Consider the following 67341-nt stretch of genomic DNA (forward strand, 5'->3'; position numbering starts at 1 on the left):
CAACTCTGATCTTTTCTAAAAAAAATAAAATAATAATAATTAAATAAGCAGCTATTTCATAGCATTTGCTCAGTAATCTTGGTTACTGCATACTGAACGTCGAGGAGAGGAATTTTACAACAGCGTAAAATCAAACATTTAATTGGAAAATCCTATTTCACTTTTGTCAAACCGAAAGAGAAACCAGTTTAAAGTGACCAAAGCAAGTTTTTGTTTAACACTGGAGGGCCGACCCTAATACTGCTCCTGCACAAATAACACTCGTCTACGAGTAGTAGAAACCACAAAAATCATTAGAGCATAACTGAAGTGAATTTGTCTTAGTGTTGCAATAAAACTTAAATGCACACCTCATTTTAAACAATGTTTCCATTCATATATTTTTGTGACTTCCACAACTCATACTCCACAATAACTGTCCATACTGAAGTGTATGCCCATCTTGTGCATCTAAAAACACACACCTGACACAGAGGAATACAATCTTGGGTCTAAAATAGGTCATTCTGATTAAGGCATTAGACTGAGTATATACACAATATTTTGTGTTAGGTATTACGTCACCTCAAGCTGTAATTCCTCAGCATTTCATCCATCCTCAGTTCTGCTTTTATTCCCCACTACATAACACGTCAAGCAACATTTAAAAGGGCACCACCTATTGCACATGGAATTTGTCTTATTATTTAAAATCGTGTTAGTCCACCCTTCAGTGCTGGCTCTCAGTGTCAGCTCATCTTTCTTTTGCTTCTCTGTTTTTTTTAAATTTTCTTTGACATGAAGTTGCAGGGCGTTATTGATCGAGTCCTAGCTGGGAAAGCCACCGGGTGGCTCTGGATCCGGGGAGTGAGGGCTGGCCTGGTCGTCTTCAGGCAGCTGGACCCGCTGCTCGTCTATGCGCTTGGCCTGTACCCTCTGGATCAGACTGAAGAAGTCCTCATCAGGCACTGTGGGGGCGTGAGGGCCTGCTTCTGGTGGGGAGCACCGCTGATCATCAATTCTTGAGGACTGGAACCGGAGAGACAAATGTACTTAGCGTAGAGGTAAATATGACAAAATTAACAATATCGCCCAAAGTGTACTTGATATTTGGTGAAGAAAAATGCCATATAGATGTCAGTTCAACAGAATGATCGTTGACAGGACTACGTGCAGCACAACAGTAACCTAACAACCTATCCCTGAAGTCTAACCATCTTCTAAGAGGGTTACATCCTGAGTTTGTGTAAGAACTAGTGATGGGTCATGCGTACAAGCATCGGCTCTGAGAGCCGGCTCTTTGTAGTGAATCAGAAAAGCCAGCTCCCAGTTTTTTTCCCCATTCGCTGATTAGGTTTCACTTTCAGTGCTCAGTCCCAGCTCTGGTTACGACAGAGCTTTGTTACGATTGGCCAGCATGGCGACCAGCATGCGGTATTCACGTGAGAATTAAGGAGTTTGGTTCTGTTCTGTGGATTTGTTTGAAATGTTTTTGTTCATTTGTGCAATAAAAAAAGTTTAAAAAGTGTTTTTTTCACAGAATAAATGCAAATAATTAGGCAATTATAAGGTCTCTCATAAAAACACTGAAAGCAAAAAGGTTTTCAACACATAAACTATCATTTTTTTTGCAAAAGTTAAAGCGGCAGTAGGCAACTTTTTTTTAGTCATATTAGCTTGAACTGTCATGGGATTCTGGAAGTAGAATATTAAATAGGCTGTTTAGGAAAAATAACGAAATCTGTAGCTCCCTCTGAAGCCTGTAATCATGCTTACAAAAACCGAGCGCTCCCGGCTGTTTTTAACCAATCAAGTTACGGTGGAGGAATCCTACCTGTCAATCACAGCTTGTGCACACGCTGCTGAGCGTGAGTCTTCCCCAGCTTGTGTGCGCTCACACTGGTGTGAACTCACGTGCACAACCTCGTCCACAGAGGGGGAGGGGTTTGGGGGGCGATTCGGAGCTTGTTAGAGGTTGGGGGAGGGACCTGAAAGTTGTATCAGTTCGAATTTTCCGACTTTAGACTCGCAATTTTGAAAACTTGCCTACTGCAGCTTTAAGGTAAAATATAGGCTACAAAAGATCCTAAATAAAGAGCCGTTCGGGAGTCAAAAGAGCCGAACTTCCCATCACTAGTAAGAACTGGGTTTTCACCTGGCACTTTATAAGCATGTTGAAGAAGTCATCGCTGGGTTCTTGATGTTCTCCCTCACCAACCAGATGTCCCAAGTTGTTATGGGTAATCCTGAGCCCCGGAAGGTTACCAACATTAACACGCTGATCATCAAGACGTCGACTCTGAGAGCTAGCAATCAAATCAAACAGCTCCTCGGTCTGGGGGGAAGTGGTAATTGCAGGATCTAAGAGAAGAAAAAACAAAAAAAACATTCAATGAATGCAAAAGATCTTGTAGACTCATGTTTTGAAGGGGGAAGCTTTCATCTTGTGCTTAGTTTTTAAAAAGGACTCAGATATTCTTAATAAAGCTAAAAAAAAAACAAACCTGTCATCTCGTTCAGGGTTGGCATGTTTGCGGCACCTTCTCCGTTGGCTCCGTCCTGTGACTCATCAAGATGGCAGCGCTGGTCGTCCATGCGGCTGCTCTGGAACTTGCTGAGGAGGTCAAAGAAGCAGTCTTCATCGGAGGGGTCACGGCCCAGCTTCTGCAACAGAAATGACAAAACTCTCACTTTTTTTCCCCTCAAAGATCATCTTTCTTTTCACTTAAAATCACATAACGTGCTTATTTGAAATCAAGATCCTTTTTAGGGGACCGACTGTTTTCTACAAAACATGCGTCTGGAGGAATCTGAGGCAGTTCCAAGTCAGGCTCTGTTCTACTTGTCTCCATTTGTTAATGACGTTTCCCAGGGAGGCATTCTTTGCTGCATTTCTGACACCACCAGCCAACACATGGCAGTGGGGTTTCTTGCACTCCTGGAGCATCAGAATACATGTAATTCAAACTCATAACACGGTCATGTGGGTTATTTTTCTCCACCACCTGATGTTCATTTGCTTCTACATCCGAGACCATGGTCCTCGGCCGGAAAAGGGTGGAATGCTCTCTCCGGGTCGGGAACGAGATCCTTCCCCAAGTGGACCAGTTCAAGTATCTCGGGGTCTTGTTCACGAGTGAGGGACGAATGGAGCAGGAGATTGACAGGCGGATCGGTGCGGCGTCTGCAGTGATGCGGGCTCTGCACCGGCCCGTCGTGGTGAAGAAGGAGCTGAGCCAGAAGGCGAAGCTCTCGATTTACCGGTCAATCTATGTTCCTACCCTCACCTATGGTCACGAGCTGTGGGTAGTGACCGAAAGAACGAGATCACGAATACAAGCGGCCGAAATGAGTTTCCTCCGCAGGGTGTCTGGGCTCTCCCTTAGAGATAGGGTGAGAAGCTCGGTCATCCGGGAGGGGCTCGGAGTAGAACCGCTGCTCCTCCACATCGAGAGGAGTCAGATGAGGTGGCTCGGGCATCTGGTTAGGATGCCTCCTGGACGCCTCCCCGGTGAGGTGTTCCGGGCCCGTCCCACTGGGAGGAGGTCCCGGGGAAGACCCAGGACACGTTAGAGAGACTATGTTTCTCGGCTGGCCTGGGAACGCCTCGGGGTCCCCCCAGAAGAGCTGGAGGAAGTGGCCGGGGACAGGGACGTCTGGGTTTCTCTGCTCAAGCTGCTGCCCCCGCGACCCGATCCCCGGAGCAGCGGAAGATGGTGGATGGATGGATGGATGGATGGATGGATGGATCCAGGAGATGTAATCTACAGGTAGAGTAATTAACCTAAATGCAATATGGGTTGCATAATAAGGATTTTCAAGCAAGTCACTTTATGAAGTAAAATAATAAGATTAACTCACAGGGGATGGCCCTCCTGGTGAGAATATCGTGGCCTAGATACTGAAGGTGATACAATATCACAAAGTAAACATCTGCAGCAATGTAGATGGAAATAGCAGGAGAAGTAGCAGGCACTAGTTGTGGTGGCAGAAATATAAAACCCCAATTCAACCATCGAAAATAGTGTTGGATCCATCAGTGATTAACAAAATGCCTAGCGCCTCATAGAAGTTTTTTTTTTCTTTTCTTTGATGGTTACTAGACAAACAGGTGGGCAGAGAGAGAGAGAACGAGAGAGAGAGGGATGACATCCTGCAAAGGGCTTTCTTCTGTTTATTGTCAAATAACAGCAGTAGCTGATGACTCATATCACACGGCACATGTTTAGCTGGGATCGCAGAGTCAATAATGTGTCAAGGCTTTGAAACTAAAGTGGCTCATTTATGTATGAAAGCTGTCAAAGCAACCCTGGCAAAGCACATGTGGAATTTATAATGTTTGACCAGCGCTACTGAAATATTCTGGCACTTAGGCTGCAATATTATGACAGCTAATTTGCTGGGCGGCAGCAATAAAACGGGTATATGGTCAATATGAAAATGAAGCCGATGAACTAGAAATGAAGTCAAATTTGATACGATCTTAAAATAAACAACGCAATAGGTTGGATTGCACTGCCTCCATCTTACCCCTAAAAATTTCAAAGTACGGACTTAGAAATGCCTGGAGTTTGTTCCAAGACGCGGATATAACAGGAAGCAAAGTGGTCTCTTCTGACTCAGTATATTTAAATTATTAACATAAATTATTCCGACTTTTTGGATTTTCAAGGACTGTGAAAATCGAAGAAAGAAGCCTTATGGTCGAAGCCCAAGATTTGAAAGTGAAAGGCATGTCTCCTCAGGGGTCTCTGAAAAGGTTTCAGAGGAGGCTGGGTAAATGTACACTTAAGAAATAATACATTATTAATGTTATTACTGACCAAGAGGGGTCACATAGAGTAGCCTTCTGCGTTTGACTCGGTTCAAGAGATTTAAAGGCTGTTACAATTCTCCCCCCTTTTCCAGTATCAGACACAAATATATGCATTAAGAAAGATCACTTTTAGTATTGAGTTTAGTTCATGTGAGATATTTGGTTATTATGACTGATGTCAGTCGGATCACAAAACACAGTCATGATCTCACAGGCACCAAAAAAATAGAGCGGAACTAAGAAAGTAAACCGAGACAGTGTAGCAGGGTGCTTTTCCAAGTTTTGTCTAAGGCAGGTCCCACAGGTCCCAACTGTGAGATAGCAGGGTGTCACATGTACACGTTTAAGGCTTCCAAAGTCTTGCGTCTCATTCACTTCAAACAGGGCAATGTCTTGTGTTGCTGAATTGACTTAGCAACGCTTTTTGTGGGAAACTGAGAATAGCCCAACTTCTTCAAACTAATCATGGGTCTGATCTCGTGACCGACTGTGGCCGCAGTTCCGAATGTCAGACCTGAGTGTGAGGGCTTAGTGTGTGGATTCTGCTCAAAAACAGTTCAATTAATAGACTAAATGCAATAATTGTATGAAAAAATGAAATGACTGACTTATTTTGGAGTTAATCATAGACGCCGTTTCAAAACTCCATTCCCTGCTGTGGTACTTTGTAATATGACATTCAATCATTCCTTCCTTCCCAGTTTACTAAGATATATTTCAAACCAAGTGTCACAGAATTGTGTATTTAATTATGTTTTCTTTAACATTTATCTCAATTTCGCTGAACTTTTGCCCTCTGAAATAAGGCTTAAGTAATGAATAATTAATCAATACAACTGCTGTAATACCAGATTGTGCCACCACATGGAGCCTATTAGTGTTTAATGAGATGGAGCTGAAGCTGTGTTAACCCATTAAGGGTCACATGATAACAAAGGTTTCCAGCCTATCCTTTCTAATTGTGGCAGTTGAGTTGTATAAAAATGATTTGGCGATAGAGCACTTGCAGTGCAGTAAGATTTTCGGATGCTAACCCAGGTCGAGAGTTAAAGGACTGACAGAAGAAAGCAGCCGTTGCCAACAATGTTTTACCACCAGCAAGCGAAGAGAAAATGTGAATCAGCGACAGTGTAGCTATGGCAGTAAATACTGACGAATAGATGTTGAGAGACAGGGATTATTTTGCAACTGTTTTCAGCAGATGGACTAACAGTAAGCACAATCACAGTCATGCCATCATGTTCCAGACTATTATTTTTTTGACAAAACCAATATGACTAAAGAACAAGTAGAGCAGACAGTAGACGGCAATAAACATTTTTTATGCATTTAATGCTTTGAATGTTGCGGGAAAATTGTTAAATAGCCATTTTAAATAATGGATTTCTAATTTGGATTTCAAGTAATTTTGTGTAAACTTTATGGGCGCTTCAAATTCCTATTTTAAGCTAGCTGATTTTGCCGCAAACAGTAAGCGCGTGTGTGGTTATTCAATGATTTTATGGGAAAATTAAACCATTGCTCAGAGAAAAAGTTAGGAAATCAATGCAAAGAATAACTCTGATTCTGACCACGGGTTAAGGAAATAGTTAGAAATCTCTGGTGCATATTTGGACATCTTACAGGAAAAACTGAAAACGCATCCACTCCGTTCTAAAAATAACTTGTTTTGGTAAAAATCAACAAAAAGTCCCAGGGTAGGTTAATGGAAGACCAGATCGAATGAAGCCACAAAGGTCGAAACATTGTGATTGTGTCACTGACCTCTCTGAGGACACTTCTCTTCCACATATTAACAAATGCAAAAAACGAGTTTAGATAATTGCAACTATTCCAGTGTACAACCAATCGTGAATAAGATACAATAAATTCAACCCCAACTGGTAGATACAGTTATAAGTACTACGCCTTACAGCAAGATGTGACGTAGGTCAGCAGACATAAAGTTCTAAGAGATTTATTGTGGGAGTCAATTCTGTCTTTATTTTCTACACTAAAAAAAAAATCAGATGGTTGTTTCAGCAAAAAAAAAAGTTCTTGACTTCAGCTTCACACACTCCCCTAAAAGGCAGACAAAAACAAAAGTACACGCAGTAAATCCCACAAACCGCAATTCTATTCGTACTTCTATGTGTCAAATATGAAGAAAGTGAGAAAACTCAGGAATTCTTTGCAAAATGTTATTTGAGCTGTAAAGCATAAGTGAAACATCTTACCAGTGGCAGCACTTCTTTCTTCTCTAGCTCTCATTCCTCTCTGAGCTCTCTTTCACTCTGTTCATTTGCCTGGCTCACACCTCCTCCTCGGCTGCTTTCACCCTCCACTCTACACAACTCTTTCTCTCCCCGTCTCTACTTTCCTGCAGTTCTCGACCACCTCCCTCTAATTTCCTCTCCTCTTGTATCCCTCTATTTCAGCCCTCTTTTAACAACATACTACCTCCTCCTCTCTGTCCCTCGCTCTCTCTTTCTCTCTCTGCAGCTTTCCAGCAGGCCATTTTTGTCCTGTTCACCCACTGTGGGAAAACAACTCATTATGGGAAGCTGGGCGTTTGACCCTGTGGGGAGGGTTGCTGTTTTATGATCAAGGTCACATTATCAGCTGCGAGGCAGAGACGGGGTAGAAAGAGGTTAGAAAGACGGGTGCAGGAGTGTAGTTGTGAGTTCATTTCTCGCTATCAGCCGCTGCCAGCGGAGATCTACTACCCCCAGTTGACAGAAACCATCCATTTTTTGTACTTTAAAAAGTCTAATCGGGTGCAGCCATTACTTATAGCAGCTTCTGTTCCATGTCCTTGGCCTCATGGTCTCTCTGTGGATCTCCTCATTTCCCTGTCCATAATGTCCAATTAATCAAGTAGGCCAAAGTGACAGAACAGGAGAGAAAGGAACATGTGATGATGTAGAGGGAATGAAGAGATGGAGAGAGCGAGGGAGGCAGAGGAACTATGTTGAGTAAAACAAAAGAAAATTTGAGTGAAAGATAAAATAAGTTCGATCTAACTTATATCATCATTTGACTTTCTAACCCCTGATACTATTGTGGTATTGATTGATAATGGGGGAAAAAAGTTGATTAAATGAACTCGAATTTTCTCAAAGTATCTCAAGGTGCAATATCACACATGACCACAAGGGGCTGGCCCTCATTCAGCTTCTAATTGTGACACACTATGGTTTCGTCAGTTGGGTGAACTCGTTCTGATCAGTGTGCTGGTGATAATTTTGAAAATAAATACATCATCAAATACAGCAATGATTTTATTCAGTCAGATTTCAAACGTCCCTCTTCAGCTCCACCCTCTCGTGGTGACGGCCAGACATAAGTCCTAATCTTCCAGTCAACAAACCAAGAGGTGGCATCGTAATCACAACTCCCACCTCTTACTTACAGTCTAACAACACAATGTTGTAAACTTGGCAGAAGACAGTTTAACTTGTAATTATTTCAACTACCAATTATTTAACATGGATGCATCGCACTGAGCAGCACGGAAAAACTTTACAATCACTACTCTTTGGAGGATACAGAATCCGACCATATCTGAAATCTGTGAATGTGACCTTTTTAAAGGTAAAATATCAACATTTCATTTCATTTGACATTGGTGTGAAATTGTGTCATAGAGTGAATTTTTAAGTAAAACATGTGAGGTGAATGAGTCTTTGTCCCCAGAAGTAAGGCCTCTAGGTGATCAAAAGTCTATGCTTATATGAGAAAGAAATCAACAGATCGTCAACTGTTGCTTGCACGGAGGGAGAAAAGTTCAAACACACACTCAATCATCAATTGGCATTATTTTGACCTACTATGACGGATCACACTGTAACACAAGCACAATGTTGCTCATTTATTTCCATGTCTTCTTCACAGATCATCACCTGATGAGGATGATGACTTCTTGTCTGAGGCACACACTCTGAGCCTCAGTCTTTTAGCGAAATATCTAAAATTAGTCATTGTACCATTGAATTGAGCCAAAGCTTAGATTTTCCACCAACTCATAGAGCCAAAGTAAGCTACAACTTAGGCTCGGCATGTCTTACTAATGTATACATGTCAGAAGCCGCAGGATAAAACTGTCAATTAGACCTTGAGTGCATTTCTAATCACGTTTCAATACACATCACTTGCAGATTCACATTTGGGCATGCTTCATCGTCAGCGAGATCAAGAACATTTACTTGTGAATGGTACTTCTTCTTGCTTGAGATGGACGATGATAAAGCAGCCCTGTAATTTCCAGCCTGTCGCAACAACTGACATTGTCACAGGATCGTGGGATAAGTATATGCAGCAGGACCAAATAATTACGAGGAGACAATACAACAGCTGTGAATGAACATACAGTATTCATTAGGGAGCTAGCTCACATTATTCTGAGCAGTTACGATCAAACATCATCACCTTATTGAAAACGAGTGTTCATGGGTTTATCGCCTTGGTTTTTCACATGTTCTCTTTAGAGCCGCAACCAAGAAGACTGAAAATATTAATCAAGGGAAAGAGGTACAAAGAAATTCTCTCTGCTCAGGGTTTTTAAATCAGAAACCCTGCAGTATTTGGTGTTTGAATGCTGATATTTGCTCGTAATGCTGAAATGATAGTTGCAATGCTTTGTGAATATTGATTCGAGAGGGAAAACGCAATAAAACAACAAAGCTGTTGCTACTCACAGGCACCGGAGGCGGGACTTGCACAGTGATGTCATCAGTGTCTACAGGGGAGTCCAACCAGGGCCTTTCATCTGATGACTGACTGTCGGAGTAGCCTTTTCTTTTGCCAGGCTGCGACAGCTGACTCTTGGATTTCCTCTGCATGCTTTCCAAGTTTTGGTCGTCGCCATTCTGTGGGAATAAAACGCATCAGTTTAGAGACTGACAAAAGCAGGGTTCATATTCACAGGCACATTTTCTTTAGTGAGATTAGGCCAATCACCTTATCTGAAGAGTACTTCCACAATTCTACGCTATCCGTACTGTTTCTCTTGGTGATTTTGGGTCTTGCTCCTACAGAAAAAAAAAAAAAACAGATATGTAAATGAGCATTACATCACATGTAATATCTCACAACTTTAGGATCTTTTGCAAATTATTATTACATTATTATATCAGAAGCCTGTGATGTCAGTGGTGGTTTCATGATGTTCGATGTGGATATGAGGTAGACAAGCAGGCAAACAAACTGAATAAGCATCTGTTTGCTATCTCTGCTCCAAAGAGAAAAATGTGGGACGTGGGTGTGAGTATCTGCCCTGAGGAGGGTTTATGAACACAAATAACATGCAAAGGCCAGCCAGATTGTGCAGATGTTAAAGCTTTTTCACGCTTTATTATACAAGACTCAGATGTCTGGATGTGTGAACAGGTGGATCAAACCCGAGAAGAAAAAATAAATGAATAAATAAAGATTTGAAAAAAAATAATCCAAACAACTTTCTGTCATATTTAGTCTCACTTCAGACATAACACATACACCGTCTCGCCTTAAGTTAGTTTTATACTTAATATGGCCACTTTGTGTACATATACAACGTTCTGGTTAGTTTGCTTAAGCCCACAAATGCTGTTTGTCAAACACAGGAGTTAAAAGAGCATGATTTATGTAGTATTAAAGTTTTAAAGCCCTTCATAAATGCATGTTTACCCACATCATAAAAAGTTTCGACTTGATTTGACTTTGAGTCTGTTTCTAATTTGATTTGGTCGACCTGAAACCTTTATGATCTCGTTGTTTGCTCCCGTTTATATGAGATGGAAAGGTAAGACTTTCAGACATTTTGTCTAAGCCACAGTGTGAAGACGGCAAACACACAGGTCCCTGTTTTTAATGCACTTTTAGACCCTCATGCACATATATGCAAACAAACAGAGGGGCTTTTTCATCCGCCACGTGTTTTTCCATTCCGTGGGTAACTTGCTTACTCAATTTTGAAGAGATCAGGCAACATAAAAACAAGTGTTAAACACTTGTGAAAAAGGAGACTGGCATGCACTGAACTGGAACCTTCAGTTTATCAAGTCTCTACTTTATCAAACAAACACTTACAATTATCACTATACAGGGACATTGTGTCTTTGAAAATTCCTGGTTATTTCAAACAATACCTGTACCAAAGTAGTTAGGATTGCTGTTTAAAAAATATATAGAAACAGAATCAACTATTTGTAAATCATTTAATATAATAGGACAATAACATATCAAATGTTAAAACTGAGCGATATTGTTGTTTTCAGTCAAATATGGTAATTCTTCATTTAAAGCAAAGCTAGAGAAGTGCATGTACCTTGCAACCATGTGCCTCTGACTCACTTTGCATTTTGAAGTATACTGACCTTTGTCAGTACAAGACGGATGTAACGTTAACTCCATTGTTGCTATCAGTGAGTAATGGCTGGTGAACTCTTTAGTTCCGTGTTGCGTTTGCTTTGCTTGGCTCTGTCAGTAAAGCTGCCGACATTCAGGTTAATATGCGTTATAACTGGCTTTATTCTTAGACATTATGTATTCATACTCTGTATTTTTCTAAATAAGCCATGTTCCCATTTTGTACTTTTCCACTCTGCTCATACTACGCAATGTGTGTCCTTGAATGGTCCAAGACTTTAAGATGGCATAACGGGACTAAATAACTGGGTCAGATAAAGCTTCTCTATCGGGTCAGATAGGTCTGGTACATTAGATACACGCCCGAAAAAACTCACAAACACGTTGTTTATCTCATCCAAAGAACATGGCGAGGACGGTGGTTGGCCTGCTTATGTCACTAAAAACTGGCCAATTATACTGAGTCGCGTGTAAGTACAACCTCTGCGAGATAAATGTGAACATAAATATGAAATGTTTCCGGATATCGGGGCTCGGGCTGACGGATTTCCTGCCAGAGCTCTGTCACTCCGAGTCCAGCGCTGCCATACTTTACCTGTGCCCACTAATAAATACTTTGTTTAACTTAAGATTTCTCCAGCTTGTTCTTGGGCTTCCAATGAAAGAATCAGGCTAACATACGAAAAGAATACAACCGTTACCATTTATTTCTCCCTCTATGTAGTCTGTAACTTAGAGGGGATTGAAGCCCCGGTTGATCTCTATACAATACAAACTAATCAAACATGCTTTGGGCATTTATTATGGCATCATGTATTGTGACTAATGGAAATACACAACATTACAACAGGGGGTTCATCCCTGTTTGGTTATTTATCAGAGATTGAAATGTAAGTTATAACCTTAGAGTTATCATCTCTTCCTCACAGTAGACTGTCCCTAAAACTCATCCATAACCGTTCTTCAAAAGGGTGGAAACAAACTTTAGCTTTTACCTTGCATCTCAAACTCTGAACTGGAGGGTGAAAGATCGCTCTCATTGACTCCCAGGGCCTCCATCAGCTGCTCCACATTCATTCTGGCTGTCAGTTCCCCATTTCTGTCTCCGATCTAAGGATGAAATAGACAAGAGACAAACAAATGCTTCAAATATAAGAGGCCTTCATGTCATAAAAGAATTAGAATTTTACTTTCCCTCCTTTCAACTTCTATTTAATAAAATATCTCACTTCTCTGGAGATGTCCAGGTGCTTTCGGGCGTAGTGGAGGGCTTGTTTGTGGTTGCCTAAAGACACATACGCATTTCCTAGACTCCAGCAGGCACGACCCTCACCGACCCTATTGAGAAGTGAACATACAAACGTTAAAAACTGCTTCTGCGTTCACATATTTGATTTAATCTGTGCTCACTCTACCTGTCAGTAAGCTCTTGGGCTATGTACAGGTGTTTTAGGTGGTAGTCTATGGCTCTCTCATACTGCTGCAAAAGAGTGTAGGTGTTTCCCAGGCTGTAACAGGCCTGAGCCTCCATCACCTGGTCTCTCAGCTGCCTGGACAGTTGCAGAGTTTTTCTAGTGGGGGAGAAAACAAGGAGATAAATGAGGAGAACTAATGAAAATGAAGATCCAAACGAAGAGAGAGCGAAATTGCGGAAAAATACTTTTCTGATAGCATTTTAAGAGTTTGTGAAATGCAACAGAACATCACCATTGCCTTCACCATCCCTCCACTAGATGGCAGACTGCACTCTTTCTCACCTGTAGTGCTCTGTGGCTGTGCTGAACTGTCCCAGGAATATCAGCGCATTGCCTAGATTACTGTAGGCTCGCCGTTCAGCTGCTTTGTCCCCAAATTCTTTGGCAATGGACAATCGCTGTAAATGACAAGGCGGTGAAGTCAAACAACATGAATACAATGTATTCAACTGTGCTTCAATCCACGGATGACAAAGAGTTAAAAACTCATGTAATTTTACTTAACTTGATTGCATTTTTTCTTACTTAGTGTATGAGCAGCGGCAGTTACACAAGTTCAAGCTGCACACTCTGCGGGGGAACCTCATTTTCTGACCAGAAGCGCTGCTGCAGCACTGGTGCCTCAAATATCCCCCTCTGATTCCCTTTATAGGCAGTACGCTCTCCTCCATTGCACACTGATAGATTTGTAATGGGGGAGTGAGGGGAGGCCGGTTTCTTACATGAAGAAAGAAGTGGTTTACAATGGAGACCGACAGGAAAACGCAGGGAGGGAGTGTCTGAAGCCATACTTTTCAATGATTCACCAAGAACCAATTTCCTCCTTTTTCTGTGTAAGTAGAACATTCTCTGAACACCGTGTGCTAGCACAGCACGAAATGGATTGAAAAACACTTCCATGTGAAATTAGCTGAGAATGAAACGTATGAAGTGAGCACAAACATTTTCTCCAACATAAAAAACGACAGGAATCATGATTGAACACTTATTTGCTTTGCTCTCCCTGTCCTTGTCCCTGTCCGTTGCCACACATCTCTTCAGTTTGTTTGAAATAAACAAAAATTTGACTTAATACAAACGGATGGAGTAGAATGCCTGAAGCGATAGCTATTCAAATTGGAATCAGGCCCCCTACCATCTCAAGCAAGATGAGGAGTCTTGTTATTTTGCATATAAACTTTTAGCCAAACGAGGGAGGATATTATTTTAGTAAACACATTGCGCTTGCTTCTGCAAAGATTGAAATTAGATGACTTATAGCTCAGTCTATTCACACACGTCTTTCATCACAACCAACCAAACCACAACCAAATTTTGTAGTCACAACTAGTTTGCTTCTGGATTGCGTGTTATAGAAACACACACAAGAGACTGAAATTGACTATGTTGTACTGTAGCTTCATGGAGGGGGGGATCTCCACCCGGGACATTACGGCCACACAGCAAGTATACAAAACCCGCTAATGTAGCCCAACGCTGCTGGTAAGAGGCTGAGAACTCCCCGATATCTCAGCACTACAGCAGTGTGAATAGGATGCTGGTAAATATGCTGGATTACTCACCTGACGGTGAAACTTGATAGCTTCAACAAAGTTACCCAGCAGGTAGTGGGTGTTGCCCAGATTGCCGTAAGCCCTCCCCTGAGCAGCTCGGTCACCGAGCTCTTTGACCAAACACAAGTTCATCCTGCAGAGGTAAGTTCAAACACAGTATCAGTATCTATATGTTCAATGAAATTTTTTTTGTTTAATTTGCCAGCTTGTAATCAGTTTAATCTTGTTTATATTCTTTTTATTCAGTATGATTCAGAAAAAGAAAGTTGTGTCTGAATGTATTTATTTTTCACATACGATACTTCAATATCTTCACTCTGGATAATAATTTAAGGTTTTATGAAAAGGTTTAAATGGGGCCCCGATAATTTTCTGAAGAATTCCGTCTAAGAAGTGCGAAGGGGCTTTGCAAAGGCATTACAAATACAATAAATGCATTCAGTGTCATTTAAAGTCTACCAGTGATAACTTTACTCCATTATCTAAGAAGAAACCAGACATATAATGAGAATAATACCATAATAAGTTTGCAGCAACAATTTCTATGCAAAAATATGTCCACCGGACTGTCTGGTTGCAAAAGCTGCAGAGTTCCATAGCTGCGAGAGAAGACCTCGTCAAAATAATAGCAGCCCACTGTGTACGTCATGAAAGTGGACTATGAGGGAGAATGGAATAATGAAGCCACTGTTAGCAGAGACGCCCATGTGAGCCAAGTGTGCAACAGAGGGCAAAGAAAATAAGAAGAGTAGGAGGTAAATTGCTCTGTGGTGGGATAAAAATGAAATGAAACCTTCTGCAGCATTTTAAAATAAGACTGCGAAGAAAAATGATACAACGAAGAAACCCTGACGGCAATCCAGTTGTAAAGACAGTGGCAGTATCCCTCGGGAGTAGCTTTTAAATCAACCGGGACTGATTTAAAGGCAAAGTCAAGCAAATGAAACTCTGTATTTGATCCAAACTGACTAGTCCAAGGTCTTGCAGCTAAAACACACATTCCAGAAAACCCAAATCAAGTCTGGACTTATTGATCAAGATTTTACATGGAATGTTCAAGGCTGAAATATCTGTGAAAGTGTGCGTAATGACTTCGGTCAGGCTTTCTTTTAAGAAATGTAAATGTTTCCATCCACATGAAGTTTCAAGGATGAAATAGCAGATAAATATGGAAATCAAATGTCTGTACCTATATACTGCATGTATGAGTTCAGTACACCGTTTTATGAAACGTACTCATAAAAGCCAGTAGCCCGTTGCAGTGTATCTCTGACATCTGGAGACAGGTCACCCGGTTCCTGGGTGCAGCCCCACAACTGCTGTTTGCCCTTTGCATGAAACACATTCCCTATGTTATACAGGGCTCTGGCCTCCCCAACCTACAACATAATATGACAAGGAAAGACAGACAGGTTTAAGAACAGAGTTTACATGTGTGTATATCAGAAAATATTCATTTGTGCATGTCGGTTTGTTTGGACATTCAAAGTTTTGTTTATGGTACATGTTACCTTGTCGCCCTGCTCTTGAGAAATATCCAGATGTCTTTGGCAGCAGACAACAGCCTCATCAAAGCGCCCCAACACTTTCAATGTGTTACCAAGGTTACCACTGGCTTTTCCTTCCCCAATTCGGTCTCCTATAGTCCTGAGCAACACAAGGAAAAACATTTTTTAATTTAGTGTCGGGGTAAAGGTGACTCCCTTCTGTTAATCGCTACATGGGGAAAAAAAAGTAATTGAGGTGCTGCAACAGAGCTCAGTAGGGAGATGCTGTATGGTACACGTGTCATTATATTTGCTTACTTCCAGGGACCAGACCACAGTGGTCCTGGTGATACTGTAATGTAACAAGCTAAACGTCCCTGGGGTTTTTAATCACTTCCCTGCTGACGTACCAGCTGCACTCACTGCAGGAGGTCAGATCATTCGCAATTTAAATATCCGGCTTGTAGATGTTGACTTTTACTGTACAGAAGTCTCTTATCTTTTTCCTGGAATTTTCAATGTGAAACTCACAACCAAGAAATCTTGCTTCCTGATGATTTCCTCAGGATATGTGAAACTGACCTTACTATACAAGGCAGCTAGATTCTTGTAACAAAAAATAAAATAAAAAAATAAATCACGGTTTTGGAAGGATTCCTCTTGCCTGGCTACAAGCAAAAATGTACAAGGTACAATTGTACAATTGCAGTCTGCATCCCACACTGAAAGCTGCAGGTGGGTTTTAGTTATGACAACACTAACAATAAATAAGTTAGTGTAGATGCTCTTTAACCATCAGGCTTTTTCCTTCCTTTCCTATGTATCTTGCCCCACTGGCTGTGCTTTGAGAACCTGACTCCTAAATTAGCTAAACTTGAAAATAACCCCTCTGGGACGATCTGCATGTCAAATAGATACATCATAAAAATATAATTCTTTTACTCAGAGCTGAGTGGCGTTCTTCCTGCAGTGATATAAGTTACAGCCCAACGTCGACATTTTTCTATAACTGTTGAGGTATCACAAACATTGAAAAAACAGCACTTTTTTTTTAATGACATACATGATGTTACATGAAAAATTCTCAGGAGAAAAGTTCCCCTTCCAGATCACGAGATGTAGTAGATAAATGTTAAGAAATGTGACTTCCTACTACACATATCTATCATTCAATTTGTGTAAATATTCTACTGTACTTCATTTTAATGCTTATCAAATACTTTAAAACACAGATTCTGTCGATTTGTCAAAGATCTGTCAAAGACAGAGTCATATACTGTAGCCTTTAGATCAAGTGCTCACCTGGCTAAGGTAAGGTCGTGCCTGTGGTATTCCAGGGCTTTGCCATACTCCTTGAGGTAGAAGTAGGCATTGCCCAGCTGGCTGTAGATGGCACTGAGGGTCTTGAGGTCTTCAGTGCCAACCTGCACGGCAGCTTCAAAAAATGCTGTTCCCCCTTTAAAGTCCCCAGCTTTGCAAAGTCGCTCTCCTTCCAAAGCCAACTCCAAGCAAGAGGCCTCCATCCTGAATAGTGCACACGTAGGAAAAGTCAATGGAAGCACAGATGTACCTGCACTGTAATAGATAATAATATACAGTAATACGAATACGATTACAGTGGAGGTGCAACATCATTTTATGGTAAGGAACAAATTGGAAAGATCACCATGACAACACAGTCTGTAGCCGTTTCTGTGAACTGTTGCCTTAGCAACTGAGACTAAGCTCTAATATGAGCACCTTGAGAAGAAGAATTTCACTAATTTCTGCTCATATCAGGCTGATGTGTAAGGACTCGCTATTCTCTTGAACTGATCCTTAGTTATGTACAGGTATTACCTTCCCTCCAACGTTTTTTCTAATAGATCTTGAGAAAATGGGGGGGGGGGGATAAAAAAATAAAGCTCAAGTATGACAAGCCGCATATTCCAGGGGAAATCATCTAAAGTAAAGTCGAGAAAAACTTTTTTACCCACACAGACTGTACTGAGAACAGCAAGGGCTTATCAATGAGGTACCCAGAAAGTTTACACCCCAGATCCATTGTATAATCTAGGATAAAGACCAGCCAATTTGGTTGCACCCTGAATTCCAGATAAGATACTAGAATTTAGAGTTAAGCAAAGATCATCCCTCACTTTAATCTGTTTTGCTAAAGGTTCAATTCAAAAGAGGAGTAGAATCAGGGATTTTTTTTTTCATGTGCAGTCCACTTGTTGAAGATCTTTAAAAATGAATGCTTTTTTTTTTCTTGCATACCGAAATGTACACAGCTGTGTTGCAATGCATATAATCATAAAGTTGCAATGCATATAATCAGATTAGATTTTCTCCACCCTATCTGTGCACGCAAAGGTCATTTCGTTTATCAAACTTTCATTCAAAGTGGCAAAGTGACTGTGTCAGTATTGCTGCATTTCAGCTTTCCAACTGCACCTGTGTTTCTGCTTGGTTCGGGTCTTGCTCACATAGACCTCGAGCTCCAAATGTAAAGGCCTTAGCACAGATTGAGGCCGGGCTCCACGGTGGACCAGTCTACACATAGCCCTCTCTGCTCCAGTCAGAGGGCAAGGCTCAAACGCCATGACGACAATATTCAACAAGACAACTTACATAAAAAAAACTCTTTACATGGTGAGCATTTCATTCTACTATGCGTATCACATATGAGGTAATGCTGAGACTTTTCATGTCCATACAAATTCCATATTGCTTTCAAACAGACAAAAAGTATTCACAGTGTCAGCAAGGCTGCAGCAAATCTGGACACAATCCAACTGGAAGTCAGAACCACAGGCTGAGAACAGCCAAGAATAACATCTGCTTTTCTAGTCTTCAGAAGCCTTTTAAAAAAAAAAAAAAAAAACTGAATGGCAAGTTCCTCAACTCCTGTAGCCAAAGAGTCAGAGGGGAATTGTAGAACATTCCCCAAAAGAGAAGTTCCAGTTAAAACGACATTTCAGAGTGAAAAAAACTGAATTAAAATGAGCTCAAACGTCATGTTTTCATAATCCAGCTGTACTGAATTGAGTGAAAACGTTGAGATGTGGATTGCTGTTATGTCACTGAGTTCTCTCGATCTCCAATAGAAATGCGTCCTCTCCTTTGATCCTCTTCAACCTGTCCTCAGCTGCGACAATGAAGTCCATTGTTCTACCTTACAGAGCAATAGAGGCAGGGTGCAACATGGGGAGCATTCTGGGTGAGAGCAGATGCACAGTCTATTATGAAAAGAAAAGAGCAATACTTCCAAGCTTGACCACTGCCCCAATGAGCGACAGAGAGAGAGGATGAGAGAGACAGAGAATCGCTAATCCCGTCATCTGCACCTCCTTACTTGAGACCATACAGTGCTATGAGTGGCCCAGACTAATCCATCAATCTGCTGAACCTAGCAGAAACATAATTAGGTCGACAGCCAAGAAAGATAATCAAGGTTGTTAGTGAAGAAGAGGTAAAGGGCTTATTAGGTTAAAACAAGTTTAAACGTCCACACTAGGAGGTGATAAATGTATGGGTGTTTTCTTTTTCTCAGTTCATTATAGAAATATCTTTAAATGTTGCATTTCCATTCTCATTCACCCCTTTAATGGATGCTTCACATGTTGAATTACATGTAAAAAAAAAAAAAGCTTTAATCATCATTTGTATCATTAGATGGAAGATGTGGGCAGTGGATAACCACTCAAATATATGCAACTTCCAAATGATGAAAATTTAACTGCAACATGTCAAAAGCCAAGTCAAGAGGGGGACTCCCACCGCTTCTACGGTGTCTCGGTTACCGTGGCAACTGCTACATCTATCCCTCAAGTTCCATTTGGAATTTGAAAGAACTTATTTCAGTCAGTAATCATCTTTGTTTCTATACGATGCTGTGCTCAGAAGGCATGAATATCCTATTACTAAGCGCCACGAGGCCGACAGAATAATATATGAAAACCTAAACTGTGCGTGTGCCGATTACCATTTACATCATTTTAAAACATTTCAAGTATATACCCGAGGTTCCTAACGTTTACCCATATTTACAAGCTTCATATGCTGATTCTTAAGGCAAGATCTTGAAAAACACTGTTCATTTGTGTCACTGGATGCAAGTTGTGGATAACACGTATATACTAATCACCAAAATACAGACAAAGCTTTCACAGGGAACTTGTTTTTCCTGTTAAACAAAATTGCTTTAGCAGCATGTAAATCCTTTTGGTGGCGTACCAAAGAATTGTGCCAATATATCCACCAATCAAACGTAGCTGAAAAAGAATCTCATGAAGGCTCTGTGATACTAACAGATTATGTCAGTTAAAAAATAAATTAAGCAGCCCCTGTTTTGCCAGATTCAAACTGATCCCTGTCATAGCTTTGTTGAAACACAGCTCAGACGTCTTTTCTTTCGCTCTGTCACCCAGAGGATATGGACACAGCTGTGACCCAAAACCAGGGCTAACCGCTGTGACCACTCTTGGTCTTCTCCGTAGGTGGCATTGGACGCGTTTCCGTTGGCCTGACTTAATTTTTTTAAAGAAACCGAGTCTGATGCCTATTTTCTATTAAGTGATATTTCAAAAGTTTCCTTCGCTCCCGACTTGTTGAAAATGACAAAACACCTTCTTTGCTCTGTCCAAATGTCACATGGAACACTGACAGGGTAAGCAGCTATCCTTAAATAAACCCAAGTCAAACCAACATCATAAATTAAATATCACAAATATATACAGTAAGTAGAGGTGGGCGAAAAAAAATTGATTCGTGTACATATCGCAATTTTTTTATTGGATGATTTTAAAAATCGATTTTTCTCCCCTCAATCGATTATATTACGTCTTATCCGTGTCCAGAAAAACTTAATCAATTCATTACATTAGGTTATGTTAAAACTAGCCCACATTTGTGCTGTGTGGACATTTCAATTCATTTTGTAACTGTAAACTTTAAAAAATGCTGTACATGTGAAGTACCTCTTTTTGTCTCAGTTGAAATAAATCGGCACCTTAGAATCGTGATACAATCGAATCGTGACCAAAGCATATCGTCTCACCCCTAACAACAAGCCTTAAATGGCTTGACATGGGTATTTTAATCTCCTGACATGGGTATCTTATTCAATGCTGAGAACAATAATGAGAAAAAGAATGCCATTATAATTTTTCACATGGCATTATGCTATTTACCCCAAAGTTGAAAGCCTGAAAAACAAGTCAGGAGAGATGCTCCAACATTTAACGTTTATTTACCACTAAACAGGCTGTTGCTACCTCGGTGAACTTAAGCCCTGTATCAGGGGAGGGGTGGCCTTGTACGTGGTGCGTTTTGCTGCAGCAAATGTAAAAGCTTGAAATTAAAATAAAGATTAGGAGTGGCGCTTATTAGATTTAAGGAAATTTAAGATAGGATCAGAGTGTGTGTGTGCTGTATGATAATGCATGCTTTAGCTGTATCTGTGGGAGCTGCATTTGACATTTACCAGTGGAAGCTTTGTCATTTTTCAAGTGGAGCCTCTCCAGCTCTGAACTGAAAATTCAAGTCACTGGATCTGAGCAATGCACCAAAAGATAGGCCCACAAAGTTGTAGACTCTGCCAAAGGGTGCCGGCGCAAACAGGGAACTGGAGCCGGCACTCATGGCCAAAGCCAGATGGAGGAAAGGTACAAGGTCAGTGCAGTTACAAAAGATTACAGAGGGAACATTTTTCTGAGCAATTACATCTTTGCAGTCTTAAACAGTCAGTTTAACTGATTTTTGTGAGGCTACACAATTTTCACCAGGTCCTCACAAAGCAAGGGCTGACAAACGTACAATCAGCAGAAGAGTTGTTGCCCTCATGTTCAGAATCAGACGAACAAATCGGAAAAATCTACCCAATCACGGGTGGATGCTGAGACGTCTTCAAGGCCTCCGTTTCAGTGGCTTTGAAGGAGCATGACAATGAAGAATCCTCATTGCATGGCTCTATTAAAAGGTTCTTAAGTTGATCTCTGTTGTGATTTGGCATTACACAAATCAAATTAAACTGAACACACCAAATAGCAAGTAACTATAGAGGTTCGGTTTCAGTGGAAAGCCAGAAGTTGAGGAGAAAAGCATGCTAATGGCCTTTAAAAACCACCGCTGAACTATAAAACTCAGATGAAAGATCACACTGAGGAAAAAAGATCAGAGACTAAATGAATCACCAGAAGAGTAAAAAGGACATTTATGAACACACATGTGTATATATATATATATATATATATATATATATATATATAATATAGTTAGCCTCCATGACAGGATTTTCACAAAGTGTCATTCTTACCAACTTTGTGTTTGGAGTGCAAGTGAATTTGTGCAGAGAGGTCTGCCATTCTCTCCTCTGATTACCCATCTAATTGGTCTGTTTGGGAGACACTCGTCCCATAATAGCCTGCCTGTGGTCTAAGGCTGCGGCTACACGGAAACGTTTTTCACTGTAAACGATACTTTTTCTTATCGTTTCGCTGTCGCGGCCACACGGAGCCGGCGTTCCCACTACCCCAAAACGATAGTTTTTGAAAACGGGTTCCAGAGTGGGAAAGTTTGAAAACGGCCTCGTTTCGTTTCCATTGTAAAGCCTGGTTTATAGTCGGTAACGCAAGACGCAAAGCAAGACGCAAGAAGAAACGCAAGCCCTTGCGCGGTTGCAAGCCCCCCATTGCGAGCTTGCGTGTGTCACCTCAATTTTCTAAACTTCACGCAAGAAAAAGACGCAAGCCTACTACTTGAAAACGGCATACTCATCGATCTGACAGCATGCAGAGCGTTTACACACAGTGCACTTCACTCCTGTCCGAGCCGAAATCAGCCAGCCTGAAAAGCTGATTTCCCTTAAGTTATAAACTCTGTAAATATATAACTTTAGCAACATTTGAAACATTTTCAGGCGAGAAAGTAGTCGTTTAGACCCCCAAGGTGTTGAAAATCTGACAAAATACCGGCTATTTACAAGAAGAAGAAGCATGAATCACTCGAGGAGGTCCTGGCGGTGAATTTCCTTTCATCATAGTAGGCTTGTCATTGAAAAAACCCGCTACTCCACCTACTGTCCTGGCGGTGAATCGTCACGCAGCACACGCAAGCGCCGGCAAAGCTAAATGAAGTATAAACGTCTCGAGCCATTAACATAAACGCAAGAAGAAAGCGCAAGGGCAGTAAAAAGAAGTATAACTCAGCCTTTACAGCTAAAACGTTTTTGCGTCAGTCACACGTTGACGCTGGGAGCCAATTTTAACACTTCTCTATTGTCTCACTGCGTGGCGTGACACAGTGGCGTGTGTACTGCCTCGTTTCATCGTTTTCGTCTGGACCAGCAGCGCGTTTCCGTGTGGTCGCAAGAATTTTCGAACCCGTTTTAAAAAAAAACCTCGTTTCGTTTTCGTGTAGCCGTAGCCTTAGTGAGACAATCTCCCAGTGCTGTTACCATGACAGCAAGGAGTACATGTGACATACAGGACAGGTCTCGGGGAGTTGGTTTCGGTGTACCGATGTGACTTTTTGGTGTAATTTTAAAGAATGACTCGTGTAAGGTTTGTTTATGTTTCAAAAGCTAAAACAGTGACAACAATAAACAGTAAAAAAAATAAAATAAACAGGTTTCTGTAAAATAATCAACCCCTCACAATCAATTTATGTGTGAAGATCCCGTTCTGCTGACACAGAAAGGTTTATGCCAAATAGGTTAACTGGAATGTGAGGAGAATAACAAACATAGTTCAGAGTAGAGCTCGGCATCTACAAGTTGAAGTTCGGAGAATGAGCAGCCAATAGCTTTTGTGTTAAGCTGATTGGCGATTTTAAATGTACCCTAGAAGCGATTGTGAGCGTGCACAATTTTTTTTCCCCCTCCTGGATCCTGAATTAAGTGAACACAGATGTATATTAATATAAAAAAAAAAAATAAATAAAAAAAAAAAATAGATGGATGCATGGAGTTCCACTACATTTCATAACACCCCTCCCGTAACATACAAGTCGGTACTGACCACATTAAGTGTGGTAGAAAACAAAGCACAAAATTCCAAAGCGCATGAAAATCTACAGTAAGAAGAAACATTTGATTTTACCTTGACATGAACAAAGACAAAACACCTCAAGTCTTTAGCAGCTCATTCGGGAATCAGGATAATCCATGAAAAGTACATACTGTGTGAAATAATCCTATTAGGAATAGTGATTAAGAGCAACTCCAAAGAATTCAGGGACATTTCCTTTTTTCAACGGATCCTTATTTCATATTCAAGGGTCTGTCCCTGTGATTCTTGGCTAAGCTAAGAAACCCCTGTGCTCAGAGTAGTAACACAGCCATAATTACAGACTACCGTGGCCTGTTGTCAAGGAAACCAAAGAGAAACTCTCAAGGAATGTTTCTCCTCTTGCAGTGCGTGTCTCCTTCAGTTAGAGCAAAACTGTCTCCTGTCTATTTCATTTGTCTGCATCTCGTGTCAAGATGCATTTTAGCTCTGCAATTGTTTCTCTTTTCTTTTCTTTACCTTTTCCTGAGTGGCAGAATTACCGGGGCAGTATCATACTTCACCCCTAAAAACACTGAGGGAAAACTAGAACATCTGTGGATTCTGTTTTGCAACCTCAACAGCTAAAATCATGGAAATCTGGAGCAGCTTCTGGTTTAAATACTGATCATTTGGATCCAAACGCTACGGTTGGAAGAAAGAATGTCAGAATTCTTATTTATAGCAATTCACAGCTCCGGGGGTTTGTCCTTCTCTGGCCATGGCCAATTCCAGTGTTTGGATACTTTTAAGGATGTCTTCTTTTAACAGACGGTTTTGTGGTGCCCCAAGAGTTCTGCTTTGCTCTGCTTTGCACTTAAGCTTCGGAATATTTCCCCCAGAGTTGCTTCTCTTCTCTGCCATTTTCATTGTTTTCATTTTGGCAACAAAACAACGGGATTTTACAGAGATTCCTTGTTCACAAAAGGCCTCCAGATAATATCCTCTTTGTGTCTCAACTGCAGTTTTCGGAGGCAACAGATGACGCACACACCAACAACCCTCATTGTGAAAAGGTCATGTATTGAAAGTAAGGAAAAAGCGATCGCACCATGACCAGCACTACCAGCACTCACTCAGTGTATTTCTCTGCGTGTGTGTGCTTTTCGTCACGGACCTGACAACCTTGCAGGCTGTATGAATGTCACATCTCACCTCAACACTTATTAACATTCCCAACAGCCTGCTCTGTGTCACTGACTCGAGGGGGTGTAATGTCACAATGCAGTTTTGGTTTGACACAAAATCCCAGTGAGAAGGTTTCTTACATTAAAAGTTAGTTTAAACATAGAAAATGCACTTACCCCGAGCAGAAAGCGCACCTGTGGCTTGCTTATTTTACTCAAAGTCAGTTAAACCACTTCTAAAACTTGGTTTAACTGACCACTCCCTCACTCAATTCCACTGGAGCGGTATCAAAATTGGACTTAAATGTTTGCATAATTCCATAAATATGTATCTAATTGATGTATCTATCTTTATTGTATTTTTGACAGTGTTGACAAACAGATAAGCAGCTCCACTCTCCAGCTAGCTTACCTATGAGGTTATGGGATAATTAGAGCCGATAACATTCAGTTTGTGGTTGAACAGACCATATAGAGCATGTCTCGAGACAAACAGTGTATCAATTGTGAGACTTAATGCAATTAATGACACACTGAACCATCTAAATTAATAAATAAATAAAGAGTCTTTTTCTGTGACGTGAACCAAATAGTAAAATGGAAAAATGACCATGGGTTAAGCTTGTCAAATAGTGGCATACTTCTGTGAAAGGTGAGGCGAAAGACGCCAGGAAATGTGCAGACAAGAGACAACATTGCTCTCACCACCTTGTATGCTAATATGCTGTAAAACAGCAAACGTTTTGGCAGACATCGATGTGATGCTACCATAACTCATCGCCCTGTTTATTTGCTGTGATTTAGCAGCCACATGGCACCTCTAAGCCGAAGCCATGTGTGCTGTGGATGTGTAAAACCTGCTAACAGTCTTTCCCTGCTACACTCCTTTCAAGTTCACATCTCACAGGGCTCCTCTCAGTCTGTACATTCCAGCCACAGCGACTCAGTGACCCGAGCCAGGAACGAGGCTTGGATCTGGGCTCTGGCTTCAGCTGTGGCTGGGTCTTGAGCTTTAAACCAGTGAAAGCTGGCTGGACAAGTTCCCCCTGACTAGCTCCTCCTTAAGCAAAGCCTTGAGCTGGCAGTCTCTACTACTCTCCCTCCTTTCAGTCATTTCTAGCCGCTCCCAGCCGTCTCTCTTGGATCGTTTTCGCTAATAAAGGACCTCCAGATTGGGCTGACCCCTCACGTTTGCCCTGGGCTCCTACCTTGAGTGCAGCCTCTTGCTGGCCAGATCCTGGTCTACTCCGTTCGCAGCCGACTGAGCCATAGAAGCGCCGCTAATGTGACTGCTTCCTAGCTCGCTTCCTCCCGCTTTGAGACCCCTTTACAGTTAAGTCCTCCAGAGGCAGCAAGCTTTTCTTCTTTCGTGAGCCCTTCCGCTTCCCTGCACCTCCCTCCCACTTGTTTTTATGTCGCCTCTCTCCTTTTATTTCTTCATTCACTACAGTAATGGCAGCCTCTGAGGGAGTGGGGCATTGTACAAATAAGCCGTAAAAACACACACACAGCCCCTCCCCCGAAATTACGTCACGTGTTGAATAGTTGCTCATCTTTTGTTGCCAGCTGGTGAGCAAGGGAAAGTATAGGTCTCACGTCTGGAAACACCTTACTCATTGTTAGTCACACTTCCAGCGGAGTATTAAGAAAGTTCCAGGTCCCAGTTGTCAATCAACGTAACATCACACTCTAACAGGAGTTACAGAGTACATTTACTTTTGCTTAATGTTTGGAATCTCACAATTAGCCTACTTATTTAAGAATCCACGGCAGGAAACTCATTCTAACGACATATGTCAAGATTTTAGAATTACTACAAGACATGACATATATAGTTTAACATAGGTCCGTAGTAGATGTTCCAAAAATATCAACATATGCTATTCAGACTGTAAATGTTAGCTACTTATAAGCCCATTGGATACTTAAATACTGAGTCATATGAACATAGAATAACATAACAATCTAGTAAAAGGATATGACTCATTTTCCACTGAAAGCTTGGTTTATATTGTCAGAGGGGAGTATTTTTTTTCATTTGTACTTTTTGTGCAAGTTTAGTGAAGTTTCTCACAGATGACAATGTGTTTGTAGTCCAGCTCCTTTACTCACGTTTCCTGTCCTCGATTCCTTTTTTTTTATTCTCACATCTTAGTTCCCCTCATTTGCAATGCAAGCAGAGGAGCTGAGGAGGAGGCACGCAGAGACGAGTCGATGCGACAGGGAATTTAAAAAAGTGAAATGTCCTTTGTTGCAGAGCCGTCACTTTAAGCCAACATCAGTTAGATAATGATTAGTTACACGGTTGCATCATCTCTCTTTTGATCTGTCACAGCCGACAGCTATGTTTTCTGATTTCTCTCACGTGCTCCTCTCTTTTCCAAATGTATTTGAGGTCAATTTCCAGGTTTTCAGATGGACAAAGGACATAAGAGCCACGAAAGCTGCAATAAGTGGAATAGATTAAGATCAGTTTTATTGGTCTTGCATACATGCATGCACATGGAATTTGTCCTCCACTTTTAACCCATCCAGGTTGGCACCTGTTGACACACACATGCATAGAGACAGATGCCAACCTGGAGCGGTGGGCAGCCATTCACAGCGCCTGGGGAGCATGGGGATACGGTGCCTTGCTCAAGGGCACCTCGGCCGTGCCAAGGAGGTGGACTGACACCCCCCCAGTTGTCAGTTCCACCAATCAGTTGAGTGGCGAGAGTGGGAATCAAACCTGCCAACCTTCCGGTTATTGGATGACCGACTCTAACTGACTCTAACCACTGAGCCACGGCCACATAAATAAGATAAGCCTCAAGCTTTTCTTCTTTTGCACACTATGTCAAGCCACCTGCTCGTGGTTAGCTGTCTAATAAAGAATGGTAAGTTGTCTCATAACCCACCACTTGTAATAATAATAATAACTTGGACTTATATAGCGCCTTTCAAGGTACCCAAGGTCGCTTAACAAAAGAAAAGAAGGGGGGAAGGGTAGGGCCGGAGGGGTGGGTTTAAGAAGAGTAGGACATGGAGAAGAGATGTGTTTTTAGATTCTTTTTGAACTGTAGTAGAGAGGGGGCAGAACGGATGTGAAGTGGCAGATTGGTCCATAGGGTAGGGGCAGCTGAACAGAAGGCCCTATCTCCATATGTTTTCAGTCTGGTACGAGGAACGGAAAGTAGGTCCTTGTCTGAGGAGCGCAGAAGCCTGCGACTGGGAGTAGGGGTGGAGGAGATCAGAGATGTACTTAGGTGCAAGTGAATGGAGAGATTTGTAGGTCAACAGAAGGATTTTATAGGTGATGCGTGCTTTGACCGGGAGCCAGTGAAGTTGCTTTAGGATGGGGGTGATGTGCTGCCAGGGCTTGGTGTGAGTTAGCACCCTGGCAGCTGAGTTTTGGACATACTTGTGATCAATTGCCACCCTTTATACCAATGGGAGGTGTTGCACAAAACATGCGTTGACTTTAAGCATAAGTATGCTGCAGTTGTCTATCTTTAAAGCTGCCGTCGGCAGGTTTTCAAAATTCCGAGTCTAAAGTCGGAAAATTCGAACTGATACAACTTTCAGGTCCCTCCCCCTCTGTGGACGAGGTTGTGCACGTGAGTTCACACCAGTGTGCACGCACACAAGCTGGGGGCAGACTCACGCTCAGCAATGACAGGTAGGTTAAAAACAGCCGGGAGCGCTCGATTTTTGCAAGCACGATTACAGGCTTTAGAGGGAGCTACAGAATTCGGGATTTTTCCTAAACAGCCTATTTAATATTCTACTTCCAGAATCCCATGACAGTTCAAGCTAATATGACTACAAAAAAGTTGCCGACGGCACCTTTAATTGATAACTTGAAAAAAAGTGTATATTTCTGTCTTAAAACTCACAGAATAACCTATATAGTTAGTTGGCTATCTTGTATTAGTTGTTTCTGACTACATAGAGTCTATACTAACTGTAAGTCTTATAATATATAGTTTTATTTCTTACTATCAAAGGAACAATTCAGGTACCAATTTTTGTCAGCAGGTGGCAGAGTTGTATTATTAAGCAACATTTAGGACACGGAATCACGGTTACCATACTGAAACATCTTGGGATATTTCTCAACCTCGGCAACCAATCACTCCTCATCCATTTAAGAAATTATTTGAGATGAGACAGGGTTGCTATCAAGGCAGAGGAGATCTGTTGGAGCACCGTTAAAGGAGAGCAGCAACAGGGGCCGGGATGTAGAAGCAGGGACCAGGTAGAAGTGAGAAAAGAAAATGCTCCTTTTTTTTTCAGGAACAATGATTTTGAAAGTAAGGTGTGGCGAGCTGGTGTGCCATTGAGCAGGGCCAACATAGAAGATAAGGGCCCACTTTTTTCTGCGTGCCACATACACTGAGAAGGCAACAATAGGTGCTGCAGAAATGCATGCTGTGATAAAAATAATGTGTTTTCTGAATGTCAAAGCAAATAAATCCATATTATTAAGCTACAAAAATAAAATAAGGTGCCTATGGATCACCCTTATGTGGGATCCTTAGGTATAAATATGAAACATTTCATACTGATACCAAAAGTAACCAAAATATAGAGCTTGAAAAATGAATCACTGATCGTCTGTCATGCTGTAAACTGGTGATCGTGAAACCATTTTTGTAACTTAATCCAGGCTTAAACTACATCTAATTTTGATCTGACAATCAGACTTCATGGTGCTCTCCAATTTTCCACGGTATGAGAGGTCACTTAAACAAATCAGTTGTACACTTCTCAGTCGATATAAATAGCAGATGAGAAGCGTGGTGACCTTGTCTTCATGTTTGCCATAACTGCTGATTTGCTTTGATACTTTCTACTGTGAGGATGAAAGCTGATAGGACAGCAATTTCACTATTCTATAACTCATTTATCAGGACGCGATCCAACTACACCACCGTTCAGGGATTACATCTACATACACTAAAATGTCATTTTCCTTCAAACCAGAGAGAAATTGCAGTATGGTCAACGTATGGTAAATCCGATGTCTGCTGGAAATAATGGCAACAAACTTCCTTTTCATCACTCTCCCGATCATTCACGCTGTGGTGTCACATAAATAAAACATTTTTGCTTTTTCTGTTTTAGACTGTACTATATGCAGCTTACGTGTTGGATGTACTCGTGAGGCACTTTTTTAAAATGTGAGAACATTATCACCTTTGTGTGTATGTGTGTGTGTATGTGTGTGTGTGTGGGGGGGGGGGGGGGGGGGGGGGCGGCAAATGAGCATGAGTCGCTGTTATTATCTTTATTTGCCAGAGATGTTTTATGACCTCGCTGGTGCTTGAATTTAAAGGTTTTAAAGAGTTTTTCAATCGCTTTTTGTTTGTGTTTTTCAAACTACAAATCGGTCACTTACAGAGTTAAAAGTTGGAACTAAAAACACACGAGGGACTGCATATCACTGAGAGTTTAATCCTTCCCGTTTTAGTACTTGTAATCTACCACTTGGGGGCAGCATTGCACCAGTGAAAGTCCTGTTAAGGTTAAGGTTCAGTGAAGGAGCTCGATTTGTTTTCCCATGCTGAAGCATCCAGGGGAAATAACAAGAGAGAGTGGGAAAAAAATTACATGAACTCTTCCAATGTGTTGACATATTACAGAGTTATTCACTTATTTAGAACACTTATTACCCTGTCACTGCATTCTTTGTTTTTCAAATTTCTGGTTTAAAAAACTGTTTTCTGTTGTACCACACGCGCACACACACACACACACACACACACACTATTAAGTAGGCTAAGTGATCCTTTCTTTTATAATAAATTAATTTACATCGTCATCAAATACGTACGCATGTACTGTATAGAGCACTAGTAAAAAAATAAATTGCAAATAAATATACATATATGTGTGTTTATATATATATATACACATTTATATATATATATATATAAAATTGTATAATACATATATAGAGTAAAATGAGTTTTACATGTGAATTAATGTAGAGTTAGATATTTGTCCACCACAACAAGGAATCATGTAATTCAGTATGTATCAAACATGTCATAAGTAGAAAAAAAATAATTATATAGATGGGAAAATAACTGTAATAATACTAATGTGGTATTATTCTTCTGTTTGAAGTCTGAATCAGTAGTATTATTTCAGTTTTTTCAATCATAGTTTGACACTAATCACCCACTAATCTTCAGAGTATGTTTATGCTGTGTATTCCTCGCGGCAGAGGAAACCACTCATTTTAATACATTTCATTTTCCACTCAGAATAGGGAGCTCCTCAGTGCAGCTACTTTGAGTTCAGTTGTCTCTCACACACAAAAACATGTTTTCTTCTTTTTTTTCCACTCGTTTTATATTTCGCTGTTGTTGTATTGTTTTTTTTCTTCCTTTTTATTGTTTCCCTTTTTTTCTTAATCCCCAGTTGGATCTTGCGGATAGTCCACGCACGCAACAACGAGAAGCAACAAAGGCGAAATGAGATTGAGGTAAGCTGATTTCAGATTTTAAACTGAGCAACTCAAAGTTGTTGCTCTTTTCTGAGGCAGTCTAGTTTCATAAACAAAACCATCTGCCTGTGCAGAAGGTGAACTGTAAATTTCTGCGGAGTTGTTGTTGTCGTTTTGTTTTTTCTCAGGCTTTTAGGATAAGTCTATGAATATAAACCAAAGGGACATTTTCCTCACTCTGTCCGGAGATTACCGCTTTGTAGAGCTATTCTGTACAAAAAAACTGCAAAACACACAGTCTGACCACAAAAGCAAAATATCTAATGCTGTAAAGCAGCGAGTTCTGTTGATCACATTGTTCTCTTTGCTGCTCCTTTAACCATCCTGAGAGACTTTTTGACCGGAGAATGAAAGTCAGATTGTTCTCTACAAATCCCGCTGCATTGAATTAGCAGTGCATTTTGCCAGAATGCTTCACAGATGCCAAATATGAAAAAGCTTTTCTTTACTTTGAACTGATTACCTCAATAATAGCCCTGAGCAATTCCAAAATGAGATTGCCCAAATTGAACGAAAAGAAAGTAATGTGTGAATGGTAGGTTGATTTAATCATTGAGTTGTTTTCTTCTCCATTTTGCTTTACATTTATTTGACTTGTGTGTGATTTGTTGAGCCTATAGGTGATTTTCTTTTAGTTTGTCAGCATGTGGGGATTCATTTGCTTTGAAAAACTGTTGTTGCTGCCGGCTTTCTTTTCCCCTGCCAAATAGAAATATATCAAAGACAACATTTACAAGAGAAGTGCAATTAGTTAGTGGAAGCTGCATGTTTAAAACTTTATAATATTGGCCACAAGGAAGAGAAGTGACTTGATGACAGATTTGTTATTCTGTTGTGTTCTTTGATCCATTCCTAAGCAGGGGCCCACTGCTGTTCTGCTAGGGGAGGCGGCTACTATAAGGAGTGCTGTTGTCATGGGATTGGTCTGCAGAAATGTTAAGATAAGCGGCAGGTGTCAAAGTGACGTCCATGGGAATGCTAGGAGCCAGGTTCTCCCAACAGAACATACCATCGTAGCAAGATGAGCTGTGTCACTCCCTTTAACTGCCAGTGACAAACCCACGACCTCTCTTGTGAGGCATCTGTCCGAAGATTACCTTCAGTCTGTGACATCATGGATAAAATCAACAAGTCTTCGAGCAGTTCTCTATGTAGTCAAACCTTAGTAAATTTGCAGAGGGACTAAATAAAGTAGTGGTGAGCTCCCATATATCTGAGTATTCAAAGAAAGCACTATAAAAAATATATTTTTATTTTATCTAAATGTGATTTTAAAAAAAATAAATAAACAAAACAGCCACAGTACTATAGGGAAACCAAAATAGGGCCTTTTATTGACATGTTTTGTCATGCATAAACAAGCGAAAGAAACATAAATGAATGAAGAATTATAAACTTATTCAGTAGATATGCTACAGATGGTGGAAAACAAGCTGGGTGAACATCTTAGGAATCTGCTAACATTTACTTTGTGTTATTAATGTTGCAGTTCAGCTGGAGACATTGGTTCGTTGTCTTCTGGTCGTGTTACAGTACATTCAAATCTGCCAATGTTATCTGAAATTTACTAATTATAAAGCAGTCCCTTAACAAAACACGGTAATGACTAATGGATAGGAAGGAGGAAAACAATTTGCATAATGGAAAAATCAGACCTAATCTTCTCTGGAATCAGCCTTGGAGCTTTAACCGACAATATAGGAGGGCGGGAAGGAAGGAAGTGGAGGAGAAATGGATGAGCCCTTAAATCAGAATCCGACTGGATCCTTAAACCTATGTGGAATGTCCTTTATCTTGCAGCAATCCCCAAGACAATGCTTCAGTTTTGACCAATACTCCTGGAGTTTTTGTATCCTGAGGATTGCTCCTATTACCCATAATTGTATGCTGAGATTGGCTTGTCATATGTGGTATGAGTTCCAGAAAACTGTGTAAACATTAACCATCATTCGACATTATCTCTTCAACAAGGTTTATTTATCCTGAGTGCATGAACTACAGCAAGAGGTTTAAATGAGCTCACTTGATTACATAAGTTAACATTTACTATCTGCTTTAATTTCACATTGAAACTGACACGAGATGTATTTTAGTATAGTATGTATAATAGTGCTTTCACTACACTGACAATTCAACATGTTGTATTTTCTGTTGTTTTTTTCTCCAAACAACCAAAGGGGGGCAGTGTTGTTTCCTATCCTCTCATGTACTACTCAGTCCAGATGGAAGACTGTAAAGCACTTAGACCATTCTGACTGTAAGGAAATTGTTGCATTAACTTAAATCAGGAATTGTGAAATCTTAAAATATCACAAAATAAGTTTTCATTCATTTTCTTATGATCCTAAAATTCAAACCAATCAAGTGGCAAATGACCTGTGTGGTGGTGTTGTGGTTAGCACTCTCACTTCACAACAATAGGACTCTTGGTTCAAATCTTGGCTCAGACCTCAATTTAAGTACTCTGTCTAAAAACATGCATGTTAGGTGATTCTAAATTGACCTTAGGTGTGAGAGTTTGTGGTTGTATAGCCCAGCAATAGATGTGTCTGGTGCATACACTGCTTTTTCCCATTTGCAGCTCGGATGGGCTCCACCCATTGGATTAAGCGGGTATAGAAAATGGATGGATGGATGCCAAGTAAAAAATCTGCAGTCTCTGCTCAGAGCAAAATTACTGTACACTTTGAATTCAGGTTTATTTTCCCATTGGTTCAAGAGTACTTGGACCAATAGGGCATTTATACGTGATATAATTGCCAGGCCACTGGTCTGAAAAGAGAATCAAGCTGCTTACGGATACAATAGATATTACATGTTCAGGAAGGTACAAGTTCTGTTTTAAACTGACCCCTTGAACTTCTGTTCAGGAGAGAGGAATGAGTTAGAGAGTTGCATGTGGGTCTAGTTTTATCACTGACAAGACCTTTCTGCACATGTTTATGTCAGAAACTACTCAATTAGTACTATCCATGGCTATCAAGTATCATTTACTCGATAGACACTAATACATAAGAAGTAATTTTCATTGTCTTGACAGTTCCATTTTATTTAGAAAATGTTAACAGAACTTAACTTTGATGCCAGCAACACACTAAAAGATTTGAAATGGAGCCATGTTTATCACTAAGTTACATTACTCTTCCTTTTATTGACACTTTTTAATCGTGTGTAAACTGAGGGTAGGAATGGTTGGAGTTTTGCGAGAGGAAACCGTGTCCATTCTTGCTGAATACAAGATTTCAGCTGCTCAACAGTCCATCGTTACCTGCTTTTCCCCCTCATGATCTTCACAACTTTAGTATGAGACAGATCTGAACTTCAGGCTGGTCAGTGAAGCACACTCAATTGCTTTATCTATGATGCCACATTTATAGAAGTTGGGCAGAATGAGATCTGAAATTGTCCTGCTGATGAAACGCAGACATAATGAGTAAAGATACAGTACTATCTTTATCTTTATCTATTTTGTGTTTCCAAAATTTTATTATGCACCTCTGCATCTTTTGTACCTTCACACTAATGCAAGTCATCTATTTTAACAAGGATAAAAGTTGCATTTTAGACCAACTAAATATGAGGCTTCAGGTGTTTTTGCTTTTGCTGTTTTTTTTTTACTTTTAATTATTATCTGGATATTTAGAGTTTACAAGTTATTAAAAAGCGTTATAAACGGAATAGTAATGTAACTTAATTGTAACTTATTGATAAACATGCCTCCATTTCAACTTTTTTAGTGTGTTGCTGGAATAAAAAGCTAGATTTTTAAAGAATATATTTTCACAATAAAATTAAATTAATCAGCGAAGACACTTTAAAAAAAAATTATTTTAGAAAACTTTCTAAAGTTTAAAGTTTTGTAAATATGTTCACTTCAAACTATGATGTGGGGCTGCATGGTGGTGTGGTGGTTACCGCCATTGCCTCAGATAAAGTTTACTGGCTTGACTTCTGGCTGGGGCCTTTCTGTGTGAGGTTTCAATGTTCTCCTCCATGACTGTTGGCCCTGTGATGGACAGGCAGTCTCTCCACAGTGGACCCTAATGGCGTGTTTCCACTATGCAGTCCGGTACGGGTCGGTACGGGTCGGTACGGGTCGGTTCGGAAAGGTACGGGTCGGGTCGCTTTGGGGTCAGCTTGCGTTCCCACTGTACAAAGGGGACCCCGGGTGGGTGGAGTGCATGGCAGAGAGTGGTTTCAAACGGACCGCGAGCCAGTGTTGCATTAGTTTAGTTTATTTTGTTTATTTAGTCAGGGACCATGTGCAAAGTACATTAATTACAAAGTAAAGAGATGACCTGCACCAGATTGTAGCTTAGAAGCTAATTTCCATCTGCAGTCTTCAGCATTAAGCTGAAGAAGCTTGGAGGTGGTTCGAAATTATGGATGTTATTTGTTATTTGGTGTTATTTACTATTTACGCTTCAGCATGCACTCCGCCCACCCCTGAGGGTCCCCTTTATACAGTGGGAACGCAAGCTGACCCCAAAGCGACCCGACCTGTACCGTACCGTACCGTTCCGAACCGACCCGTACCGGACTGCATAGTGGAAACGAGGGTATACTCTCACCTAAGGTTGGCGGAGAAAGGCTCCAGCTCCTAACAGTGAGTCATTTCTTTTTTTAATGCAGTGCTGCCTGAGGGCCCAAAGATACCAACCATTCTCAATGGGTTTTGTAGTTGTCCTTTGCGTACAGAAAGTTATGTGGATTATCTAAATCTTTTAATGCTATTATGTAGTATAAATATGAAATTCTCAAAGTTTTAGATGAGGGAATATTTTTTTCCCCACTTACTTTTCTACAGAGTTTTTCTGTCCTTAGTTGTGACTATTTCAACTTCTTTTTTTAAAAAGTTTTGCTGGCAGTTATTTCCAAGTGTGCGAATATACATACATATATGTATATTTATATATATATATATATATATATAAAAAACCCTCACAATTTGTATCATTATTGTTTGTTTGTTTGTATTTAGCCTAGAAAGTTACTTATTTAGATACCCAAGCCACAAGTTGCTCAAAAGAGAATTATTGATTTGTGTTCACAGTTTATACTCAGTCTATCTTGTCATTATCTTTGAGCCGATCTGTACACACAAAAAGATGTCATCTAATCAGGAGAAACAGAATATACACACTGGAATGTAGTTGATCTCTTCCCCTTTGTGGATGCGTCACAAATTTGAAGGTAATTTTGGAAGAATATGGGAGAAGACAAGGAATAATGTATTCGTGTATGTATGTACAGTGTGTGTATTTGTTTTCATGTACAGTGTGGAGTTCAACATATTGTGCCAGCAATAAATTGTGCACGATATTCAGGTTAGCATCCATGTGTCTGTAAGGCTGCTTGTTGCACTGGTGTCTATACAGTACCACATATCAGCTTATACATCATCTGTCCATGTGTCCTTCTGTGCGTATGTGCAAACGTATGTGTCCCTCGTGGCTATTTGTCTGGCAGCATGATAATGCTGAGCCTCGTGAAGCCGCTTGCCTCTGTTGTGGCTCCTTGTTCTTGGCCTACTTTGGGAGAGGTGAATTGAGGGCAACTCGAGTCTATGGGTAAGGGGATTAGGTCTCCAAACACGCTCCTCTCCAGTTTGGGATTTTGCCCTGATGCCAGACACTTAAAGTCTGCCACGGATTAAGATAAAGAGAGAAGTAAGAGCGGTGTGTATTGTGGTCTTTTCAGCAGCAAAAAAAAGGAAGAGCAGGGGCAGGTGGTGGGTAATAGAAAAATAAGATGCATGTTGGTGATATGATCCAATCCACAATTCAGCATTTGTTGACCTATTTGGCTGTGGCTCGTGCCATGATGTCGGTCAGCATGTTTTCAAGGGATGAGACACAATAGTGGAGAAGCTGTTCTTTTCATTTTGTTTGTATTAGTGGATGATCTCTGCTTAAGTCAGTGGTTTAATTAGGAAGAGGCAAAGAGCATTGCTCAATATCATTAGTCTCACAGTTTCCTGTTTTAGAAAACAAAAGAATTTAATTGTGTTAAGAATCACCCTAAGAAGAACTATGACCTATCGGACACGTGGGTCAGACTCACAAAGTGGCTGAATTTGTCACTTTTTTCTACCAACTGATTCCATTAGAAATCTTTCAGTGAAATAAAATGTCATCTGCATGTGATATAATGATACAAATGTTGCTTAAATACTGTTATATCCAAAAAGCGCAACAACAGGTGCAGTGCAGAAAACACAAAGCCTCTGACTAACAAATATTTTTCACAAAAAGGATCAAATGACCTCTAAAGTATCTGTCAGATAAAACTAATAAGGCCAAATCAAGTTTAGGTTCTTGAACCTCTAACATGGCTTTCAGGGATCTTCACAGGAGTTTGCCTTTTCCTTTGTCTTAACTGAGTGGTTGGGGGGGGGGGGGTTGCACCACCCCTCCACCCTGCGTCTGGAGGCACCTCCTGGGTAAGAGTGGGCTGCTGCTTCATCATGCTCCTCCAAGAAAGTGGGTCATGAGTCTGAGACTGTGGGATTACCGATCATCATGCAGGCGTGTGCCGGGCAGCCTCTTATCCGCAATGTTTAGTCCACACCGCCTGCCCCACCCCCCTACCTTTGACGGAAAAGAAGACTAAAAAGAAAAAAAGCGTGAGAGGGAGAAAAACACGTCATGTGTCCCACCAACATGGGCTACACAAACATCCCTAAGCTTGTTCGACTAAGACAATTCTGATCTGATGCATAATGCAACAATGGTCATCACACAAAAAGAAAAAACAAACAAAAGTGATTCAGGGAGAAAAGTCTTTCCCAACCAGCTCAGCAATAACATCCAACAACAACATGATAAATGTTGTCTCTAAAAGAGCTGACCCCTGTGATACTAATGGCATTCTGGTCTTCTGGTATGCTCTGACATGGAATATGATTAATAAGAATATAAATTACAAATAATAAATCCATTAATTTTTGCAGAAGAATAATTATAGCCATCATCAGAGGTCACTGCTGCCTTGTGCAGCCACTAATCACTTGTTCCACTCCAAATCCCCCCCCCGTGATGGTAAAATAAAAGAATAAATCAGTGATAGGGTAGAAACTTTGAAAGGTAAATGCAAAAGAAGAATGGGGAAAGAAAGTCCAGAGTGGGAGCTGAAATCCATTAAAAAAAATCACATATAAAGAAAAAGAAGCAACAGGATAGTTGCCGCTGTGAGCAGAAACCCCGTCTCATTATTTGCGTCTATGTCAGCAAAATTGCTCTATCTGTTTTGGAGGGGGGGGTTCATTAAGATAGAGGGAGGTGGAGAGATATTCTAATTAGAGGTTAGAGAGGTCAATCAGAGGTCAATTATAACCACTGACACATGTTGCTATCCATGACCTCCTTATAAATCCATATATAACATCATCATTTATTCGTTTTTATACTTTTTTCCCCTTCTCTTTGGCACCCAATAGAAGTAAAAAAAAAATCCTGATTGCAAACAACATATTTCAGTTATTTTGTACCAGACCTGATAGACCACAAAACTGCAATGGATGTTCATTTATTTTTACTTCAGTTAATTGTATGAAAGGGCACTTTCATTGTATTTGTTCTATTCTACTCAGAGAATGTAATGCTACAGCATCTAATGTTCAGGTTTCAAATGATTTGGTAGATGTTAGTAAAGGAAATCACTATCAGCGAAAGATTCAGGAATCACACAAGCCTGTCTTTGATTAATTTCTTTTATTACAATATTTTGTTCCTGGCTCTGTACAATAAGTTTGATGTAAAAGTCCAACAACAGTAATCTTTGTACATCAACTGTTAACAAGTGTATAGCGTGTATGGAAATTGTGATTAAATGTGCAACAGTTGTCTGGATTTTTAGCTTTCCCGAGAATGGTTTCTACCATTAGCTACTTAGTAAAGTGGGGACCAGATTTTAGCATTGTAAAGTCACCATGGCAGCTTGATCTTCAGGCTGGTGTTATACAGTATGTCCTCTGCTTTAGTGACAGGCCCAACCTACTCTAACTTTAACCATGATCACAGTAGACTGTCTTTCCCACTTCTTCTAAGTCTCCAATTTCACCTTACATGGACCATTTACAAAGTGCGGCTAAAGCATTGACATTAAATGGCCATCAGTGGTGAAACAACCCTTGTAAGACTGGGCAGGGTGCAATTATGCCTTTTTTGGAAAATATTGGGAAGGGGATGCTAATCTGTAGTTTGATGTCATTATATAAAACTGTTGCATATTGCAGTGCCCTTTGGTGAACAATTACAACATGTCTTTGTGTTTTCTCATACTTGGGTCTTGAGAACATGTAACCAAGTTTGGTTTTGATAGGTCCAGTGCATGCTGGGATATGATTTCATTTTCTGCTACCTGATGTAATAAACTATCAAAGACTAATGCTTTTGTTCATCAAAAATCCACATAACAACTTTTCTTTAGCTTGGTCTCAGGTGAATTTCTGTTAATTGTAGCAAAGGTTGTTTTTTAACTTATTTTCTAAAAAAACAATGTGTTGACTACTGCATTCTGGTAAAAATTTATGCTTTCAACTTAGTTTGATAAAAGGAATCCGGTGGCTCTGCATTTTTTAAATTAGAGAATATGGTTTACAAGTCACACGCATCAATATATCTCAAGTTTTGACACGGCACTAGAGACCTCAAGTTGCAAACATGAAAGTTTATTCAGGACAATGCCCCACATTGTTGTGCCAGTTTTTGAAAATGCTTTTCTTTGTAGTTCTAGGGGCTGCCGTGGACTAACACTGAGCATGCTTTTCCATGTTTTCAGGCTTATCTGCAGTGCTTAAGTGACGTATTGTCACCATAAACATTACCTAAAGCTAAAAAAAAAGAGGGTATATGCATGTTTAGTATTTTTATGCAGGCAATGCTTGTCCATGTGAGTTAGAGTGTGCATGTTATCCAATGCAAGCTAATTAAAAGCGCAGGTTTTCGCACTGCAAGGACCAAGTGATCCGCTAGTACTTTTTAGAGTAAGGTACTTTGTTACTGCTTCAGAGATGTCTTTAAAAAAATGCGTTTTTGGCTGTGAGGGTTTAAGGTGAGAATAACCCCACAAGAATATTGGGCTAAAGAAAAAAATTAACCAGACTCAGTGAATAATTCCCATAATCCCTATATAGATCAGTGAGCAGTGCTTACCAACATGTCATTGGGGTCATCAGGTGGGAACCTCCTTTCATCAGTGTTTCGTCTAGTTGGGCCCACGACACCTCCAGGAGGCTAGACAGTGATCACTGGTGTCCCAGAGTCACTGCTCCTCACACCACAACAACCATCTTTTTCTTTTTTTTCACAACCACAAGCTACCCCAGCCTCTCACCAACTGCATACCGGTCACAGCTGGGTGGGGATACAAACCCTGGTTCGGGTAGGGGGAGAAATAAAAGCGATAAAGATAAGTAGAAATGGCATTCAAATCCTGGTTCGGGTGGGGTAATGAACGTATAGAGGGTGCCAGAGGTGGAGGCATGACAAGACACACTTGCAGATTCAGCAGACAAACTCACCTACACAGTCCTACAATCACTAAAAATGCCAACAAAAACAAGGCCATACAGGCCAACTCACCTAAAATGGCCGCCTGGTTTCAAAAGGCTCACAGGAGCCACACCCTCCACTTAAATATCCTGAATTTCTTCCTTGCTTCTTCCAAGAGTCTGTTTACCCTAAGTGCTCCCCCTGCTGGGCCCCCAGCTACTATTGCTATTACTATTCTTCTAATCCAAATCCACTGACTGGACTTTACTGCCTCATCTGACACTTCCTTCACTATTTTCCTCACACTGTCCAATTACACCCAGCTCCCTCAACAATGAGACAGCAGACTTGCAACAAATCCTCTACATCCTACTTCCACTGGACACATCCTAACTTTCCATTCTCGCTGCTCTACTTCTGTCCCCAACTCCACATACCTAAGCTTTTTCCTTTCATATGCTTCTGCTATTACTTCCTCCAAAGGAACAGTCAGCTCTATGAAATAGGCTCTCATTCTACTCCTAGACCACAAGACTCAGGCCTTAGATTTGTAAAGGCTATTTCCTGGGGAACAACAAGCTTATTTCCTAAATCTACCTGCATCTCACAATCACAAGCATCCTCTAATCTGCCTTTCCTCCTTATTGTCTTATTAACTTTCTCCCCCTCTTGAACAAACTGAATTGCCACTCTCTTCAGCTTAGACCCTCCTAAGTTTACCTGCCTTCGTTTATCTTCAACACCTGCAGCTAAGCTTCTTAATACTTGGTTATGTTGCCACGTATAGGGTAAGTTGACCAAGTTCATTTTCTCTAACCTTATATTAGTGGATGTGGTTTGTTTTTCCTGGCCAGTCAGGAAAAGATTTGAAATTTGTTTGCTACACTTCATAAACAAACGTTTTATGAATAAGGCCCAGTATGATGCTGGCTTTGTGGTGACACTGAAGTCGAACGTTGAGACTCCTCAATCACTAAAATGATACAAATTCAAACGACAGGCAATGAAATTGTTTCAAATGTCTGCATAGGGTCAGCATTAGACATATGTGTTTTAATGTGAACATCATGGGTACACAGAGAGAAAAGGCAGCCAAGGGGGCCACCATCCATTTACGTTGATACATTTATAAACAAGATAAGTGAACGTATCCATTTGTTGCATATACAACCACTCAGAAACACGGAGGTGTAATCTTTGTTGTGGCAGTTTGTCATGCTGTCTTCTTTTGATGTTCAGGGTAGGATCCGATTCTGGTTCTAACACGTATGGTTGGATCTCATGGTCTGTGTTCCTTGGAAACATAGTGGGTGTTCTTGTTCAGAATCAGAAGACTTGTAGGTGTGTTGTCATAGCTTCCTAGCCCACAAATGTATTTGTGAACATCTTTCTGGGGTAATTACAAATTATTTGGAGTTTGAAGATTGAAAGGCTAATCTAGAGGTACCAAAAATTAAAAGTTACACTTCTGGAAATGATCATGCCATATCCACTTTAAGCAGCTCGCTATGTGGCCTCCATTTAAAAAAACAGAAATCTGGTGTAGAGGCAGACTAGACTAGACTATGCTATATTTGGTTCTGACAAAAAAAGAGTAGACAAGGATGTTGGACAGCATATATAGTAGCATGATTACCTCTTTTTTCCAAAATCTATCTCTCATCAAAACTAGAGAAATATACAATTAATACCCCCAAAGCTGTTTTGGTTGCTCTTCAAACCATCTAATAAATGTAAAGCTCATATCTGTTAAGCTTTGTAATGTTCCCTATTGTCTCTGTTTTTGACATAAGCATACCACCTACAAACCAGAAAGACCTCACAGCAGGCCAACATCTGTAAGGACACTCTAGGTCAAACCTGGGCTCTGCCAGACAGGTTTGAACTCTGACCCCTCAGGCATGGTGGCTGCTTTTGGATTGGCTTATCATTGCTGTAAAAAGCCGATACTTCCCACCAAGGACAAAGACAGCATAACCAGTCAGGAGCCCAGACGGTCCATCAGAACTGAGTAACAGCATCCCCCATATAAATGGATCGGCAGTTGTTGGCCTTTATTGTCTGTGCATGAAACTGGGGACACATGTTGGGTGGTAAAAGTGTCAAAGACTCACTGAATGGCCATTGTACTGGTTTCCAGTGGTAGCAGTCAAGCTTTGTCTCTTATGTTGTTCATCATTAGCATATCAATATTAAGAGGGGTTGATGATGGCCAGAGGTGGCAGCCTTTTTAGCCTAGAGCAGGCCCTCGTACCAAATAATGAAACCTGCATTCAGCTCTTAAGGGCCAGCTGTTGAGTTAAGGACATAATTGATGAAGAAGCATGAGAATTCCCTGTGCTCTAAAAGTGGAGAATATTTTGAGTCACAGGTTGGAGCATTTGTAATTTTTTTCCAAATCTTTGAATGTCCAAAGATCATTTCACAGGTCTTGCAGTGCTCTCAAAACACTTTTGACCCATTTCTCTAGTTCTCTTGAGGAATAACAAAGGCCTAAATGGTGTCACCCTGTTCAGCCCACACCACCCGTCCCAACATACCTCCCTCCCCTCTTTTGGCTCAAGCCAGCTGACCCCAAGACTGGAAGGCCGGCGGACAGTTACTCATGTGTGCTTGTATGTGCGTTTGTGTATGTTTGTGGGGTAAAGCCACCAGAGTATCAGTTAGTCCGAAGGCCAAGCGGAGAAGCGGTTGGGCAGTTTAGCCAGCTGCTGGGGGTTGCGAGCCTCGGCTGGCCTGGTCAGTGAAACCTTGCCAGATGGAGCCATTTCGGAACAATGAGAGCTGCTTGCTATGGCTGAAAACTAGATGCCGGTTCCTCCGCCGACAAAAAGTGTTTTGTTTCTAATGTAAATGACTGTTTGCACTACTGAGCAATCTCCAACTTAGCCAAGTTGAAATTTTGGTTTCCAGTTGTGTTCTAATACTGGCAATATTCGAATATCCCCCTATGACAAATGAATGTGCAGCATCGACATAATAGTTTTCTGCCATTCCTTTGCACGTTCAAAGTCAAGTCACTCAGATTAACATATTTTGCCATCTTTGACATCCACATTCAAAAAGTTTTCTCTTTTTCTATTTCTATACCATTCACACACATTTGCGCTCTTCCTCTTTCTCTTCACGCAGCAACAGGCTGAGGTGTCTTGGGACTATACTCTCTTTAGGAGTAACCAAGCCTGGGTAATGAGGCGTGTGATTGGTCCCCTCCCTCATGGACAAGGCCAGTCTTTGGAGGACATGATGGATCATGACAGGAGCACAATGGCTGCCTGGTGTCAGAGGGGTGGCATGGGTGCACATGGACCCCCCGCAGTGACACTCAGCCGCTTACCTCAACTGTGTATATGCAATTGCATGCACACAACATGCATGCACATACAGTACATGCACACAATTAAGGACACAAGGCCACTTGGGGACATATGCAAGCATGTACAATGGCACACATATACAAAGCAAGGCCATGTTCTCTAATGTGCATCTAAACACATAAGCATGAATACCAACAGTCACTTTTTGTTGTAAAGTCCAAAATGTTTAAAGAAGTAAATCTGAGATAAATTGATTGCATTATGGGAAAAATGCTGTTTGAATTCTTTTCAATTTGGACCTTGAAATTACATTGTATTGTCTCTTTATCTGCCTGGCCTTGATCTAAAAAAAAAAAAAAAGGAAAAAGAAAAAAAATGTATTCTAGATTTCTGTCAAAAGAATTTGGCTAAACATATAGAAATTTAGTCACTATCTAATTATGACTTGAACAAGCTTGAAACAGACAATTTCGATTTTTTTTTCTACTTGTGGGAAAAAATGGGGAAATTGGGGTATATATCTGCTCCAAATTAAATAATCTAAGCATACGAATAGAAATTCACATCGATTTTATTTGCTATGATTATTAAATCACTCCAGATTTGAGTGAATAGCTGCATTTATAAAACTCTCTTTCAGGCAAGAGTCTCCACTTGAACAACAACAGGTCTCACATGAAACATGTCATTTGTTCTTTTGAAGTAACCCTCATCCACATGGCACTTTTGAGATGGCTGCACCAGCTAATCAAGGTCAAAAATCAAGTTGTCATAGGTGCAAAAGGCAGCATTTTTATGGAGGACCATTAGAGGCTGATTGCAGCTGCTTTCTCAAGTGGGACGCAGGTGTGTAAACGCTTTACCAATTTTCTGTGATGATGCTCTGTAGGTTCTGCAGTGTACAAACAAATCAGTATAAGAACCCAGGCATACTTTAGAAGCATGCCTCATCATAATATTCATGAAAGGGTTTTTTTTTTTAAAGTCAGGGAAAGGAGTGCTTTCATGTAAAGGTACCTTAACTATATTTCATATAATTTCAATTTTATACTTTATTCTGACCACAAAATGTCCTTCCTGATCCTTACAAAAGAGGAATGATAGTTCTGCAATACCAAAAGAATGAATAAATAAATTAATAGTGGCCACATAGCTTAATAGATAACTTATTCTCAATGTTTGAGGTTCTCTCCATATACAACATAGGTTGACATAGGTTACATACTACATTCATATTTTCACCATGTAAACAGAACACTACCAAGGACCGTTGGAAAATACCTCCCTCTCTGAGTGGATGAGAGGAAAAGGAAAGCAGTGATCTTGTTTGTGTTTGTCGTCTAAGCTCCTGCAGCTGCGTTGGCTTTAGGATTCTTGTTAGCCTACTGCGTAGAAGTCCTTCCAGATTTACAAACAGTTCTCCCTTAATCTGCGCAGAAATCTATGTTTACTTGTTTATCAGACGTTGATGCCCATGAAAACACAAAGACTCGTTCGTGAAAACATACCTTCACTTGTAAATGTCAAAATGGCCTCAAAGAGCGTGTTAGGGTTCCTGAAGATAAGAGAGGGCAAACTTTGTTCATTTGTTTGCAATTTTGGGACTCTTAATTACCCTGGGTTGACTAATGAAGAGCACCGTGGTTCTAATTGGCTTACAGCACTCGTTGGCTGCGTGCTGTGCGAATAAAATTGAATCAAAGCTGTAGCACTACGTCAGAACATGCGTTACGGTCCTAATTGGCACAGTCTCAAATGAATGAGACATGGCACACAGCCAAATAGGCGGCTATGGGTAAGCGTGTGTTTGTTTACTATGTCACTCATACATACTAGTTAATTTATTCTACCTAGCTACAGACAGTGCAAAAAAAAATGAAAAAATACTAGTGTGATTATTCTAATGTTGTTGTTTAAATCAAACTCCAGCACTGTCAGCACTTGTCAACCAATACTGATTGTAGAATATCTGTCTTTTAAAAATGTACAGTTACACTATAGCCTACCGTGTAAGATAACGGCCATTACACTCCATCCGTTCCTGCCATTAATGTCTATTTTTAAACTAACAAAAGAAAGACGCAGCAATGGAAACGCACAATAACAATGCCCAATTGCCCCATTGTGCGCGTTGAAAGACAGACACGTGCAACGCAACATAGATAAGGAGAGAGAGAGGGGAGGGCGAGGGCGAGGGTGTGTAGTTGTGAGCGTGCTTAAAGATAGCCTCTGGGGATATTAGAGCAGCACACACCCCTGCAGCCTTCTCAGAGAAACTCCCCTTTCAGCACTCTGGACAGAGGCAACGCTGACCGCCGGTTATTTTGGTTGAAGTTAAGTTTCAGGCTGCAGGCTCACACTCGGGTCAGCTGACGCGGCTAACGGTCAGCCGCTTGTCCACTGTCCCCCGCCTCTCATAGCGAACTTATCAAACAAGGTATCAAAGAGCAACTTGATGAATATTCAAAGCTCCAGTTCTCGGAGGCTGACGAAAGGAAAAAGGTCGAGTCCGTTTCAACATTTTTCTGAATTAGGCTGTCATCGAATAGACCTCAACTCACTCTCAAGAGGATAAATTGCCAAGAAAGTGCGGAGTTGAGTCCGCCGACGATACTGAGCAGCTTGTTAAGGTTTTGTTTCAAATCGCCGTTTTCTTCACTTGGAGCATCTTCAAAATGCTGCTTGAACACCCGGGGTCAAGTTGTCAAAACACCGGGAATTTTTCCCGGTACAATTCAGGCCAAGGTAAGTCACAATTTTGCTATTTTCTGAAGTTACAAGGCTATCGACTAAAAATTGAGTTTGGGCAAAAGCAGATATTAATTACAAGAAGTGCAGAGTTTTTGCTGACGTCCTGGGATCCGTGTCCCTAACTCCAGGGTGAAATCGCGGATAATGCGGAAAATCAGCACAGCGGGACCGAATAATGTCTTTGACAACCATGAAATAGGTGCTGTAAAATCTATAAATCCACTCTGAAAAACAAATACACTCTCAAGAAAGGCTGCAGACTTAGAAAGTTATTTTTGTCGAGTAATTTACAGTGAAATGGGCCTTAAATGCAAAGTGGTGAAAGGGTGAGATAAAAGTTGTGGAAATCCTAAAATTGGCAAGTCATGCTGATGTTAACAGACTGTTTAGAGGTGCCTCTTTTGCCGGAGACGTTATGAATCCGTAATGAGCCCTCATTGTTTGTGAATCACACGAGCAGATGTTATGCGCGTGCTGTCATTTCACACCACCGCCGGCAGTTGTCACGGGAGCGCAGAGCGCAGGGAGCGGATATGGAGACACCACCGGATCCGCTGAGGAGACGGCAGCCTCTGTGCGGATGAACGACAGACTGCGAGCAGGCGCAAAGCCGCTCCCCTCCGCTTCCCGTGCCACACAAGCGTGCTCAACAGGTGTGGCATTTCTGCCCTGACAGGTGGGACACCTGCAGTGAAGGTGGTGGTGGCGTCTGAGCTGGTTTTCACCCAAAGAAGGATAGATTAATGGTGTTTTGTATAAGTAGTCCGTAGCTTCCCAAAAGGTGGATCGCTTGTTGGGTTTTTAATAATCTTTGGTCCTTTCCCTAACTGACTGACCATCACTCTGATAGCCATTTTATGGCTTTGTTGTCACATTACTGTCGGCTCACCCCCTCAAAAGCGAGCGATCAATGTGACATAAAAAAAAATATTACAAAGCTGAAATGTAAAAGGGGCACCCATGAACCCCACACCTTTCTCCAAAACGCCTTTCATATACTTCTGAAAATACAGGCAAATGGGACATTGATTTTAGATTCATCAGCGGTCCGGCCGGTTGTGGCACTACCAGTGATTTCCCCAGGCGCTCTTTTGAGCCAAAGATCAGTGTCAATAAAATTCATTGGGGTACCGGCCCGATCAACACGTTATTGAACAGCCAATCTCTCCCCTAAATAAACACTCGCCTTTGCGCACTCAGCACACATGAAAGCAAGACCGCGTGTGTGCACGAGCGTGTGTGTGAGTATTTCTTGGTATATTTTTTCATCATTTATTTATATTCTCATACAAAGTGGATAGACTGCAATATTTGACCAGTCTGTAAAATATATCACAGGTAAATGTCCTATAAATGTAAAATACAATTACTACAGCAACAGTGACAATAATAAATAAAAACGATTATTAATTTAAAGTATTAATTTCACTCGTGGCACTTTTGAACTGGAAACAGTTTTAAAAATGAATTTATAAGGTAGCTTCATAGTAGAGAGGATATTCCTTTTTTTTTTTTTTCCATGGTGTTACAGATATGGGCTTACGTTCTTGCACTGGTTCGGTTTCCAAACTTGGATTATTTACACCCAGTGTCCTGTACATGTGTTTGCAATTGTGGCAGTTGGTCAGCATAGGGAGAAATTGTTCTAAGTGTGAACAACTCATTGAATGCTTCTCACAATACGATACAAGCATTCGCTTTCATTCCTCTTTATTGGGGATCAGCCAAAAATGTTATTTTAGTCACATTCCGCTTGAGAATGGAAAAAGCGAGAACAGGCTGAAGTGGATTCTTGAGGTTTTTTGTTTTTTTCCATCTTGGCAGCCAAAGTAAAAGTGGGGGAGAAGAAAATAAATAGTTTCCTTGTTAGAGAAGTCTGAGGGATCATTGTAAGGCGTCCCTGTGCGCTGAAACTCTACTGGTTTCTCACCTCACCTCTTGCTTCTTCTTCTTCTTCCGGGTAAGGTAGGCTCAGTAGGTGATGTTGATCTATCTCCCTGTCGCCCGGGAAACGGCGCAGCGTAATCCTGCTCAGGCTTCAACGGAGGGGAAGCATAAAAGCAAACTCCCATGCAACCTCACGCGCCTGTGCCCCGTTCAGGACTCTTGCTGCACAAATTTGACAACTCCTGCCGTTCGTGAGCGTGTGCGTGTGTGGATAGACACGAGCAAGACGGGCTTGCGTTGATGTAAGCGTAAATCATGAGCAATGGATGGACGTGGTGAGCTCAACTCTCCTAAAGAGGCACCAAATAACCCGGAGATGCTCCTCGCTCTGCTGTCACACAGTAACGAGTTGCGGAAAGGTAAACGCATTAAAATATATAATTACTTTCCTTTATTACTATTCATGCTGCACTAGTAGGCTATATAGTGTGTGTGCAGAGTCTGCCCTCATACACCAGGCCTTTCAGTTTAGTTGATATCTGTTGGCCACGTGTTGAGTGGGTTATATAATCTCGATGTTTAATGCGCTTTAATTTGAGCAAATTGTTTCCCAGCGGGACCGTTTAAGTTGGTGATATGAGGGGGGGACGTGTCATTTTCGCCTATATTGACTCTGGACGTCTATTCTTCATGTTGTAACCTTTGATCTCAGTGATGATTGTTCGTGTTTTTAGCGCACGCTTTTGAAAGGTAAATTTGGAAATGTTTTGGGTTTTTTTCTTTTACGCATTTTTCACTCTTACAGACTATTTGTTGTGCATCTTCAGACACGTGGATGGTGTGGAGAATACAGGAAATCTTTGTCAATTTGTTAAAGTTTTAGAATAGTTTTCTTTGCTCATTATTACACAATGATCGTCCTTTTATCATTTACTTAAACAGTTATGAAGGGGTTATTACTAAATGACTGAGTGCTGCATATAACATCACCACCAAATCAAATTTCCATTGGGATTTGTAAGCATTTACAATTTCAATATTCCGAGTGGGCCTTAAGGTGCGCTAATTGCTTGGACGCCGTGTTGGTTCGAGCTCCGAGACCACAGGCCGCAGCTTTCTAGTTTTACCGAGCGCACTGAATAAGTGATGAGCTGGATACACCTGTGCTCGACGTGGCCGCCACCGCACTTGTGCAGGGCTTGCTGGTGATGCAAGACGAAATGGCTCGTCAATGTTTTATGAATCGTCCGCGACAGAACAATGGGAGCGCGATTCCTTGCACGGATGGAATATGAAGTGGTTGCGCTTCTTTTAATTAGTAATAAAGAGGCCGAATAACGTCTCTCCTTGCATGTCAGACTTCCTTTATTTGTATCAAACCGTCTAAATGTCACAGAAAGCTGCTGCCTCGATGCGTCCTCGTTGCTTTGAAGGATTGTTTGCTAAAATACGAAGAAATCAATTTTAGTGCCACGTTGCCTTTTCGATCTATTGCATCTAGAACTGATCTTAATTCGTGGTTTTGGGATGTAACTCTTTAAGAGATGTGTAAATTTCCTTAGACAATTTAGACAGTTAAATTGGATGTTTTTCTCACACAGTAACATTGTTCATTTGTTGGTAGACAATGCATTCTTAAGTGATGTCAAACGTGATAAGGTCTATTTATATCGTGCATATATTAAGATGTTTTTTTTCTGTGGGGAGGGGTCGGGGGGTGCCCACGGCCCTGGTTTACTCTCGTTGTATAATTTATCACATGATCTGTAATTAAATCAAGTAGTCATCGGTCGCTATGTGAGCCTGGTCAGCGTGTGGTTTTATGGCAGATTTTTGAAGTGAATTAATTTAATTTTGCCACCTGTAATAAGCTACCATATATTCCAAGTCCCAGCACCAAAACGTGGGGACGGTGTGGACATGGAGAAATGAGAACTGTTAAATAATATTAAGTACAGTGTGGAGATCTGTGTAAAAAACACACGTAGCCTATGGAAGTGAAAACCGGTCATTGTCTTTTTTTTTTCGTGTTTTCTTTTAAATATATATCTGACAGCTGGGCCTATCGGGACTCAACCCACCCGGCTCAGTCACTAACGGAGTTAAATGCAGACGCATGGGCGTTTTCAGTAACTTTGCTTTCTATGTGTTCCGCTTGTAAGAGTTTATTTGATACATCCACTCAGTGTGTTTCCACGATGATTTGCAAATGAAAATTGAGCAGCTTGAAATACAGAAAAATAAACGGGGGTCTTGCGAGTGGAATAGGCAAACAGAAAAAAAAGAAGCAAAAAAGAAATCTAGGTAAATTGACGCTCATTACGAAAGAAAGAAAGAAAGAAAGCCCTCGTCGTAGATGCGCTTTAGAGTTTCCAACGCTTCTGATCGCAAGCTGCTGTCATTATTGGGAGTCGTGGATAAGCAGTTGTCTCCACTGACAGATTATTATTGTAACTTTGGCAGCTGTTGTACACATTCTAAGCTTATGAGCGGGATCATTTGACCATGCTGAAATGACTAAAATGCTGACATTTCCCCTGTTTTTCTCCTGCAGAAATCCCAGTATGCGCAGGCTGCAGTCAACACATAGTAGACCGCTTCATCCTCAAAGTGCTGGATCGCCACTGGCACAGCAAGTGCCTAAAATGCAGCGACTGTCAGGCACAACTGGCGGAAAAATGCTTCAGCAGGGGCGACAGCGTGTACTGCAAAGACGATTTCTTCAAGTGAGTGCTTCCAGAAGAAAAAAGATTAGGCCTATATTAAAAAATTCTCTTCGAAAATCAGTTTTGTCAGTATTTCACGATAAGTACACACGCTGCTTTATAATGTATTGATGGAGACCCTCTAATATCCCCAAAGGAGATTCGGGACCAAATGCGCGGCCTGTCAGCAGGGGATACCGCCCACCCAGGTGGTGAGGAGAGCGCAGGACTTCGTCTACCACCTGCACTGTTTTGCCTGCATCGTGTGCAAGAGGCAGCTGGCCACAGGTGACGAATACTATCTGATGGAGGACAGCAGGCTGGTCTGCAAGGCCGACTACGAGACCGCCAAACAGAGAGGTGAGCTGGTCTTAGCGTTTCCCATCACTCGCCTGAAAATAATAACAAAGACAAACGCAGAAAATTGTCGGCAGACAGCTTCATTTTATAGGCTCTGTAGCCTTGATACCCTTTAATCATCTACCTGGAATTGTGTGTTTGACGTGACAGTGAGGTCATCCATAAACTCTGACCCAACCGCGCTAATTGCGCAACCCAATCGATACTAAACTGCGAGAAGCGGGGGCCACGAAGCTTACACTTGCACTCTGCACTTGAAGGGATCAGCTTTCAATAACTCTTTGTGCGGTGACGGAGATGGGGGTCTGGTGGAGAAACAGACAGAAAGATGCGCGCATATGTGTGGGAAAAGACGGGAACTCCGTGACTCCTCTGGGTGCGCATATTTACAGTAACCCTGTCCCTGTGTGTGCATTATTTACAGAAAATATTCATGTATCATATGTGCACATGTTATAGGTGTGGCAGATAATTGATAGCAAGGAGTTTGATGTACATATGTTTTTGTTTTTGTTTTTTAAATAAAGGATCTTCTAATAAAAAAATTAGACTTTTTTTTCTAGTCTCAGTTAAATTGAAGTCTCCACATAAAAGATTAATTTTCACAAATTTCAGTTTTATTGTGAAATGAACAGGTAAGACACAAACGTTTAAATAAAGCTGAAAACACACCGGAACAAGTGCACCAGGACACAAACGTGTTCATGCTTATTGAATATAATTGACCCCCAATTAAATGCGTTTTTTCTGCCTGAATTAAGGTATCTATTTTGCTCATCAGCATTTCCAAATATTTTAATCACAGTGCAGGCTTTAAAATGTCACTTTACGCAGATAAAAAACAAAAACATTTTTTTTATATACTTTCCTATACTGTACATTTCATTCCGTGCACAGAGCAGCTTCACATAACGCATATCCTTTGGAAAATGTACAAATGTTACACTACTGAATTCCTTTTCTTTTCTTTTTTTTTAATTAATGGCATAATTTCAGAATGTATTGCATAGTAGTAGTAGTCGTAGACTTTTTGAAACGACATGTAAAGGAACAGGCCAACGGCCCATAACACGTTCCCTGGATATTCTCTTTAATATTTCCTCACATAACTGGAAATCCCAGCAGGCTCATTCCTGGTGGGCCAGACTGGGCATGGTCAAGTTTTTATCTCCCCATCTGTTTGTTGTGAATTTACTGTGCTGATTTATGCAACGAGTTAACATAAGTTTTTGCAAAAAACACACACGTTTATTTTGCTAATGACAGGGTGCAATTACTTGGGGCTGCATCCATTTGGATGATGGTTTTGCGTTTGTCTGTGGGGGAGAACAGATGTGCAGAAATGATGCAAGTATGCATAAACCAGTCTTGGGCTTTTAGTTGCTGTGGTGAATAGGATTCTGTTAAATATTTTTACATGGCTGACCTAGGGTGCTCCTAAAGAATTTATCCCAGGAACTGAATGGGGAAAAATGATAATTTCAGTAGTCATATTTGTTCTATAATGAAGTTATGAAATAAGTTTAAACAATGTGAGATGCAAAATGAATAGGAATATTACATTATTATACTATATGTATATATCATAATTACATTAAGTCTGTAATTTGTTGCTTTGGTTGTCAGTTTAATCTTTACATGCACATCCATTTCCATCAACCCCCGACAAATAAAAAAATCAAAAGAATAATGAAATAGATCAAAATTTCTAGTTAGATTGGGGTCTGTACAGTGTTTTTTGACAAGTTGTGTGTCCTAATTTCAGAGGCAGACTCAACTGCAAAAAGGCCACGCACAACCATCACTGCTAAACAACTGGAGACACTGAAGAACGCCTACAACAACTCTCCCAAACCAGCCCGTCACGTCCGAGAGCAGCTATCATCAGAGACGGGTCTGGATATGCGGGTTGTGCAGGTAAAGTATATTATTATCCATTAAGGGCTATTCCATTAGTGTCCTGACTTCATTATCAAGGGACAATTGTAGCTGATCTGGCACAAGCGTACTGTACGACCAAGTGTGTGTGTGTGTTGGGTGGAGGGATTTACGACTAGATGGAGTAAAATGAAGTCCACATGAAAGTCAGCATGGTTTAAATCCAGGCTCGTTAACAATGCTAAGAGGGCCCTTCGCACATTGTCTGCAGCTGAAGAGCCTCACACCGGTTGCTAGGTGTTGGTCATATATATTGTTTTATTTGCAAGGACAAAAGTAGGGACAGAAGCCACTAAAATGCTCCTCATTATTCAGTGAAAGGGAAGAGGTGAAGAGGGTTCACTCAAGATGGAATATCATTAAGAAGAATGCAAAGCGCGTGTTTTTTTGTAGCTCCTGGCTGAAATTGATTCATTTTCTGTTCAAGATCAAAGGATGAAAAATAAAAGCAGCTTAAATTTAGACAACAAACTGCAGGTGAGCTGCATGCAGTGTCTTAACAAAATTTAGTTCAGATCAAAAGCTAGTACAGAAAAAAAAAAAATAATAATCTAAGCTATCAGCACGCTGACTTGTCTGCTCCCTTAGGTGAAGACAACTTGAAGTGAAGTTAATTAAATGCGTGATAAATCTGATTGAGGGGAGGCTGGTCCCAAGGTTACTGCACAGTGTCACTGCTCCAGTCTCCCTCTTGGACTTTCAGAGGCATGAAGTGGTGTCCAGACAGTCCTTGAACATTCATTTTATTTAAATGCTTTGAAACAGGCATCAGGAAAAGAGAATATTATGGGATTTAACCAGTGTGTGGGAAGTGTGCTGTCTGAATCACAGTGGCTATTGTAGGCTGAGAGGTATAAATTAAGCAAAGAGAATGGTATTGAACTGAATTTGAAAATACTTTATTAATCCCGAAGTGGGAAATTATTTTTAATGCATAAAGAATAAAAACAGTTATTAGTTGTTAGCAATTGTGGGAAAGTAATTGTGCAGAGGCATTGCTGTGAACAGGAATGATCTCCTGTATTATTTGATGCTGAAGAAGCCTCTGGCTGAAGACACCTTGTTGTTTTATCACTGTGTGATGCAGATGGTGTTCTGCATTGTCCATTGTGTTTGCAACATTCTACTTTGCATACATTAACGTAATAAATGTATGTTTTTTAATTATTTTTTCCCAATACATTATGAACAAGTCATTCTTATAGCAGATTTTAAAAAGTAACTTTATTTCCCCTCCTTCTTATACTTGGCCTTTTTTCTCTCTCGTGGAAATAGTGGTAAATACATCTGTTCTGTTGAATTGTCAAAAGCCTTGACAAACATGACATCTTGCCTCTTTTTCCCATCAGGTTTGGTTTCAAAACAGGCGAGCAAAAGAGAAAAGGCTGAAGAAAGACGCTGGGCGGCAGCGATGGGGACAGTACTTTCGCAATATGAAGAGGTCAAGAGGAAGCTCCAAATCTGACAAAGACAGCATCCAGGAGGAGGGCATGGACAGTGATGCTGAAGTGTCCTTCACAGGTAAAGTCAACCACTCAAAAAAAAAAAAAAAAATTCACATCTAATGGCAGTAAATAGCAAATACATTACAAAAATATAACATCATTCCATTCAATTGCCTTATTATGTGCTTAGGTATATTATCCACATCCGTTCTGTTCCTACAGTAACTATCAGAATGTTTGCCTTTTCAATGGGGAAAAAAAAAAAGTCCTCTTGATAACATCTGTATTCTATCCACCAGTGCCACGGCTCTCCTACGGTTCATGCTGGTTTATTGCCATATTTTCTTTAGACGCTAAACTTGCAAATAACCAGGAATTACAAAGATGATGCTTTTTGAAAAGGATATTTTATCTCCCTAATTTAAAGGCATAATTTCCCCATGAACAACTCTGTCAGCAATAAGCAGAATTTAACAAATTAGCATAGTGCATATTGTGCTTTGTTTTCAGCTCATCTGTATTCTTTTAAAGCTTTACCAGTTATTTATCGATAGATAAAACTTTTTGGAATTTGTTTATTAATTACAAATAGTTTTGACAGTGCATGTTTGAGTGTTCAAATGAGGAAGCACTTATCAAATTTGTATATATTTCTTCTTGCATTTCTTGCTGTAACACAGCTCTGAAAACCAGGTTGAAATTTCTTGAATTTGTTTCATTTTTGTCTTTAGGAGCTGAATATGACAGTCTGTAAATCGGGTATTTCAACAAAAGCAGAATTAAGAGAAAAATCAATATTTTAAAATTCCTCACAAATGTAGGAAATCACATTTACTAACATAACATTAACAAAACGATTTTATACAGACTGTGCTGAAAACGCACAAATGGGTTATAACGCAATAATGTTTATTAGACCAAATATAACAGCATGAACATGTAAAATTGTTTTTTAGACATGTTCTTTCCATTGGTTTGAAAAAAACTCATGAAGTAAACACAAAATTGTCGAAAATCTGACAATTAAAAACAATGATGTCGCCTGCAGAATCCCAACTTAAATTGTTGTGAATGCTAACCAGATGGAGACATGCATTACTTTTTTTTTTTTTTTTGGTATTTAGAATATCACTTAATTGAACAAAGGTTTACAGATAGGGGCTCTCCATGCAAGCAAAACAAGCTTGTTGGTCCAGTCACTAACGGATGACTTCACAAAGTGTAATTCAAAAGCTGTGGTATATTAACACCACTGACGCCAGTATCCAGTCTTGTACAGATATACTTTGCCCAGTGAATTAATCCATTGATCGTGTTGACTCCATTATGATTAATTAATTTAGCTATTTTAAGTACTCTTGTGGTGGCTACTTTGGGTGAAATATAGAAGAAATTGAATGCAAACATATCAAACTAACTTTACCTTTACTTTATTTCTTTTTCACAGATGAACCTCCCATGTCAGATCTTGGCCATACTAATGGCATTTACAGCAGCCTGAGTGAGTCTTCTCCAGCCATGGCGGGCCGCCAAGGGGGTAATAACCACAGCTCCTTCCCTCTAGAACATGGCGTGCTCTCCTCTCAAGACCAGTTTCACGACATCCGTTCCAACAGCCCCTACGGCCTCCCCCAGTCACCTGGGTCACTTCAGGCACTACCCAGACACCAGCCTCTCATTTCCAGCCTCGTTTACCCTGATTCTGGCCTTTCTATCATGACCCAGGGCAGCGGAACTGGGATCAACCCTGCTGTGAGGGTTTCCATGGGAGCAGCGAATGGCCCTAGCTCGGACCTCTCCACCGGCAGCAGCGGTGGATACCCAGATTTTCCTGCTAGTCCTGCATCCTGGCTAGACGAGGTGGACCATGGACAGTTCTGATTGGTCAACAAAAAAAAACTTGACTCTCTAATTTTCTTTTTTCGTGTCTTCTGTTGGATTTAAGAAGTGGAAAATAGTCACACAGGACAATGATTGTGTAAAGCAGGGGACCGCTGTGGTTGGATTTCAGCAATATCTCAGACATATTGATCAGTTCGATATTCGTGATCTAAATGGAAGCAAGTAGGAAAATGTCCACTGTAAAGCACTTGGCCTACCCTTTGTCTTTCAGTTTTAAGACTTTATGCAAAACAAGAAATCTTTCAAAAAATATTCAATTTTCAGACACTACTATTAGCTTTTTTAAAACAACATAGACCACAGACAAAGACTTGAAATATTTAGACATTCAATATTTGGATTTTCAGTAACTCTCATTTATTCACCTCTCATCCCATCTTTCTTTGTTGACTTCATTGTGTTCAGATGAAGCATCCAGTTCAACATTCAAAGTCTTTAAATGTCTGGTTGTTGCCAAATGTCTATATATGAATATATAATGGTTTATCATTGTGGAGACTTTATTTTTATACAAACATCCTCTTGGATATAAATAAGCACCTGGGCATGAGGACTTTGTACATTCTTCAACAGGGATTTAGACAAAAATGTAGATGTTGTCTTAAATGGTACCTAGGGGTCCAATTACTTCTATGCATTTGTGTGTTCTCAGATGTATCTTGTTCGTTTCGTTCTACCACCCCACGGCAGAGCTGTAGCACCTGGGGTTCTGATGTACATGTTTGTTTATGTGGAAAATGTTTTATGTATTATTTATTCCCTCTGGTAATGATGATGATTCATAATTAAATGGCAGGACTTTAATAAATTTGTCACCTAATTCAAGATGGAGTTTGATCCTTTTCTTATTGGTCTGCAAATGCAACAAATGGGATGCAATGAGTGATAAGTGCCCTCAAAGGTCATTTCTTACCTTGAGCATTTGGGAAGATTATTATTTGGGAACATTTTTAAACAACTGCAGAAACACTCATATATTTTGGAAATATTTTAAGTCATTTGTGGAACTTAAAATTCTATTATATGAAAATACAAACAATATATGAAAACAGCAGCCAACAAACAAGGCTGTCATTGTCTACATTTATCTTAAACATGGCATGCAGCAGATATCCTACATATTTATCTCGCATATCTACAGCACATCACATGATAGTGAAACCAGAGCAAGCCTGCAGTTCTGCCTGTGTCTGCAAATTGAGTATCTGGCTAACTACCAACACTGTATCAGGGGTTCAACAGCTCTTTAGCAGAGAAATTTGATGCAGTCAACTCATCAATCCAGAGATTACTGGGTCTTGTTTGCCCAAATGCCCCTATGGGAAAGGAATCTCCAATCCATTATCCAAGAAGGGATCGAGTGCCCCTTGTGAATTTCCTCATTTGTTTAGTTATTCAAAGTCAGGTTCAATTAAATAGATTAAACAGTGAATATGTGTGTTTGTTTGTGTGTGTGTGTGAGAGTGGATGCCAGTGTGAGTGTGTGCACTTGCATGTTTATGTCTTTGCATTTAAAACAGTTTCTCAAAAGTGTGTATAGATGGACGTAGAACGTCATTTATTTATTCATGAATGTGGCCTCTTATATCTTTTTGCTGTGTTCTTCCAAAGGCTTTCCATTTGTGAGTTTTACCCGTGGGGCCGTGATGTTTGCTCAAAAAGGATATGACGACGTTCTGTATCAAATGTGGAAACTGAGAAACATTGTTGTCTGACTGTGTGCTCATTTGGGCACCTTACCTTTAGCAGAGCAGCACTGCAAGGGTTTCTTCTTGTTCGAATTACTGCCAACAAATAAAACAATTTTGTATTTGCAGGTTTTCAAATTGATTATCAATGATCACTGAACAAAAATAATAACAAAAACAAAACTAGCACGTGCATAACTTTGACAAATACAAATTGTACCTGTACCTAATCATTAATTCTCTTCACTACGTGTTACGGACTATTTGATAACAATGACAGCCTCTGAACATTTCTAGTTGGATTTTAGAAGCTTTTTGCACTTGTTTTCTGGTAGTTTCACATAGTTCTTCACAGGTATGTGTTCAAGCTCTTAAGAAAGGCGGTAAAACAATCAGCCATTCTTTGAAGTTGATGGATGTGTGCTTCTGCAGAGGCACACCAGACCCTTTACCTAAAAAAGTGGTTATCTGACACTTGTTTCCAATTTTACAACATATATTTGGCAATGTTCTCATTTCCTCAATACATTACATTCAATGCCTCCTGCACCAAGCAGCCCCAGCTGATGATGGGATCATTACCATGTTTTATTACAACAGGTATTATTTTATTGACGGACTTTTTTACTTCTTTTTTACAAACACACTGATGCGTTACACTCCCCAAGAGCTGTACTTTGGTTTATCATATTGTCAAAATTTATTCCAGAAAGACTAAAGCTAATATATGATTATCAAATTATCATGCTTATGTATCTATAAAAAAAAATATTAGACTCATTTATGGTACGGGCTGAGACCTTAGCTCTAGATTAGCCAGAATGAGGTGTCATTAGATGTCATCTGTGGTATTGTCAAACCTTCCAGAATTCTCTCACACTCTTTGTATCGTGCGTTTTAAGATCTGAACACATTAACTATGCTCTTACTGTGAAGATTCTTGATAACGCAGCATACTGTTGCTATTGATATGAAGTTGTTGCATTGTCTTTTTCTTTTTTCTTTAGCCATTAGTCCTTCCTGATTAAAAGCAAGTTGGTTTATTTGAATGCATTTCTGAGGATTCTCTGTACCTCTCTGTATACATTTAAATACATTAGTGCTGCACTTATGCAGTACGGGTCAACTCTATAAACAAAATAAAATAGTGTGCTTTTAAGCCACATGGTGTAATTTCATTTATTTTCAATTTGAAGATCAATTAAGTAAATAATCTTTCTTACACAACTTTTAAATCTGACATGTATAATGACAAGAGCCGGCTCTCATCATACCTTAACTTTTGAACTGCAACCTGCAGCTTCCTCTGCTATTAAAGGCTGCCTGCTCTGCTCCTCGGGTTCCCGACAACAAGAAAAGGAACACCGGACAGGATATTCAGCTGAGCCCTTCCAGCTGAGTGGCAGGTATCATTGTTGCCTCGCAAAAGCAACAGGTGTGTAACCTGACCCAAAGAGTGTTTGGTAAAGACAGTGAGGGGGTGAGAGTGAAGCGTCAAAGGCTGTGTTCATTTTCCTACCATGTCCGCTTTGGTCAGTTTGCAGGATATTTGTATTCGGTGTTATAAATGATGATTTGTTGCAGTTGGGAAGCACTTTGCTTCACACAACATCTAGCAGCGTTTCTATTTAAGACAGTTGAAGAGTGAAACTTGCAGCACAGCTACAGGCATTTGTAAAAATTAGATTTGTCAAATTAATACTGAGTGAGTTATGCTTTGCATTACCTTCACTTCCCGGCTTATTTCGCAGCAGGTGTGGCTGTTGTACAAACTCTTTAAAGCAAATAACTGGGATTACCTCAACCCACTCTTTCAGATTGAGTTTAAAATCCACCATTTTCTGAGGTAAGAATTAGATTAAGTTGAGTATGCAATTTGTCAGATGGGTTTACTAACAGCCTTGCAACAAGTGAGTAAGTGGTGGGAAAATGTTGTGAGAAAGAAGGGAAGAAAATAGAGAAGTGTAATTTAATACAGCGGCATTTACAAAGATAATCCATTTCTATTTCACTTGGAAGGAACAAGTAAAAAGGAATATCTGAGAAAGAAATAACTAGTATCATCAAGAACTGATAGCAAAAATAAAATGTGTTGTTCTCAATCAAAATGGCCACATGGTTCTTGACTCCTGAGAGGGATTTCTATGACAAGCGTAGAACATTTTGGGAATTAGTGAACGGAAAGTATGACAGCCTATACTGCTGTTGAGCTACACAATATTTACAAGTCATTCTGCCCTTCCTTAATAAAGCTCTTGTCCTATGAGCGCTGACTGTAAAGTTTGTTATCTTTGTTCACTTTCATGATGGATCTCAGATGAGAGCCTGCAGATCAGGCCACTCTAATCGCTATGTGCAGGAGGCACTGTGCAGAAAAATGTAAAAAATGACTAATTGTTGTTTGTTGGGAGAATGTGTGTCATGCTGTGTCTTAGACAGGCAAGATGTTGCTCCTGTCCACAGACTCCCCCTGATGTCAATTAGCCACGTTCTGGCTCTGTAACCTCATGTCGTATTACACGGACAGGAAACCTTCCGATCCATTTCTAAGCATGAGAATCATTAGAATTGATAAAAAAAACTTATCTGATCATATTTTCATTCTTCAGTGTTACTTTCAGATATAAAATGAAAAGAAAAATAATTACATTCAAATACATTTCATATCTGCATATCTAAAACATTTGTATATTATTATAACATATAAATTATACAATAAAAGCTGTTTCTGACAGGACAGTATTTTCGTTTTCTGTATTACTCATAACTGTGTTTGTGTAATCAAGCGTGTTTGCGTTCATCAATGAAAATACCAGCTCAACAAACATGCTCAACATTTGTTGTTGTGGTTTTTTTTTTCTTTATCAACATTAATTTTACTCCTGACTTTATTGTGTAAAAGAACATAGAGCATTAGAGAGTGTATACTGCTTTTACTTGATATTTAAAGCCATCGAATGGAGTAATTTCCTGTCATATTACATTCATAACCTATTGAGCAAAGGGCGCTTTTGATTTGTCCAACCAGATTGTGATAATATGGGTTCTACATTCTACCATGCAAATTCAATCATAAATCTAAAAACATCAAACCTCGAAATGCATTGGGGGGCAAAATTCTCCAAATTAATCAATTTTTTTTAAATTAAACATTAATAGAAAAAGTATCTATGTCTGATGATTCTCTCTTTTTTTTAATCACGATGAAAAAAACTGTGGCATTTGTAAACAAAAACTGAAACATTTGTAAAATGGAAATGATGTTGAATATGAAATCCCACTGACTGTTGGTGCTGCCCATCGCTTGCAGCTGCTTTTAAACTGTTGCTTTTAACTGTCCTCTCTGTAAAGGACTCTAAGCCTGTCAGGACGCCTGTTGTCTTTCATATGGAAGGCTCTCACACACACGCACACACGCACACACGCCCTCCAGCGTCATGTCAGATGGTGCTGAGTAAATCAGGTCTGACAATAACACCTCCCTTGGGTCCCACACATCACAACTACAATTCAGACCTAATGGAGCAGCAACAGAGGGGAGGCCGCTCAGTGCGTGTGTGCAAATGTATGCAGGAAAGAAGCGGTGTACTTTTTTTCATTTTGGGACCCCTGAAGCAGGGAAAGGATGCGAGGGGGCGGAGGGGCACAGTGGATTATCTGTGGTACAGTTATCAATCAATTATGGCAATGTGTTAATTTAATGACATCCTACAGTGGGTGAGGCTTGTGGAGGTTGGAATGGAAAAGCAAACGGTGATGTGAACGAAGATCAGCTGCAGAGCTGGAGATATTTATTTTGTCTGACTATCTAAAAATAAATTGATTATTTGATTTCTGACTCCTGATCAGTAAGAAAAGGGATTTTGTATAATCAGAAAAGCATAAAAGCAAACTTTGTCAATCTTTAAGTGAGTGACTGGAGAGGATAAAAAAAAAAGAAAAGGCAGAGGGTGGAAGCATCATGATGGCACACACACAAAAGTAAACAAACTGCAAACACAGCACTGACCAACACGAGATTTTTGTTTTATGTTGCAGATTAATGGCATCCGCAGCCGCATTAGAGCAATCTAACTAATCAACACGGTCATTAGCGTGTGTTTTCACTGACATCTTTAATCAAATCCATCACGGCTCCACCTTCCCATTACTCTCCGCAAGCTGCATAATTATTTCTTCATTTAATTCTAAGACAGGAATGCAATATCTAGTAATCTGTCTGCAATGGTTGACTGAAATGCATTCAGCAGCATTCATATTAGAAATGCATTGGGTAATGTATCACTCAGCTCTTCCTCTCACTGCCGCCATGTGGATGTTTGTCATTTTGAATGAAACCATTGAAGCACTCTATACAGACGTTACCCAGGAAGAGTGTGCATGAGATCCACTGATTTTCATGTTGGTTAAGGTCTCACCAACCACCATTAACACTATAGCTTTGTTTTTTATTTAGCGGTGCCCAGTGATATTGACTAAACTTGACGTCTATTATTTTCCTTTTGTGTTTTTATTTTTTCCAAACTCATGTTTGGTGGATCAGCTGTGTAACTGAATAATCATTTCATTATTAATTGTCTTTATGGCCAATGGATTTTCCGTCTACAATAATGTTAAAGGATCACAATCACATTCCGACAGTTCAGTAGTGATGATGTAAGCTTCTGCATTAAAAACCTGTGCTTGCAAACCATTTGTGATCATCTTTTTCAACCATATTTCCATTGCATTTCGCTTCCTTCTTACTGTCTTACGGATTCACAGCAACACATGCTCATATTTACCACACAGTGGGATAATCACCCTCTTTCTCATTAGGAGCCTTGGCTCTGCAAAGGGGCCATCTTGGGGCCTTTTGGCATCTATGAGGTGTTAACAGCTCCCCAGGGAAGGCTGTCTGGCTCTCACATAACCCTCGACCTCCCCGCCCACGAATGCAACACTCACCAAACCACTCAGACTCACAGATGGTCGTTACACCAGCAGCCAGCCATCACACTTTTCAATTATCACAACACCGGGGAAGGCCATTGCTCAGCTGTCACCTTGCAGTGACATGGCAAATAGAGAAGCTCGAGAGGGCTGCGAGATGGAGAATTCCTGCATCCAGAACTTGGAAAACACAAAGGGTACTGCAAACTTAAAGAGGCAGTACGCTGCATTTCAGCAAAACACCAGCAACGCGTGACCGAATCGAAGGGGCTCCTCCTGGTAAAGAGTCTGCTCTGATCTCTGGATCAAGGCAGTGATAAATCACTTAGCATGATTGTTGTTTTTAAAGCCAGCATTTGAAGTGGCAAAAGAAGAAAGGGGGGGGGGGGGGACCTGAGGCACTCACAGCACACAGGCTTTTGTTGTCTGCATGAAATGGAGGGAGGGGAGCAGAGACAAGGAAAGAAAGTCCTGAATGGGTGATTGTTAGGGTTTTCTTTGGAATGTTGCTCCATCAAAGAGGAAAAGAAAAGTCGATAGAATAATCTATTTCATGAAAAATATATATATATGCGTGTGTATTTTAGACATGCAGTTACAGGGAAGCTGTTCATTTTACTTGGCAAAAATACTGAGAGCAGATGGAAACAAGTAGCATTGTTCTGTTGGCAGGTAGGCAGAGTAACGTTTACTTTAAAATCCAAATTGTAATGAATTTTTTTTCTAAACCTTGGGACCAGAGAGTCATCAGACTCTGTCATCAAATCTATTGATGTTCAGAGAATGAGCTATTTTTATTGCAACACATAAGACACATAAGATACAGTACATGATGTGCATATTTATATATGTGTGTGTGCACGTGTGTTTGCTTGCCTTTGCTTAATACAGTCAGCCAAAGATAAATAGAAAGTGGTGGAATAACAAAAAGTGTGAGGGTTAGAGGTGTTCAATCACATAGATAGTACTATATTAAACAGCACTAGATTTAAACATCACAAATCTATCCCCATTCAACATTAATACTCTTTGTTCACTTCATTCTCCTTTATAGTAGTGTTTGGTACGCTTTTGGTAATCGATCTGCCTGGTGAGTATTACGATGTCTTTTGATAAAAATGAAGCTTTGGTTTTTACTTTCATTTGTTTTGTTAAACTTTGTTGAATAATTAGGCTGCTGGAATCTCAAGTAGTAACACGTGGGGAGTGGCTGTAAAATACAGACAACTGTCATCTTGAATTGTCAGGTGATTTTTGCACCGGGTTCGAACAGCACCACAGTCTTGGAGAGTGTCTCAGCGGCATGCCTGTTAGTTGCAAATTTCAGAGGAAAACTGAAAACTCTCCTTTTCAGATTTTACATGCAGAAGCTTGTTGGGGGGGGGGGGGGGGGGTATAAAAGTGTTCAGTGGTGGCAGCTGTTGCTCAGGTGGCAGAGCAGTTGTTCCTAAAGGAGAAGGTTGCTGGTTTGATACCCAATGTGCAAAGTCTACAAATTGAAGAAAGATTCTGAACCCCACCAGAATCTCTCTTACCTGTGAGTCTCTTTGGATAAAATCATCTGCTTTTATTTAACAAGGAAATACCCATGACATAAAATTCTAAAGAGAATTAAGAGTTCATATCACAACAAAAAAAAAATCAATGGAAATTTGTCACGTCAGCATTACCAGTGATCATGTGGAGTAATGGGAATTCATTTTGTTCAGTTTTTGTTAAGTTTTGTATCTTATTGTGCAACAGAAATCAAGTTTTTTTATGATGAATTTGTCATTAGCAGACAAACCCAAATTGATATTGTAATTTAACTCTGCAATACAGTGAATAACTGTTGCTTTAAGTATATTCTTGGTGATCTTCTAAGTCAGTAGTTTTATTCTTTTTAATTATATAAAAAAAAATTTCTTGTATTAATTGGTTTACATTTTTGGAACTCTACCCACACGCTATGGCTCACCTCCCTCTTCAAGCTCACCCCTGTAACATGATGCATCTGGGTGGAAACAGGTAATCAGTGAGGCCAGAAACATGTGGCAGCTGAGGCCAGGCCTTCCCTCGTTATGCTTGCCAAATTTCCAGATTTCCATCACATGTTAAAGCAACACGATCCAGTGTGTTCCTGCTGTTACTTGGTCTGAATTTCAGGGAATTTTCTACATAGAAATTATAAAATAAAGTTATAGTTTTTAGGTGGATGTTGAGCTCCTTTTTTGGTTATGCTGAAATTTAAAGGTTAGTTCTGGATATGCATTTGAGTGTTCCACAAATCGGAAAAATAACATTTATCATTTATCTCCCTTAGGTTTTAGTTGGAGTGCTTTTCCACTGTCCCAGTTGTCCTTTTCTGGAGGAAAAAAAAAAAAAAAAAATCAAGCTTCAGTCTGATGGGCCCCCTAAGGTCGCTTCCACCAGTCGCCAAAACTCAATCCAGTTTGGAGCATTTGCTCCAGCCCCCCTCTCTCTCTCTCTCTCTCTCTGTCTCTCTCTCTCTCTCTCTCTCTCTCTCTCTCTCTTTCCTAGCGCTTGGTTCCTGTTTTCTTTCTCTTTTTCATAATTCATGTCAGAGGATCTCTGGAGAGATGAACGGTGGTGGTGTGTGGGGTAGAAGGGGGGGGGGGGCAGTGGGTGGAGAGGACAAGGGGGTGGAGAGGGCATACACTTAATCCCTGGGTCAAGATGTATTTATTGAAGATTAATAACCGAGCAGCAATCTCATCATGCTCTCGATGATTTTATAATTTGGTTTCTGGGGGTAGGGAGGGTGGGAAGAGATCAGGGACAAAGGAAGAGGGAGATTCTGAACTATTGTTCGTGCTGGAGCAGACTACAGTATAATGCACAACTCTTAAGGTTTCTTTGTCAGCCGCACGTTAAAAAAAAAAAGCCAAGCTCACTCACACACACGCTCATCTCTTTTCTTTGTGGTCTTTCTAAAAGACACCAGCACATCATACATGTTTCAGCAGTACTGAAAGGAATCTCCTCTAAACTCTGTTTAAAACACAGCAAGTTCTCATTTGACATGCTGTAATCAAGCCTTACAGGTGTAGGACAGCGCTGTTTGTGTTTACCTTCTGCTTGGTGTTTGTGGTGTTATATTTACCTGCTTCACTGGCCCACAGGATCCAGCAACCCTGTGCTGTTTCTTGATCAAATTGATTAACAAAGCTACGCCACGCTAAAGAGTGTTTTTTTTTTTAGAAGTACAGTCATTAATTTTTCTCTGTTGTATGCCTTTTTTACATATAGATAAGATTCTTATTAGGAAATTCTGTGTAAAGAGAGCTGTAACTGTGGAAGATTTTCAGGATAAAACCAAAAAATTCAGCTGGTTATAGTAAACTGATACACTGACTCAATTTTGTCCATATACAATTCAGCATCGCTGAATATTGCATATGTAGAGTGAACACATTTTCCTCATTCAGCTAATGGATTTGTTGCACACTTGAAGCAGCGACTGCGAGAGACAGGGAGATAAAGAGGTTAAGCAGGAGGCCCCTTTTGTCACCAAGCAACAGGAAAAAATGGTAAAAAGATAAATTTTAGCTGAGGGTAAAGGTTAAAAGTTCAAGGTGTAGTCCCCGGTCCAAATTTATTTATACCCCTAATAATAATGAGTGGGTTGAATAGAT

General features: G+C 40.4%; 2 protein-coding genes across 6 annotated transcripts; one reads left to right on the top strand and one right to left on the bottom strand.

Annotated features, from left to right (window-relative positions):
* Positions 1–627: 627 nt before the first annotated feature.
* On the bottom strand, positions 628–26278 carry gpsm1b (G protein signaling modulator 1b). Of its 3 annotated transcripts, none has more exons than XM_075455296.1 (14): positions 26000–26278; positions 16940–17161; positions 15662–15797; positions 15387–15529; positions 14160–14283; positions 12880–12995; positions 12538–12693; positions 12352–12460; positions 12118–12232; positions 9734–9804; positions 9472–9642; positions 2520–2643; positions 2135–2340; positions 628–1008 (listed from the first exon to the last, which is right to left on the bottom strand). In XM_075455296.1, the coding sequence occupies exons 1-14, from the start codon at positions 26059–26061 to the stop codon at positions 808–810; spliced, it is 1956 nt and encodes a 651-aa protein (XP_075311411.1). In that variant the 5' UTR covers positions 26062–26278; the 3' UTR covers positions 628–807. The 3 variants fall into 3 exon arrangements, with proteins under 3 accessions (XP_075311411.1, XP_075311410.1, XP_075311412.1); XM_075455295.1 differs by having other exon boundaries at positions 2484–2643; positions 26000–26277; XM_075455297.1 differs by lacking the exon at positions 26000–26278 and adding an exon at positions 25649–25765 and having other exon boundaries at positions 2484–2643.
* Positions 26279–46365: 20087 nt separating this feature from the next.
* Positions 46366–57911, top strand: lhx3 (LIM homeobox 3). 3 transcript variants are annotated; one of them, XM_075455960.1, is made up of 6 exons: positions 46366–46843; positions 51291–51462; positions 51599–51801; positions 53567–53718; positions 55089–55260; positions 56632–57911. In XM_075455960.1, the coding sequence occupies exons 1-6, from the start codon at positions 46774–46776 to the stop codon at positions 57063–57065; spliced, it is 1203 nt and encodes a 400-aa protein (XP_075312075.1). In that variant the 5' UTR covers positions 46366–46773; the 3' UTR covers positions 57066–57911. The 3 variants fall into 3 exon arrangements, with proteins under 3 accessions (XP_075312075.1, XP_075312073.1, XP_075312072.1); XM_075455958.1 differs by lacking the exon at positions 46366–46843 and adding an exon at positions 48570–49155 and having other exon boundaries at positions 51602–51801; XM_075455957.1 differs by lacking the exon at positions 46366–46843 and adding an exon at positions 48574–49155.
* Positions 57912–67341: the final 9430 nt, after the last annotated feature.

Source organism: Odontesthes bonariensis, chromosome 22 (genome assembly GCF_027942865.1).
Source record: "Odontesthes bonariensis isolate fOdoBon6 chromosome 22, fOdoBon6.hap1, whole genome shotgun sequence".
NCBI lineage: Eukaryota > Metazoa > Chordata > Actinopteri > Atheriniformes > Atherinopsidae > Odontesthes > Odontesthes bonariensis.

Bases quoted from the DNA above. Each gene is read 5' to 3' on its own strand.
- gpsm1b (XM_075455295.1), bottom strand. From the start codon at position 26,061: ATGGCTCAGTCGGCTGCGAACGGAGTAGACCAGGATCTGGCCAGCAAG. The intron at 15,798-16,939 runs GTGAGCACTTGA...TGTGTTGCTCAG, and splicing joins CACGACCTTACCTTAGCCAG to GACTATAGGAGACCGAATTG. The intron at 1,009-2,134 runs GTGAAAACCCAG...CTCCGGTTCCAG, and splicing joins ACATGCTTATAAAGTGCCAG to TCCTCAAGAATTGATGATCA.
- lhx3 (XM_075455957.1), top strand. From the start codon at position 49,059: ATGGATGGACGTGGTGAGCTCAACTCTCCTAAAGAGGCACCAAATAAC. The intron at 51,463-51,598 runs GTGAGTGCTTCC...ATATCCCCAAAG, and splicing joins TGCAAAGACGATTTCTTCAA to GAGATTCGGGACCAAATGCG. The intron at 51,802-53,566 runs GTGAGCTGGTCT...TCCTAATTTCAG, and splicing joins CGAGACCGCCAAACAGAGAG to AGGCAGACTCAACTGCAAAA.